General features: G+C 41.2%; 1 protein-coding gene and 2 long non-coding RNA genes across 3 annotated transcripts; all 3 read left to right on the top strand.

Moving 5' to 3' along the window:
- Window positions 1-5,419: 5,419 nt before the first annotated feature.
- On the top strand, window positions 5,420-7,001 carry LOC143413279 (uncharacterized). Its single transcript, XR_013093910.1, has 5 exons — window positions 5,420-5,730; window positions 5,842-5,917; window positions 6,008-6,311; window positions 6,429-6,556; window positions 6,670-7,001. It is a non-coding gene; the product is annotated as an uncharacterized LOC143413279 (long non-coding RNA).
- Window positions 7,002-11,711: 4,710 nt separating this feature from the next.
- LOC143413194 (uncharacterized) lies at window positions 11,712-15,543 on the top strand. The gene is made up of 3 exons (XR_013093814.1): window positions 11,712-11,939; window positions 15,206-15,294; window positions 15,381-15,543. It is a non-coding gene; the product is annotated as an uncharacterized LOC143413194 (long non-coding RNA).
- A 21,056-nt stretch (window positions 15,544-36,599) lies between these two features.
- On the top strand, window positions 36,600-59,826 carry lrig3 (leucine-rich repeats and immunoglobulin-like domains 3). The gene is made up of 19 exons (XM_014407321.3): window positions 36,600-37,080; window positions 41,252-41,323; window positions 41,433-41,507; window positions 49,799-49,933; window positions 50,319-50,462; window positions 51,135-51,278; window positions 51,371-51,514; window positions 52,424-52,567; window positions 54,828-54,908; window positions 55,016-55,087; window positions 55,587-55,658; window positions 56,272-56,435; window positions 56,955-57,290; window positions 57,382-57,663; window positions 57,751-58,227; window positions 58,339-58,497; window positions 58,610-58,729; window positions 58,854-59,108; window positions 59,198-59,826. Exons 1-19 carry the CDS (start codon window positions 36,881-36,883, stop codon window positions 59,431-59,433), a joined length of 3,312 nt encoding a protein of 1,103 aa, XP_014262807.1. The 5' UTR covers window positions 36,600-36,880; the 3' UTR covers window positions 59,434-59,826.
- The last annotated feature ends 3,953 nt before the right edge of the window (window positions 59,827-63,779 follow it).

Here is a 63,779-nt window from a genome sequence, read left to right as displayed (position 1 = left end):
GAGAATACCTAAAAATGAGCCAAGTGCATCATTCAGTGCATTTGGTCAAATGATGGGTTATCCATTCCAGAAAATATATCAAGAGCCCCGTTACCTCTAACACTAAATTCACCCATCCATCCATCCATCTATTCATCCATCCATTCATCTACTTGTTCTCAGGTCATTTAAATGCAAGAGGATATAAAACACATGAAACACAAACCTCCGTTGTTCCTTTTCCACATGGGATTTTACATAGAATGAACACATTTAAATATGTGATCCAAAAATGGATTTGTTGATTTATAACTTACACAAGTTAATTGTTGGATGAATATCTTATTTTTCTGTGCATGAAATTAAAATTCGTAATAAGTGTGTAAAAACACGTGAAAACAAACGAAAGCACAATTTTAGATCAAATCGGAACAAAAAGGGGGGAAAGGATCGATTAAAAACGGCGTGTGTATAACTTCAGTTTATGTCATTAATTCATCTAGCTTTTCACATTCTCTGTAGTTTTAAACCACAGACTGTATCTAAAAGATGGACATGCCTGCTGGATGAGCTAATAACGTTACAGATAAAAAAAAAAAAAAAACAATGTCATTGTCAACTCGTCAACCACACTAGTGCCTTGCTCATTTCTGTCAGTGGTACGAGTCTTAAAGTCTGAGGTGTGCAAGGTGAACAGGAATGGAGACACCACAGTTCCCCGTGTAGCTCCTGAACTGCACATCACCAAATCAAACAGCCCAATCTCACACAGTGCAGTCTGTCTGTCTGGTAGTCAGTGATCCATGAGATGGTTCATCCATGTGTTTCCTGCTGCTTCTCTCTCTTGTGTTAATTGGAGATAGTTTAGCCAGGAGCCATCACCATTCCCCTCTGAGGCCTTCCTCAAACCGCAACTGCAATTCATACTCATGCCATCAGCCATTAGCTACTACAAATACTGTCAACTTTAAAACGAGGATGTGGTCCCACCTAGTAAAATACACTTAAGAACTCAAAGAAGGTGACCTGGATCGTGCAGCTGTTACTACCTAAAATAAATAAGCATAAACTCTCTGCAGGATGGCTGCTTCATTCATTCACCGATTTGCTCTGTATAAAAAAATGAGAAGGGTTCAGGAGATGTTTTCACCTGGAGTCTCTCCAGCACTTTGATCACATACAATGTGAGAGTAACTGATTGATAGTTTCTTAAACTCAGATGGTGTCAGCATGTTTGGTATAGGAACTAGACAGCGTGTTTTCTATAATACCAGCATCTTATCCTATTTCAGACTGTGGTAGCCAGCCGTCTGTGACTGGGGATTAGAGAGACCAGTGAGGATAGTGTAGGGTGTGTGGTGGTGGAGGAGGCAGCACAAGGCTAAACCTGTTGAAGAAATTCAATTTGTGATATAGCTACGGTAAGTATAGCAATTAAATATTTTAAACTTTTAAACTACACAACTTCATTTTAGTTAACATCTAAAACGTGCATCCATTTGTGATATACAGGCTATTGTTGCAGTCAGTGTTTCAGGAGCAACAGAACTAAAGGCTGACTGAAGTCCATGCTCATTACTCAGCTCTCCAGGGATTACACAACAACTTTAGCTCTGGGCCCTGCAGTCTGTTTTCTTACCAGAGATCACCAGACGACATGAGAACACTAATCATGGACCCTTATTTAAAGTAACATAAACTTCAATTATGGTGGTTTCAAATACAACGTTGAACCAGTGGAGACTTTAGATTTGATTCTGACTTTATGAAAAGCAAATAAACTGTCCCCAGTGCTGCACCATTCTGGCCTTATCCAAAACCTCACAAAACACTTTGTGTGTCCATTTTGAGCTAAATATTTCAGAGGCTTCAGAGGGGGAAGCTTTGAATGATCTAACAGTGGTTTTTACCAGTTTTGCTTCTTGAGCGCTTTGAAAACTATCAAAATGCTTATTTTCAAAAGTCTTTCATGTTTGGCAAAAGCTGCGAGCTATATCAAAATCATTGTTTTCTCTGTCACGTGTACAGACCTCTAGATGCCTCAATGTGTGACTGTGGATTTTGCAGAAGATTACATGCAGTTTTCTTAAACACCTACAGCGGTCCTTCGCTATAACATGGTTCACCTTTCGCGGCCTCGCTGTTTCGTGGATTTTTTTGTGCAACTTTGCTTGTTTTTTGTTTTTTTTAACAGCGCATTGTTTTCTGAGTCCTGATTGGCTGTAGACCATTGTAATGGAGACCAGGGGTTCCATTACCTGGTTGGTATTGTTAATAATAAATTGTTGGATTGGGAATTTAAAATGGGGTAATAAAGAAAACACATTAGTTCTTATGGAGTCTTTTATTAGGTTATTTGACATACGATTAAATTGACAGCTTGTAACAGAAAAGAGACAGTGGGACTGGCCATCCTACCTGTGTCGGGGAAGAGCCAAAGTTAGAGCTGCTTGCAGTTAATCATTTATCAATAACCTAAATATATGCGAAATGAGAACTTGTAAAGGTACTCACCTGTCCTGGTTGCTTCTTGCAGGATGTGGAGCAAAAGAGTGAAAGCGGCTCAATCACCTGTTTAAGAGCTCTTGGGGCAGACCAGTGTGCCAGGTTAGGGAGTATGGATAAAGAGGGTTTTAATTTAGATAGAAATGGGTGAAGCTTATGTTATTGGTTTGTTTATAGTATGTGTTGGAAATATGTATATGTTTGTGATGTGCTTTAATGTTATTGTATGTTTGTTTGTGTGGAGGGTTATGTGTTCATTTTGATTAGTTAACCCCCATACTTGGGCTATTCCGGATGCTCACCTGGAAAAGGTAGAGTATAAAAGGAAGCCATTTTGTTTAGTTGTGGTTAGTGTTTGTGCTGTTATCATGCTCCTTCTTTAATAAAGTGCCAAACCATGGATGTCTTTTACTCCAGTCTCGCGTCATATTATTGGACAGAACCTATGACCGCCGGCCAAAACTGACAACCATAGTCAATCAGTCTACTGCCATGTCTTCTGTCCAGTACAGAATGCGTTCAGCTTGTCAAATGTACATAACTCTTTGATCGCTAGCAGTGTGACTCTGAAGTGCTGCACTGTATGTTTGTCAGTTTTCTCCCCAACAAACACAACAATGTCGACGAAACATTTTGCACCGTCAAAGGCGCCTGCGGTAGCTCCCAAAAGGCAGAGGAAGATGATAACCATCGCACAAAAAGTTGGACTTCTGGACATGCTAAAGGAAGGTAGAAGTTACTTTTCGGGATTATAAGGTGCATTAAGCGAAACAAAACAGTCAGATAAGTCAAACTTTACTCAGCTTCCTCTACTTTCGTACCATTGATTAACTAATGTTGAATTCTCTGGCAGCTGCTCTATTCCCATGTTCTGGACCTAAAACAGGGTTTGATCTTTGGTTTCATTCTATAATACTGGACTTATTTTTCTGCGAAGGTTTGAACTTTGAGAGTTTAAACAAGAGAGAAAAGTGTGAAAATGTTCATGCCTGTCTGAGAAAATTGTATAAAATGTGTAGTGAGAGGTTTTACAGCCTTAAAACATCTATAATAACTCTAAAAAATAAAGCTGGCTACTTCGTATATTTCACCTATCGCGGGTTATTTTTAGAACGTAACTCTCGCGATAAACGAGGGACCGCTGTACTTGTTTAAATTTACTATGTGTAAATTTAAACTGGTTTAACAGCTAATATAGGCAGAGTTTTACCATTTTGTAAGTTAACTAAGGAACACACAAATGGTTTGAGAGCATTTTTAATTCATTAATGCTTCTCTTGCACATTTTACAAGCTCATCCCATATTTTCTGTCTCAAACCCTGTAAAGTCAGGTAATGTATACATCAGACAGCCATCCCACAGACTTTTATGTAGTGTAAGTTTAAAGAAAAAGTAGGTTTCTGTCATTGCTCACACAGCAAAATCTATATCATAACTAAACCTCAGAAATCTCAGCCAAAGGAAGAATAATCAAGGCCAAGCAAATATGTGATTCTTGACTGACTCCACTGACAAATCTTACAGTTGTTTGTGTTATGCCCCCTCTAGAGGTGACCAAGAAACATCATTAAAGGCATCCATCGGCCACAAGTCCCAAGCAAACAGAAGAACAACCTGAGATAAAATGTATTTATTTTTAACAACATTTTTACAAATAGAGGAGCATAAATTGATGTCAAAGTGAGACAAGGCCAACATGACAAACAACCAGATATGTCCAAAGAAGCACTACCACGATAATCTTACCAAGAGAATTGACATAAATACACTTATTTAAATGTAAACACAAAGCACACAACTGCAGGTGTTGCTCGTTGGAACGACATTATTGAAGCAGTGTGGGATCATTTTGACAGAAAATAGAACAGCCATCTTTCAAAGGTGGGCTTTTTCAAGACATCTGGAGAACGACTCCTGAAGACTACTTTAGTACATAATACTGTATATAAATTATTTTTTTCTGTGCAAAACACTCATGCATGCAAAGTTACAGCGCAAATCAGAGTCCACACTTTATTTTTTAACCTGTATTAGCATTGAAAGCCTTCCTGTAACAGCTGGGTGCTGCAGTTTTTAAGAACAAGAAAAGAAAGAAAAACAAAGAAAAAGGACATTTGAAGGACTATTTTTGGTCATGGATTAATACATATTTGATATTCTGGTGAGGTTTTTTTTCTGGCAGCATGATGGTGAATGTGTCATGTTCATTATAATGAAGGAGAATGTCAGCTAGTCCGTTTTGGCATGGCCTTAATCATGCATGGATAACAGAGGAGCTCTGTGGCAAAAGTTGGTTTGGGGATTTTAGTGGGTTTGGTTTATGCTGTGATAAATTGGGAATTATTGTTTATCCCCTGCTGAATTTATTTATGAATTTATAAGCTTGCTCACTTCCAAACAAATGGAAATAAAGCCTCTCTTTTTTTATTGTATAATTATAATGAAGAGAGACAGAATAGCAACCAAAAATCCAGAACAAAAAAAAAAAAAAACCACATTAAAGAAAAGGTATAAACTGACCTGCATGTCACTGAGTGAAATCAGGAGTTTGATCCCCTACAACCCAGCCAGAATTCTGAGTTCCACGATTGGCTGTCAGGGACTTTAAACTTGGCTGAAATGGACTACAATACCATCATTAAGAAGCTTGGTGAGAAGCTAAGAGCTTCTTAATGATCAGAAAGTAGTAGGTACCACAGTCACCAAGAAAACTACTGGTAAGACGCTGTGCTTTAATGGCATTCCAGTAGCTACATGCTAGCAGTTGCTAAAAGTTTAGATGTTTGTTATCTTCTCACTGCGTTAATATGAACCTAAAACATTTTAACTATGTATTTCTTCTAAATGCTGTCTAAATAATATCATTGTCACATGTCAAATCGCACAGTTTGAACAACTAAATTGCCGTTTATCAGTAAGCTAATAATCGCTAATTAGCTTACATAAGCGAACATACTTTCAGAAAAAGTGGGTAACATTACCATAAAGTTAACTTTACTGGTTTATATTATTTTAAGCAAATGCCAAAGGCATACACTACTTTAGAGTTTTGCTCATTATTTAGTAAGAAATATGTATTTTGTGTAAATTAACTGATAGCAATGTTAATGACATGTTAAGTAATATTAAGTAATGTTTCTATTTTATAGAAAGGTTTAAGAGTACGCAAAAACCAAATCTCTGAGAGATGCAACCAGAAGACGGATGAGAAACATACTTGAGGCTGAGATGACAGAATGACATGGGTAAGAATCAAAAATGTAAGATATAAAGAAACATTTTAAACATTGTATTATTTTTAATTGTGATGTTTAATGCCAATTATTGAATTTATACACTACATCTCCCCCTAAAAGCGTAAGAGTGATGTATGCGCAGGGCATTGTTGCTCTGTCTCCATATCTGGAAGACCCATATTCACAACATGGATATGTAAGTAAAGGGAACTTTTCAACATTAAATACATAATTGCCCTCAGAAATGTTGATAACATAGTCCTTCTTCATTTATTTAATTACATAGAAACATTACTACGATCCAGAGAGCAGTTCAGGATACATTGCATGGCGGTTGAAGACCATTCAACGAAAAGCTGTGGAGGAAAGAAGCGTCTCAGTTTGCAAATCTCCCAAAAGTAAGTTCACTTATCATTTAAATGATACTGATGTACTGATAGAACAAGATTTCCGACTCCTGTTTTGTGAGGTCACTGGGAGCAAATTCTTGGAGAGGTGGCTCACCAATCTCAAAGCAAAGGTTGTAAAGAAAAGTCATGGACTTGTCCCCACCTCAGAGCTCTTGGAGTTAATGTGCAATGCTGAGTCAGGTACTGAAGTTGAGAATGGTATGATTGTGACTGTTTTTATTTGCCATTGTTGGTTATATAGGTAATTCTGTCAATTCAATGTATTTTTGGAATAATTCTTTATTTATTCGTCTGTAGGCTGGGACAGTGACTTGTCTACTATCTTGCTGCTGCTACATCTGCTACCACCATCTGCACAAGGGCGAAAGAGACCAGGAAAGATGTCTGCATCTCAAGCTGTCAATAACCTCATCAAATTCCCAAAGGTATGTTGTTTAAAATATACTTTCCATCACCTCTATTTTCATGGACAGTGAGTTGAGCTAATCTACTGTCAGAGGATAGTCACTTAATACTGTTGTTTAATGTGTTGTTGTAGGCTGGAACCAGTGTACAGCAGCATCTAGACAACATCACCCGAAGCAGTCAGCCCTACCTTCTTACTCAGGGATCCACAAGAAGCAGCATTCACACCTTCATTGTGATTGAGAAGCATGCACTTCCATGTAATGCGACAGGTTCTGTAGGAGCCCTTGATGAACTCTTTAGGGCCCATTATGTCTTTGGTACATCATACAGTTCATCCCTGACCAACTTTTTTACTTTTCTGCAACTACGACATTGGGGAAATGTCATATTGCTTTCTCTAGTGAGCATCATAGAACTGTGAATTGTAAAGGTTTGTTACGTTAATTAAATGACACTGAAATGAGAAACATAATAAATGCTGTTACTTTAACCTGTATATTTGTTATTTCCATAATGTAGGATAGATCACAGTTATTTAGTAATATAGCATCATAAGATGAATATGAAAAAAATCACACTACAGAGAAATAAAAATGATATATACACATCAGAGTGTTATTATTAAACTAAATTTGGAGTAAAAATAGCTCTATAAAGTGTAATCAAATTACTCTGAACAGTGTGAATAACCCTCAGTGTTAAATATTTTTACACATTTTGTTGTTAATTTTGACACTAAATTGAGTACAATTAACACTGAAAAGTTAACACTGGCCATAGAGTAAATTTAACTCTAATTTTGAGTGGGACCAAATGTTATCTGAAGCAGAGTTGAAATTAACTCCCTAAGTGTAAAATTTACACTTGGTTTTTTACTGTGTATGTGACGCAGAAAAGAAAATGCTGCAGTTATGCTATTTAAGCTCTGAGCATGAACATTAATAGTGGAATACATCATAATACACTGAACTGATTCTTTTCACAACTTTTTAAAGAGAGAAAAAGAAAATCACCAGATTTACTGCAGCTTCAGCTGTGGTGTTGACTAACGTGTGAGTGACAAAGTTTGGTTGATGGTAATGAAAATTAAACCAACAAAATACTGTGTACATAAAGTAAGAAAGCGCTGTGGTTATTTAATTAGTGTCTTTTGGCCCCATTCATTTGCATACTGGTAAAATATTTTGTTGATATTTGTGTACTGCATGATGTGTTTTCATTAGAAATCGTGACAAGCTGTCGGTGCCCTTTTAGGTTTTACTTTTTAGGTGACCTTTAGCAACACTGACTGCAGAAAGCTGCCAACAAATGGTTAATGACAGCCCACGAATGGGTGTAATAAATCCAGCCAGCAGAGGGAGGTGTGGTGACTTCCTCCACAAGGTCATACTGCATGGACAAATGTTTTTAGTGTCCTCTGAGGACAGGAACTTTATTCAAGTCCATTTCTTGTTCTTGGTGAAGAAGTGAATTAAATAAGTGTTTCCTAAAACATCACATCAAGTGCTTCAAAAAGAGAATCATTCAGTTTATGAAAGTGTGGTAAAAGTGTAGAAGTGTGTATCGTGTGTATTGTACTAACAAATATCAGTGTTGGTTTGCAGTAACTAGGTCACATGAGAAATACCCTATTGATACCAAAGGACAAATAAGGATAAAAAACTGGCACAATAAACAGTAAGGCATAACAAAACTGGTACTTCTTTATTTTTAAACTCTACTGTAATAACTGGCATGGATCTGGAGTAATATTAAATGGAAGGGTGGAGGGCTATATAGGTTGACATCTATTTAAATTTAAATGCGTAAAATGTTTAATGCAATTACCCATTAGCAATCAAATCAATTGCATGCATTTGCTGTATGGCATCAGACATGGTATAAGCTGTGTCCCAAAACATAGGCATCCTCCTGAGGACACATTTGTAGACTGATTACATGACAGCGATGCGACGAAGGCTGTCCCAGTTCGTAGACTCCTCTGAATCCGGCCAACAAATAACCGACCGTGTTATTTCTGTGCCCTTTTGTTTGCAACCTCTACAGCAGGAGTGCACACACTTTTTCAGCATGCGACCTACTCGTAAAATGACCAAGTGAAAATTAGCTACCCTACTATAAAAATGCAAAACATAGATTTGCAAACATATTGAGTACTCTTTATTTGTACAATATATGCTGATGTACCTTGCATAACTGTATGAACCCATATTGAACAATACAACTCTGTACATTTCTTGTCATTACATTACTCTGATGACTTGCACTGAATGGACTCAGCCAGGGATGCATGGTCAGTTAATTAACATCATCATGGTGGAACGGTATTTGGATTTAATAATCTTCATGTGGGAAAAGGCTGAATCACATAAATAAGTGGAACTGAATGATGCAGGTCAAGGAGGTAACACATTTCTTCATGTTGGGGTACTTTTCCTCTGTAAGTTCCAGAACTTTCCATGACCCCTTAAGTTAAATGTCAGCCTGTAGTGTCAAAATCTCCAGAGAAGTTCAGGTAAAACAGTGTTAAAATTTTTGACGCGAGTGAATCAACCTCAGCATCTTCCCGAGAAGGGGAGGACATGAATGTAGTAACTGGCTCCAGTAAAACAAAGTCTTGAAAGTGTTTGTTAAACTCTGACAGACAGTTCTTGATCTGCTCTGTGTAGCGTGCACCGTCAAGCTGCACACACGCCTTCCTGTTCTTCAAGTTTGCCAAATCATGTCGCTGCAGCTTTGAGGACAGATGTTGGTCAGTTTGGTTAAAAATGCTAAATCTAGCAGCCACTGATCATCATTTAGTTGGTTGTATTCTGCATGTTTAGCTACACAGAAAACTCCTTAATTCCCAGATAGAGCTCTCGAAATCTTTGCAGGAATTTCCCTCGACTAAGCCGTCCCACCTGAGTGTGTAGCAACAACTCAGAATGGTCGCAGTCGACCTTCTCCAGATGCACACGAAATAGCCATCTTTGAAGAGATCTGGTGTGAATGGAACAGGCGATCATCATTGCCACATCCATTATCGTCGGTGTATTATTCAGTGATAGTTGGGGAAGTCCGGGAGAGCAACAAGCAACGAAACTGTCACAGCTGCTACGGCAGTCGTGTGGTGTTTGTGGAAGGAAGGACCCAAGTCCAGGCAAAAGCTGTGATGCGAGTGAGCGTTTATTTGCAAAAGTGACAAAAACAATAACTAATGGGGAGTTACCTAAACCTTAACTGGGAAAACTAACCTCACTTGAACTGAAAAACAAAATGCTAAACACTGGGATACCTGAAAACATGAGGACAATGTTACACAAAGAGCAGCAGAGAACGCAGACAAACGCAGATGGACCGACAACAAGCACAAGAAAACACGGGGCTTAAATACACAGAGGGGCAATCAGGGAATGGATGACAGGAGCGAAACATCGCTGGGAGAAATCAAAGCTGACGAGACAAGGTAAGCAAAACAGAATACACTAACATGAGACAGACTTTCAAAGTAAAACAGGAAATACACTGACAGAACTCAGAGACACGACACTGACAGAGAACAAGGGGAACACACAGGCAGGGATGACTGGACACTAAACAGAAGGAGCAGAGAATCAGAATCAAGAACTAGAAAATCTCTCAAACATAACAAAACTTAGACCGAAACATGTGATAATATAACTCTATAACCAAAAGCACTTTGTCAACAGACTCAGGACCCTGACAGAATCCATTTGAGCAGAAACATTTCATCACGCTGGCAGCTCACTTCGAGTTTGATCCATGCAGTGAACCACAGAATGATGTTTCAGCAAAAGAACTGCTGCATCTCATCTATGCCACTGAGGACAAGATATTTCAACATAAAGTTTGGGCTATGGCTTTTGATCTTCATGGGAATATTGTACTCCCTGACCAAAGACTCAGTCTGTGCTCTAGAAATAACCTCACACATAAAAAACTATTATGTGGCAAGAGATTCCAGTGTTACCCTTAATTGTGAGTTTGTCTTTGAATCTGAGAACTTGGGATATACGGAAATAGCGTGGAACATTGTGCCTTCAGATAAACAGCAGGATGACAAGATCATTATCTGGTATACTGGAGGTGTGATATACAGTAATCTATATGAGAAGTTAAAGAATAGGGTCCACTTTGCCTCTCCTGATCCCCAAGATGGGTGACGCATCATTAAGAATCCTTGACCTGAAGCTGACAGATATGGGAACTTACCAATGCAAGGTGAAAAGGTTACCTGAGTTTGGTATGAAAATTTTTAACCTGTTCGTAATGGAGAGGCCAAGTACACCAGTATGCTACATAGATGGTGAAGCAGAGGAAGGAAACAACCTCAGGATTAGGACCATATAATAATAAATATGTGCGTGATGAAAGTTGGGCAGCACGCTAACGTCCTTACTCCACTCTGTATGCTCGTATGGGTCTGACCATTTCACTCCTTTGATTTTTTCCTCATACTTTTTTTTTTTTTTTTTCCTTTTCGTCAAGTCTGTCTTTGTACGGACCTGTCCTGTTCTCCGTCGTTTTGTACATAACTGTTTTTGGGGCAAATAAAATGCAAGTAGGGATTACAACCGCAGAATGAATGATTACCGGTGCTGGAAATATTAGCATTTGATGCAGTGTTTTGATTTGTTGCCACGGGTACCCAGAAAGCAATGCGTGAAAGTCACGTGGTCTGTCAATCTCTACACCTTTCTAATGTGACGTTGATTGCCACGACACAACAGCTTTCCATCCCAGGACAGACGGAGAACCTATGCATTGGTCATCAGAGGAGGACAACAAAACGGTGAGGGAGATTTCTTCCAAGCACGGCAGCAGAGCCGGAGGAGAGAGAGCAGCTGGCTGCAGACCACTATGGTGCCCGACAGGGAAGTCGGACCGGACACGACCGGAGGTTTGAAAGGAGACCAGCTCAAAACAACTGGTATGTAAAACCCACCCGAATTGAGCGAGCTGGACCGCCTGTTAACAAAATACCATCAGATGATCCAGACTTTTCTGCTAAGGTCCGCATTATTCATAGACTGATTAAAGCAGTGCATCATCTGAAGAATGTTTCAAGAGACATTTAAGCCAGCCATCCCCAACAGAAAGACACAGACTCTGAGGGAAATGCTAGAAACTGGGCTCACACAGTCATTCTGATCCTCCGTGATCATTATACTGAGAGCATAGAAGAGGAAGTAAAAGCTCATTTTGAGTTCCCTAAACAGGACTGGAGAGGCCCAATTGAGTTAGCGATGTCCTGGGCCAAGAGGAACCTGGGCCGCCGCCTCCAGCCCGAATCTTTGGAGCAGGCCCAAGCTGAGATTGTGGCAAAACTGGCAGATTTGAGGGCAGCCACTGGACCTGGGGGAGAATACAACCAGCGACCCAGCACAACAGCCACAGGTGAGTGGGGCGGTGATGCAGTTTGACACTATTAAACCCCTCACTGAGGTAAAACAGCCAGCTGTTCTGCACACACGACCCGCCACACCACAGACCTCCATTTAGAAAGACAGAACTTCAACATGTCTTGAAGTTCTCCAGAGGCCTGGTAATATGAACTAATCATTTGATTCAGGTTAGTGATGAGATTTCCGGCTCTTTTTAGAGAATCGGCACGACTCACTAAAAAGAGCCGGCTCTTTCGGCCCCCAACCGGGCTCTTCAGGTCGTTTTGTTGCTTTAATTTATTATTAACAACAATAAAAAAAAAATTTATGCACAAAAGGAATTACTAATGTAAACAAAAAAAACCCAAACTGGTTTTATTTATATATGTTTATATATAAATATATACGGTGGACCCTAGAGACAAAGCACGTACAAACTCCAAAACACATTTCTAGCGTTAACTGAACTTCCAAAACAGAGCTACCTAGATCAGCGGTCCCCAACCCCCGGGCCTCGTACCTGTACCGGTCCGTGAGTCGTTTGGTGCCGGGCTGTGAGAGTTGAGGCTCAGGTGTGAAATGTATGGTTTTTAGGGTTTTTAATCGGTTTTCAACGTTATTTTGTTATTGTTTTTATCGTTAACTCGGTTTTCCTGTGTCTTTTCACGTGTGTTATGAATAAATCTTGTTTTCGGTACCGGTACTAGTTTTATTTTGTTGTATTTATCCGCGACACCTCAAAGGCCGGTCTGTGAAAATAATGTCGGGCATAAACCGGTCCGTGGCGCAAAAAAGGTTGGGGACCGCTCACCTAGATCACTTAAATTAGTCAATTGAAAGCATATGTGTATTGTTTGTGTATTTATACACAAGCACTGATATATATTCAAATAATTAACAAAAAAAATAAAAAAATCTTCATTTACTTGTTACTACCACACACCAAATCCGGTCGTTGGTACTTCCTGGCTTATGTAGCCACTAGGTAACAAGAGCTCAACACTGCGCCTAGCATCCTGGAGCACTTCTGTTGTGTTTTGTACGTGTTTTGGAGTTTTTACGTGTTTTGGAGTTTTTACGTGCAATGTCTCTAGGGGCCACCGTAAATATACTTTTATTTATTCACTCCACATAAAATGTAATAAATAAATCATATAATACAAAAACCAACTATTCACATTTCAACTTTTAAGTATTTAAATTCAGCTTTTTCCCCTTTAAACAAATTTAAAGTGAAACAACACAAAACACTGCAAACCACAACACAATTAAATATAAATTAAAATATGAAAACATAAAGAAGATGCATATTCTGTCATATGGGCCCGCATGAATAAACCTTCTGAATCCTTTATCATACCCAACTGAAAATAGTTGTGGATGATTACTATAGAGATTGACAGACCACGTGACTTTCGCGCATTGCTTTGTGGGTACCCGTGGCAACAAAATCAAAACACTGCATCAAGCATCAATTTTATTTGCCCCCCAAAAAGTTATGTACAAAACGACGGAGAACACGGCAGGTCCGTACAAAGACAGACTTGATGAAAAGGCAAACAACAAGTACGAGGAAAAAAAATCAAAGGAGTGAAAGAGTCAGACCCATACGAGCATACAGAGTGGAGTAAGGACGTTAGTGTGCTGCCCAACTTTCATCACGCACATATTTATTATTATATGGTCCTAAGCGTGAGTGTATGCACTTCACGTTTATTAACTTCAGATCCCTGCAACAAGCCCAGGTCCAGTTTACTTTGGTGATTTAGACTATTCCATTTAACAGCTGTTGGTTTTTTTTTGGTTTTTTTTCCCCTTATCTCCTGTACAGGCAAACGCAAACCTGTCGTTTCAGGTTGTAGTATTACACAACATTTTCAGAGCTAATAGAAATAAAATGTGTTTTGTAATTCATTCAATTTATTGTCTTTATTTAGAACTGGCATTATTGTTTCATTCTATTATAGAATCTTACAAGAAAGAGGCAAAATTGTATTCCATTATGCTTTATTTAGCAGTTTCGGTGAAAAACAAATCAACACAAAAAAAAAAAAAAACATATCAAAACAACATACTGGAAAACAGTTATTCATCACTCGATTGCTTCCCTTGGGCACATATATGCGGGACGTTTCGTGGCTGTTTTGATATCGCTCTCTCTTTTAACCGATCAAATCTCGCTGCGGTAGCAGCTTTAAACTCGGTATGACCCAGGTTGATAGAGGGGCCCAGTCTGGATCGCATTCCAGCATTTGGTAGGCTGGTTTTCCTACAAAACACAACAAACATTAGCCCGCAAAGCCACAGTGAACAAAGCAGCATAGCACAACGAATTCAATTCAAATCAATAGAAGACTTATTTGTAACCTACATCAACAATTATGTTATGATAAATTACGTAATTACAACTACAACAGAAGACTTACCTTTGTGGAAATGCTTGGGGCAGACTAACATGTGAGCTGGAGTGTTCTGGAACGTTATATTTGGTCTTGGAATGGCTGCAATCCAGACCATCCGTCGGCTCTTTGTTACTTCGGAAACATGGCTTAAACAATTTCTCTTCCACGACGTAATCTGATAAAAACCGATCTCTTTACCCGTCGGCTTACCATGGCTGTCGTGGCTGAGTTTTCGAAAACTCAGTTTTTGCGCTTACATGTGAACGAGGAAAACGGAGATATAGACATTTACATGTGGACAGGATTTATATATAAAAAAAAAAATTTTTAAAAAAAAGCTTAAAAATGTAGACTTGTTTTTAACGTGTGAAAGAAGACTAGACAATAGAAGGTTAATGGGATAAGTTAGGAATCTATTCTTACTGGTACTCTGTACGTACAGTATTTCTGTTTGTGGTCAGTTCTTACAGTTTCTGTGTCCTAGGGTTGCATTTGGAAAGAAACCCAACACAGTTTGATCATCATTCATTTTCAAACTGCCTAATGCCATACAATACATTTCTTTTAGTAAGTCTTTGGTTTCTTCATTTGGGTAGTTCAGTCTTGTGTATTTGTGATATCACAGAAAGGAACCTGGTTCATCAGAATTAAAACGCCTGCTTTGTGATAAAGTTGACAGAAGGAGAAACCTTTTACATTATCCAAAGTTCATGTGTGTAAAACATGTATCTTTGGATGTGTAGCCCACTTTGAGGCTGAATACACAAAGCTTGAAATGGTCAGAGGCGGCGACTTTGGATCCGTTTTTGCTGGGAGAAGCAAAAGAGATAATTTGCCAGTGAGTAATAACATACATATTCTTATATATCTCTTATAGCGTTCCCTGCAGTAACCAAAGTACTCCTGACTGGCCTGTAGGTGGTGATCAAACACATCCACAAAGAAGATGTACAATGTGAACAAGTGGTGAGTGATCAGAACTTTTTAATAAAGATGTTTCACCTTCTTGTCTGAAAAACTCGTGTGCTCATTCACTTTTATTCTTTTTACAGTTTCTGTGGGAAAACCTGAACAGTTCCACTGAAGTTCTACCCATGACTAGAGTGGGAAGTGGGCCACCTCTGTAGGGAAATCTGCCGCCGTCTCCATACTGGACTGGTATGAGCTTGAGAAAAAGGTTCTTCTCATCATGGAGAGAGTCCCCTGTGTAAAGGAGAAGGTACTGAAGCTGGGGTGAAGGAAGTTTTTCTTTTTTAGTTTTATACAGATTTGTGTTGTAGACTTTCCCAGAGAAGCTCCACAGAGCTTGTTTGTTTGATAGCTGCCACACTGACAGGAACCAGTTTGTTCTTCAGCTCTGCAACTGTTTGTCTTTGTGTTTAACCCATGGGAGATATGAGGTCCCACCACAGTCTGGCAGTTGGGCATGTATGCCATATGACATGCTGGATTGAAAGCAACAATTTACCACATCCAAGTGTCTCTGCACAACAATTGCTTTTAATATTGAGATGTCCCAAGTTGAGAAAATATCTCTATGAAGGCCAGAGGCCGGTAAGTGGAACTGAACCCAAGCGCAGTACCCAGAGCGGAGGCAAAGAAAAGGTTTTGACAGTTTTATTGCTCAACACAAGAATAATATTTGATAGTGACAAACTATACAGGATTTGGGTGATGTGGCAACATGGCTGGGGTAAAACAAAGGGGCAGGACTGAGAAGGTAACCGAGCGGAAATAGTCACACTGGGAATTGAGGAAAACCAAATTAGCGCTTAGCAAGAGGGGAGTTCCAGAGAAAGTATGTGTAATTATTCTTTTGGCTTAATTTGCAGGTGAGAGATGGATGCGTTGAAGGAGAGCCGGCGTAGGTCCGGGTGAGTTTGATTATGTGAATATGGCTGACCGGAGTTCCTTGTGGTTCCAAGACCAAGGGACAGCAGGAGGGCGGGCAGGTTAGGCAAGGAGTGAATCCCAGGAAATATAGGGGAAAATTGAAAGACCAAAAGGATGTGTGGTTTAAAGCCATGGAGCATCTGGGAGCACTGATACACAAAAACAACAAGGTAAGTAAAGCACCTACAGTCAGACGCATGAGCCATACAGCCTGGTTACCAACGTAGAGTAGTCAAACTGGCGGAGAAGAGACGTCAGCGCAGAGCTTAAATCTGCCAGCCTAATTAGCTCAATCAGCTCCAGGTGGTAGAGGGTGTGGTGGCCATGCCCATGGGTGGAGACCAGAGAAGTTCAGGATCCTAGTGGAAGTTTCCAGCCACTCACCCAGACCATGACTAAAAATGGAAGGAAAGCTTGTGTTTTGGTGCTAACGCCGTGCAGTATGTTTTACTTACAAGTTCCAAACTATCACTGAAGTTTCCATCCTGATCGCTGCTTTTTTTGCAGATGTGTTTGACTCAAAGTCCATTAAAGTGAGCAACACTGGAACAAAGTCAACAGCACTCCTGGCTGCAAAATCGAAACATAAGGATTTAAAATCAGATGATTGTTTGCACCTGTGTCCCGCTCATCAACCCTCCTGCAACCACCTCTTCATCTTCTGTTATTTCCCTTTTATATATTTTTCTTTCTTTCCTCCTGTTGCTTTGCTGTCTGTAAATGTGTAAATGCATATAGTGCAGGTCTCTGGTTAGAGATACTGCAATTACTAAACAATTGTACATTAGAACATGTGTCTAAAATAAAAATATTTTTACTTTGTCTTTTTTTCTTAAAGTTTATTTTTAAACTAGTTCAAATTTTCTTTTCAAAAAGGAAAAAAATAGCTTTTTGTAAGCTGTAACCCTAGTTTAACCCATATTTTTAACATCTGTGTGTTGCAACAAATTCAGCAAGTTGTTGTTTGTTCGTGATTTTGCAGCTGCAAACAATGTTCATGTACAATAAGGTTAATTAAGGTTAATTTGAGGGGGTAGGGACTAATAAGTGTATACTTCTGCCTACTCCTTTTCAAACAAAAGAATGGAATTGTATTTTGTAATGATTGTGAATGCACATGTTTGAAATAAAAATGAACTGAACTGAATTACCACATAATCCATGAATATGTTACAGTAATTAATAGCTAAGCTTCATTTCTTTTTTTTTATGCATACAGCATATTTTATGATGTGAACCAACAAGTGCTCCGATGAAGCGCGCCTGCTCTTTAAATATGACCCATACGGGTTTTTCCAGTCCACCATGCTGGATTCACAACCACACACACCACAGAGAGCCAAGTCTCCTTCAAAGCTTTATTTAGCACTTGATTGATGAGGAACGAGGAAATCAACAGAAATCCCTCATTCCTCATTAGGGGCAGAACAAAAACCAGCGTGAATGACCATTTTAGCTAATGGTAACAGTGCTTGCTTACTAGGTATCCAGCATAAATACACTCATCAGATACAACAGAGTTCACAAATAAACAAGCATGAGTTTTATTATTTACTTTCTTGGTATTTTTATATCCTGTCACAGGAAGTTAAAGATTATTCACCATTACTGGACCTGCTGAACTTAAAAAATATATTAATTTAGAGATTTAGGCTACGTCTACACGGGTATTTTTGAAAAACAGATTTTCCTTTTCTTTTTTCTTTTTAGATCCCGTCCACGTGCAGTTTTGAAAAATATCTCCGTCCACATGTAAACGCTAAAAACGAAATGTTGGCCAATCAGAAGTCTAGAAGCCTGGGAGGGAAAGAGTAAACAGGGTTTTGTACCCTCTCAGAACCTTAAGTACTTCTGAAAAGTTTTTGTTTTCCTGGAAAGGCAGATCATTTTGTGTTACTTTTCTCAAGTGCCTTCCAATATTTCACATGTTAAAAACTAAAGAGAGTATTTTGGTTGGTATAGACTCACAACTTAGGAATGAACAAGTATACATAAATTTAAATGTTTAAAAAAAAGTAAATTTATTCAAAACTGATGTTGGGATTTGGGTTGTGACAGCGGCTGTGTTGAATGTAGAAGCCACGTCTGAAGTTCACCCTGACGCCTCTGTCTTTGTAAATGGAGGGACAGTAACTGCGTGTGTATATGCAAGTGTGTTAAAACTGCAGATAGTCAGATTCACAGCAGCAGTATTTTGTCGCTCTCCGCCATTGTAGAAATAATCGCATGCTTTGATGTTGCGTGACTAAATCTCAGTTTTCCTCGTCCACACGTAAACACAAAAACGGAGTTTTCCAAAATCTCCACCCTGGCAGGAGTTTTTAAAAATCTCAGTTTTCAGTGATCGAAAACCCCGTTTACATGTGGACAAAAGGTGCAAACGCATAGAAAAATCTGCGTTTTCAAAAATACCCGTGGACGTAGCCCTACATTTACAGCCTTGTGTTGACTGTATAGTTGGGGTGATAACATCCACAGTTTGTAATCAGTTGTTAAGTGATAACCCATAGACTGTCCTTCTGGGTCCAAACACCTATCCGGTTGTTCAGTCTGACGTCACTAGCCGTGTCTGGGTCTAAAACTCCGCTGCAGGTCCATATATCAAACGATCACTATGGCATTACTGAGAGTTGAAAAACTGTCTAAAGTCTTTCATCTTTAATAAAATGATCAGCGTTCTGCTCTACCAGGTGTAACAATTGAGTTTAACATCCAGGCATCCATGAAAACGGAATTTATGACATTTAACGGAGTTAGAAGTTAGCAGGGAGTTAGCTCGCTAGCTTCTATCTAAATACAATATAGCATGTCCTGACTGCGGGGTTTTGGAAACAAATTAAAACGTACAGCTCTGTTATCACTTCCAGCATAAATGAAGACAGAAAACTAAACAGCAGTGACGTTTGTAGGGTTACTGAAGTTGGGCTAGCTGGTATATAATGATGTGCTACGTGACCGCTAGCGACACAGCTATGTTAGCATAATATAAACAAGCTAACTTTTTTTCCACTCGATAAAAGTTACCGTGAGTGTTCTCGGTGGTCAGGAACAAATGTAATCGCATGGCAGGATGCTGTAAAAGGACCAAACTTCAGCCAGGAGAACAACTGAGATAATCCATCCACAATACGAGGTTAGTCATTCATATACTGCTGCATGGGCTGGGCTGTAGTTACATCCTAAGGTTTTAAAAACTGAGCTTAAATAAATGGTTAGCGATAATAAAAGCCGAGGGAGGTCAACAGTGATCACTGACTGTTTTAGGAGCTTTTTGAGATCAAATAGAAGAAAATACATAACATTAAACATGTTAACAACACAAAAGCCATATTAAACGCAGACTACTTTAGACCCGGAAGTAGGATTCGTCGCGTCATCACTGAACAACCGGATAGTGTTCATCAAGGCTGTTGTCTCGTTCCATTTAATCTGAAGAAGCCCCCCAAAATAGTCAGTGATCACTGTTGGCCTCTCTGCATTTTTTAATAGCAGTATTAATCTGCAGCATGTTTTAAAGCTCAGTTTTCAAAAGCTTGTCCCTCACCCCATGGTTTGCCAGACACCAAATATTTGAACAGGTCACAAAAGAATCTCTCTGAGTCCAAAGAAAGATGAAGCTGAGGATTAAGAATTTTAGATAGCACTCACCCAAACCATGCAGTAGTACATTAATGACGAACCTTGTGTTATGGATGGATCATCTCAGATGTTCTCCTAACTTTAGTGTGGCCCATTTTCAGCATCTTTTACTGCCATGCAACTACATTTGTTTCTGACCATTGGGGACCCTCACTTTAACTTTTATTGAAAAGGGTAAAAAAAAAAAATGGAAAAGGGTAGCCTTCATTGTCCAGCTTCACTATGCTAATGTGTTCATATTATCCTAGCCATAGCTAGCTACCACGTAGCAGACCATTATATACCAGCTAGCCAAACAACAGTAATCCTAAACAATGCTGCAGTTTAGTTTTTTGTCTTCATTTATGTTCACGCTGATAGCAGAACTATACGTTTCAGTTTTCAAGAAATCCCACGGTCAGTGTGTCATCTTTTGATGGAACACAGCACGCTAACTTCCTGCTAACTTCTAACTCTGTTAAACTTCATAAATCATGCATCTTCTTCCATAAGACACAAGCAGTGAAAGAGAATTTGAAAAAAATGTGAGTACAAATGGGAATTACAGCTGCTGGAATTTTAGCTAGCAACACATTGTACGACAAACTGCACACAAACAGTTTGTGTGTTTGCTGATGTTTGTTGAGCTAATAGAAATGTTGAATTTAAAAACTTTGGGCGGAACTAATGGTACTCCCTTTATGCTTTGGCAGCGCTAACTGGATGCTGAAATACCATGACCGTAACTTACGGACAACTACACTGTTCTGGTAATCGTTTACTAAAACTGATTTTTTTCTTTGATTTTTATGCATAATATCTTTACTTAAATGAGTAAATACACTGAAGTAAAGAGTATTTATGAAGGGGTTATATATAAAAAAATGTTTTTTACTCTACTCATTGTACCGGATTACAATCAATCCTCTCCTTTTTTGGAAACTTAAACTGTGCTTATAGAACTGTGATGTTATATTTCTTACAATTTCTGGTGCTCTCTTGACCAGATCTCTCTTAAAAAAAAAAACACATTTTTAATGTCAATGAGATTTTTTACCCAGTTACATAAATTACACAGAAGAGTCAATTGATTGCAGCTTCTACTTGGTGATGGGAATCTTACGTCTGGCTTAAAATGACTTGATATCAGTCATGAGAGATATGTTTGACCTAGGGTTGCCACTTTTATAACTACCAAATAAGGGACACTCTGGTATGGCAGAAGCACAATGCACAGACAGCTGGGCATAGTGTAAATATAAATGCATGTTCATATTCTTATAATAAAAATGCAGTACAATGTTGGTTTCAGTTTAATCAATACCTCATCTAAAGCAATATACAAAGCTGCAGTAAATGATGACAGAAATCACATGGGCAGTTCCTTCGACAAATAAGGAAAAAAAATAAAAAAATATTCAAATACAAGCACTCGTCTGTTACAATTGCGGCCAAATCAGATTTGGTATTTGTAAGTGTGCCATCTGTGGCATTGCGGGCAATGGCAATATACAGGACATTTGAGGTAGAATAAGGGACAAACCAATTTTGCTCATTATATGGGATGTCCCGAATAAAACAGGACAACTGGAATCCCTAGTTTTATGTACTTTTGACTGATTTTAGGTCAAAAAGTCATTTTAACAGTTTAAATTCCCACTATCATTTTATTGCACATCAATGGCAGCATGGTGGTTAGCACTGTTGCCGCACAGCAAGAAGGTCCTGAGTTCAATTCCACCATCAGGCCGGGGTCTCTCTGTGTGGAGTTTGCATGTTCTCCCCGTGTTTGCGTGGGTTCCCTCCGGGTACTCCGGCTTCCTCCCACCGTCCAAAGACATGCAGTTTCAAATTGCCCAAAGGTGTGAATGTGTCTGTGTGTTGGCCCTGCGACAGACTGGTGACCTGTCCAGGGTGTACCCCGCCTCTCGCCCTATGACAGCTGGGATAGGCTCCAGTGCCCCCTGCGACCCTGAAAAGGACAACCAGAAGCAAATGGATGGATGGATACCAGAAATCAGTTGTATCAAGTTGTATTTGTTGTTATAAGTTTGTTTTTGGCGCGTTGCTTTAAAGACAGCTTTGCCATCATAAAAAATAAAAAGTTAAATAAGAATGGAAAAAATAAAGAAAATAAGAAACTCATGAAAACAAGTTTTTAATTAAAAAAAACTATAAAAAACAGTATGCAGTAAGATAAAGATAAAGCAGATCGGTCACTGGAGTGTTTTGTACAGATATATAAGAACACAGAAACATGCAGTGTAGTTTTTAAAATTGATGTCCTCTCCATGGTCTCCACCCCTAGAGGTCACAATACACCAGACATCTCCTTGACAACAGGCGAAAAGCAGCTCCATTCTCTTACATCATCACGTCAGCTCTCACATCATAATTTCTCATCTCTGCTAGCCGATGTTTGAATTCACGGCCTCCGCTCGTGATTTAAAGCTGCAGTTAAACTGGTGCGGGGCTCTGTGACTGATGAGACCACCAAAGGAAGAGGCTCTTTCCACACCTTGATGTTTACCTTTCCTGTCAGCTTGTTTCCACAAAAGCTGGGAGTGCCCTGACTGTTTGGGTCAGAGGGACTGCAGCTGGAGGGAGGGCTTCATTCTCACCTCAACACCTCCCACTTGGGTGGGGATGAAGGAGAGAGGAGACACCGAACAGCTGTAGCTACCTGTCTCTGCTTTTCACACCAACACATTCCTATTTTACAGCACAGTCAAATTACCATTCAATACACTTCAAAAAGCAACTCTAAAAGAACTGCAAATTTTCCCTTACATGGTCTATTTAGCAGCACGCCTGAGATGAGAGTTTTGTCCGATAATACATTGAGCTGAAGGTTTTCACATTTATGTAAAATGCTGAAAAGCTGCATGATCTATGGTGGTCCTGAGAGGTCAAACTCACTGTAACCTAGGAAAAAAACACACAATGGAAGTTAAATAAAACACAACGGATGTAAAAAATAAATAACAAAAACACAACAAAGGTGTATTCGGGGGGCACAATAATGTTGTAGAACAGCTTCTGAAGTGATAGGAACCAAAACATGCCAGAGATTGCAACAAGACCGACTCCCAAAGGGAAGGATTCATTGATTAGTCGATAACTGTTAGCTTGTCACTTCCACATGTGATATTTTCACGTTATTGTCTCCCCATGAACACTTTGGTTGTGTTTTGTGAGTTTTCATTCATTTTTTGTAATTGTGTTTTATTCAACTTCTGTTTTGTTTTGTGTGCTTTTGCAGCTTTTTTCTATTTGTTGGTGTTTTCTTAAGTTTGTTAAGTAGTGATTCATACATAGCACCATACAAATCAGTACTTTCAATTTGAATATTGGTTAGATCAATGGAAAAAAATAATCATTGAAACCATCCTGATCAGAATCCTTCATTAATCCAAGAGTGATCATAATATTAAATAATACAATATATTACAAAATAGCTCTAGCAAATACAAATACTTCTAATATATCCCAATACAGTATGATACACAAAACTGAATATTGACAAAGTTGAAATTGAGGTATTCTTTTTATCATACTGACTTTGCTGTTTTCTTTGTAAAGGATGTGCAGATATTACGGCTAACACACAATGAAACCTTGGAGACCAAAAACCAAGAGAAAAGCAAAGTGAAAACTGAACTACTGAACCTCGCACTAAATGATTTTTTTTATTTTCATCCATGCATCCATTCTCTTCTGCTTACCCAGTTCAGGGTCACAGGGGGGCTGGAGCCTGTCCCAGCTGCTATAGAATAAGAAAAGTGGGGTTCATCCTGGACAGGTCACCAGTCTGTTGCATAGCTGCGACACAGAGACAGATAACCATTGATACTATCATTAACACCTATGGGAATCACCGATTAACCTAACCAAACTAACTGCATGTCTTTGGACTGTGGGAATAAGCCAGCGTACCCGGAGAGAGCCCAGACATGGGGCATATGGTGGATTCAAACCCAGATACCTACCTTCCACATAACCTGACGTCCACCTCCTGAGAAATGTAACTACTCATCAGGTCAACGTTCAGGGTTAAGAGGGGCGTCCGGTCTAAATCGAAATCACTTCTAACCTTGTGCATGTCCTCATTCACTACATACTCGGAGGTCTTGCTCTTCTCCTCCTGCCTTCATCTTCATCCTTGGTCCCATGTATTCACTATCATTTCTCTGCATATGTGCAAACTATCGTCGTCTCGCCTCTTTAACTTTGTCTTCAAACACCTTGACCTGAGCTGTCTCTCTGACGATTAACTCCATGTCGATTCTGGTCACTGCAAATGAAAATCTTGCTTCAGATGTTTCAGGGGTGTTTTTTCAGCAGGACATAGTCTAGTGTTTGACAGTCAGAGCTCATACTCTTTCTTGGAAAGTAACTAAACAATACTGAATGTACTTACCACAAACCTAAAGATTCTACCTTCCTTTTTTCAGGTGGTTGACCAGGTATCTCCTGCTGCTCCGGAAACAAAGAGCTCAAGCCGGTTTGAATGTTGTGCTTCATCAGTCAGCAAACAATAGGTCAGGATGGAAAAACAGAAGAGGTGAAAGGAGGAGGGAAAGCATTCAGGAGACAAGCAGCAGGAGGTTCCTGGGGGATAAAAGCCGGGAGGGGGTGCTGGGTTGAGATGTCAGAATCCCTGTGAAGGTGCACTGCCCCACTCCTGATTAGACTGCTAATAGTTAACTATTGTAAAGGTGTTACACTATAACAAGTGATAATGTGTAGCAGTTAATGTTTAGAAATGCAAAACTTAAAATGCAAAATCATTTCGAGGGCATTCAGAGTCTTTTGTTTCAACACAGAACATTTCAAAAAATATCAAACGAAAACATAAAGAGCATCCATTGTATATTTGTGTTATAGTAAAAGTCCTCATTAACTGTGTGTCCCCTGCAGGCCCTCTCCCTGTTATCTCCCATCAGATATGCTTGCTTCCTCTATTCTATTCAAAATGAGTCACTTATTAGCGGTACATTGTTTTCCGCAGTGACCCTTCAACCCATTACTGATTTGAGAGCCAAGCTATTAAATCAAACAACTATGCTTTGAAATGCAAAAGCAATGACCGGAGCAGACATGCGCAAACACAGTCCTGTCAGCAGCAAAAGGACACTGTTTGGGGGGGTTTTCAGCTCTGATCAGCAGGTGAGTGAGATCAACTATTTTTGATATTTTGTTTCAGTAACTCTTACTTGTGGGTTTCAGTGAGGGGTTTTGCCCCGGGGCTGCCACTGAACAAGCTGTCGAGATCAAATGTGTGACCCTGGCTTTGTATACTTGAATATAGGTTCCTTTTTAATTACAGCTTTTCTTTTTTTGATCATCTTATTTCAAAACCTACCCTATCCTAGCGTATTTGTTACGGACACTATAACAAGGGGGTGTCAAACATAAGCAAAGACTCCCTACTGGACAGCATAAGTTTTGGACTCATAAGTGTATTTTCATAACTTTTACAGCGTTTTCTACTGAGAGACCTCCCCCATGGCTGTTGATACTATCTCAAAATCATTTATATATTAACAATTAAATGAAAAATTAAATGAAGGATAATCTGAGCAATGAGCTAACTGCCAAAAAGGGACATTTCAGTGGTCCGGTAGCATTTTGGAACACACTCATTTCTGTATAGCCAGTGAAAAAATGTTGTAATTAATGACATCCATGGATTTTAACAAAACTGTATCCATGTCTTCAGGCAGCATAGGTTCGTTCTCTGTGTGTTAGCTAGCATTATTAAAAACGGTGAAGAGATGAGACATGTTTCTTCTGCACTGTTAAGATTCACTATTGCATGTAATGTATGTCATGCTATACAGTCATGTGGTGTTAGCTTGTCCACTATTTTGAATGTGTGACCATCACTGTAACATAAAGTGAATAAGGCCTGTGTCACATAGGCCTATAGACATGACAGTAACCAGCTGGCAACCACCTGTTGCTAGGGGAAAACGTGTATTCCACAAAGTTAGCAAAAACATCCTCGTGATTGCTTTGGTTTGGCTAACATTGTGCTTTAAGCCTAGTTTAAATGAAAGTGATGCACTCAAAAAAAGGGTGATCAGCTCCTCTCTGAACTGCAGTGAAATTGTAAACAGGAACTGGAAATTGAGACCCTTTTCCTTCAAAGTAAAAGTTGGGGCTTTTCATACATGTTAGCTACAGCACAGGTTTTGCATTGAAGGCGAAGCTTCTTCATTTCTCGTTTGTTTTTGCACATTTTACTATCATTCAGCTAGTGGTTAGTGAATATTTGCAGGCTACCATGGCAATCTGCTAGCAACTTTGCTATCTGATCCAATATAGTGGGTTAACTCTTGAGAACTGTGCACTTGATGTCACATGAGAAACCTCAATATAGCAGCATTCAAGCAGCACGAGACCTTCCCAACTGCTAACTCAGGGACATCTTTGATTCTATTTTTATCCTTATGTGGAGCTTGCATTAAGTTCTGCGTCATGCTGGGGGCTCACTGTTTACTCCGTGGTTGACTTTGTGGGTGATTTACCCTTTAAATTTGTAGTGGTTCAATCCAGCGCTTATTTGGGCTCTGGTTCGACCGGTAGGCGAGTACCCTCCCCTTAAATACCAATTAGTCAGCCTGTTTATGTGTGAATGTGTGATTGGTTCATTTGATTTTGTTTTTCTGTAGTATACTTTTTAATTTAAACACTAACTGTTTTGTATTTTGTAATGGCCCAGATCAAGGCCACAAACCTAAGCGTGTTAGTCTGCTGATAAAGTTGTTCCCTAGTTTTCCATGAAAACAAGAAAAATATGGCACTTTTTTGCAATGAGAGGAAAACATTTAAAACATCTTCTCGGAGATGTGTCTCTTAGTTAGAAATTGAAATAGGGGCAAACAGAATCTCACCAAGTTAGACAGGTTTCAGGGTCATGTTTGACGTGAGGCTTTTGCTCTGATTAATCAGTGGTCTGTTGATATGCATGGATATTCATTTCTGTAAATTAAATAAGCTGATGTATTCCTCCGACCATCCCCGCTGTATTCCTTCCAACTGTTTTAACACCTGGGCTTTCTTTATCACCGCTGTGGACCTACCGCTGATTCTTCCTGCTGGGAGGGGTAAGTGAGGTGAATAAGTAAAGGTGGGGGGTCCCGAGGTTGGAAGCACTCAGCAGGAAGGAGGGCTGTGACTACTGCCTTGTTTGGCCAAACTCAGTCGAGGATAAGGCATCACCAAGAGATTTACACTACTCTGGTTAATCATGAACACTGGAGCACAAGTGCTTAATATATATTAGTGAAAAGAAAAATAACACCTTATTTTTCACAGGACACACTCACAAACACCAGGACAGAGATCCACTGTGGACTACAGGAGGTCACGTAAGGATTCAGGCCCTGGCCAACATGTGGTTCAAAGAAATCCTGCAAGAATCGTTTTTTCTTGAAAAGAGTAAAGATCCAGTGAGCAGCAGTTCTTTGGGCAAAAATGCTGATGTCAATGTCTACCATAGACTGTATATAAAAGATGGAGGCACAGCAGCACTAACCCATTTTTGAACATTTTGAAGCCTCAGTGTTGTTGCTGCCCATGATATTGTTCTTGGAAGCCAGATGTTACTATATTTGGACAAAAAAGCTACCAGTATTGATGCAATGCAAAGACACAGATAGCTAATCATGCTTTATATTATGTGTTAAATATCCTGTTATTTTGTTTCTAATATTGTAGCGTTCTCTTGCTTTGTATTATATGGCAAACACAGTTACAGCTAGACTGAAAGCATGTGTGGACTTGCTTGCATCTTACTTTTCAAAATAATGGCGCACACATACTCAGCCGTCTCGAGGCGCTCACTGTTCACATCTCCAAAGATGCACTATTATATTGCTTATTGTTGATATATCTTTTGCAAGGAAATATTTTTATAACTACTCTTTTTTTTGACAAATGCCCATTCACTGCTCCTTCTTCGATATGTTTATCCATGTGAATTAACATTTTAGAAATGCATACTCGCTCATTAAACGGAGAACCAGAGTATGATGTGAAGTAAATGTCAGTGAAGGAAAGTGCAAAAGGTTGATTGGGAAGTTAAATTGGATATTGAGCTGACTGAGCTGTGTGCATCTCGGTCAGTGTGTCAGGATTATTGGATGATAGCCGTGCCTGTCTAATAAGAGCTAGCAAATACAGGACAATTGGGTTACAAATGAGCAACAATTCTACCTCAGGGTGAAAGATAATTACAATCAATACTAACCTTACGCTAAAGTCCTGTATCGTCTGACCTTGAGCCTGACGTATATGCAATGGGGGGTTTTTTCACAGTTGAATTAATGGTATTGATGTAGTTAATTATTTCCATATTAAAAGTGAAATTTCCCTTCACACTGGTGTCAAGGGCAAGATAGTGAAAATAGGTACGATTTGTATGATAAGAAAGTTGCTAAAAGGCGAAACTGTTGCTTGGTTTTCAGGCAGTGTTTGTATGTGTGTGTTTTTGCCGGGGGTGGGGGTGGAATTATGAGGTGAAAGGACACATGTTGACAAATCATATGGCCATCAGTCTGGGCCGGCACACTCCATGCCAAAGTCAATCGTCCCATTAATTATAAGAGGCAGGCACCCTCACCGAGTGCCGCACACTGCCTCGTTTATTCCTGCTGACCTGTTCGCACAGCAGACATTTTGTTTCGGGCTCGGAGATTTGTAATTGGCAGAGGCCACACAGCGCAGACCTTAACACGGGCCACTTTGGAGCCTCTCAGCCACCCGTCAACATCAACCTCGCACAGGCTCGGCCCTGACAACACACGCACTGTTTTAATGCTTGAAAGATCCTGTGTTAGGTACCGAGAACACAAATATGGCTTGACACCTGGAATGAGACTTGATGCAGCACGATCCACGGAACATCTCCTGCACCAGTGTAGCATTAAAAATACACAAATCATCGCCATGGTGGAGCACTGATACCCTCAGCATCACCCCACCACCAAAATAGGGTTTCTTCTGCATTAACAGTCAGACCACCACATGATTAAACCTGCACAACTTCAGGTTCATTAAAAAAAACAAGACAGACTTTTGTAATATTAATAAAAAGCACTCAATGACGCAATAGAAAGTTTACAACCGTGCTACAAATCAAACCAGATTTCTGACTTGCTGACAAAGAAATGAGCACATGAGAATTCCCAAAAGTCTCATTAACCAAATTCCTTGACACAACTTTCTTTGGGCTTCATTTGTGAAAGTGATGTGGTAGAAGATGATGCTGGTTGGATTAAACCAAAACAAGTCTTAATATAATACTGACGTTGTCTTCAATAAATGATGATGATGAAAAGTTAGCTACACATTTGGCAGAGACAAAGAAACATTATCAGTCATGTAGTTATGTGTTTCTTGTAATTTCAGTCCAGTTTTTTTCCCGTTTAGCTTCTGTTTGGGTGAAAACGTTCTTTTTAGCCTTTAAATCCCACCCCACTAGCTGTTAATTTTGCATGTTTGCCATTTAATTTTGTTTGAACTTTACATAGCTGTAAATGTCAATGAGAGCTGTGACTCTCAGCAAAATCAGTAAAGGTTCTAAACTAAAACGGCCCAGGTGAGTATTCCTGAAATGACATAAAAGGGATCCCACTTTACATGAGCAAACTATTTCATTTCAGGAAATGTCAAGTAGCATGAGGCATAAACCCACCATACATTGTAAGGCAGTACAATGTATTGCTTTAGAAATTTGATGCTCCCTATTAATCATCCCCCAAATTATCTATTCAGTCATTTTATAGCCAGAAATGAAGAAGATTCAACTTCAAGGTAAATTCAGTGAATGCTCACGTCAGGCTGTCAGTTCAGTCAGGCGTTGCTTGTACTAAGTGGTCTTTGGCATTTGTGCCTTGACTCAAAGGCCACATCAATTGTTATCAGCTGTTATTGTTATAATATTGTTGACCGAGAGCAAACAGTCCTTTAGTAAAGAGCAAATAACCTCTGCAGTGTAAGAGGGCCAAACGCTGGAGGCGTCTTGTTTGGGAGGCACTGTGTTGAAGACTTTTTTTACCCAGTTTTCAGACGGGTTTTGTGTTTAACTTTAGCATTACACTATACCGCATATAACCTAAACTATAGTTTGGGTTCAAGTGCACCTTTTCACACCTTTAACCCTGTGAATGAAAAATGACTCTAACCAGGATGTTTAAACAACATGCCAAGGACTACTTTACAGGAGCCATATGTTATGTTAGTGACAGACCCGTTTCACGTTGTCTAAACCCTACCTCAAAACAGAAACCTCCATTAAAACTTCATAATATTATATTTACAGCATTTAAATGAGGTAAATGCATGTGCAAGTACATCACATTGGCCAAAATTTCAACCTTCAGACTGCATTAAATATTTGGCTTCTTACAGTATTTGGCTAAATGATGTCATAGAGAAGACATATTCATTTAATCCCACCGTTTTAACCCCCTATTACATGAACCAAATTAAACACATTGTGTGTAGGGGGAGTCTAAGGGGTAAATACATGCACTTATTTTGCAGGGAAAAATTGGGGATTAAATGGGTTAATAAAGCAGTCTCACTCCACACCATGAAAACCTTCTGTTTGTAAAGGACAACTAGTCAGAAATTGTTAAAAGCATTAAAACATGTTTGCGTTCCTCAATCTTGGCTCCTCTACCAGGAAACACTGTGAGAGACTGTGGTCCATACTGACATACTTTATTGGATGGAGATCTTCTGACTGTGGTAAATGGTAAAAGGGTGAATGGACTTCCATATTTTTCTCTCTAACTGAGCACTCATTTTTACTATAAACTTAATTCACCTGGTCACACACAATTTTACACAAGCACCTTGTCTAACATTGCAGACACATTCACACGCCATTGGATGCATCAGGGAAACTTATTCTGTAGTATCTTGCCCAAGGATACTTCCACATGCAGCCCTAGCTGGGTGTCGAACCTCCTCTACCTCCAGAGCCGGAGGAACCCAGAGTCATTTGAGTACAGTGAGCTCATTGTCATGTTCCAGAAGCCGGTTTGAGATTATTTGAGCTTTGCGACATGGTGCGTTATCCTGCTGAAAGCAGTCGTCAGTACATGGGTACACTGTGGTCATAAAGGAATGGACATGGTCAAAAACAGCACTCAGGTCGGCTGTGGGATTTAAATATTTTTCACTTTGTACTAAGAAGGCCAAAGTGTGCCAAGAAAACATCCCACACATCATTACACCACAGACAGGATGGTGTTGTTTACGCCAGATTCGGACCCTTTTTCCCCCCCAATCTTCTAACAGGAGTGCGGTCTTCTGCTGCTGTAGCCCATCTGCTTCAAGGTTAAACATGCATGTGTTATATATTCAGTGATGCTGTTCTGTAACAAGTGGTCTGGCCATTCTCTTCTGACTTTAAAAAATCATTTTTGCTGGGAAAACTGACGTTCATTTCTTTTTGGACCATTTTCTGTAAACCCTAGAGATGATTGTGTGGGAAACTCCCAACAGATCAGCAGTTTCTGAAATACTTTATCACTTAACTCACCTTTCTTCGCCATTCTGATGCTCATTTTGAACTTCAGCAGGGCGTCTATACCATGTCTGCATGACTGAAAGCAGTGAGTTACTGGCATATGATTGGCTGATTAGATATTTGTGTTAACAAGCAGTTGAAGAGGGGTACCTAATAAAACGACTGGTTAGTGTATTACGTAATGAAGATGCCACAGTTTACCCAAAATATTCCCAGATGATTTTCTTCTTCTTCTTTTGGGAAAAAAGAAAAAGAAAAAAAACTGATGAGTTGACAATGTGCATCTGCAGAATTCTACTCATTTATTTAGGAAATAATCTTAAAGTTTGGCTGCGTGTTCAGCCAAACCTTTCCTTTTTTTTTTTTTTTTTTTTTTTTTTTTTTGGCCTGTCCCGTTTGGCTCTTTTGCCATCAGAATTATTGTCTAAAGGCAAAGAAAGATGCCCAACGGATTTACTTTACCAAATTGACCATCCCAGCCTTGCCGTAATGGTCCATTTGATTCACCTTTTATTGTTTATTTTATTTTCACTTACTGAATACGGGACAGACTTGACTGGGGGAAAGAAGGGGAGAAAGAAAGAGGGAAAGAGAAACAGCTGAGAAGAGGGACGGGGGAGAAGGGCAAAAGACAAAAACCAACAGAACGGGCAGAGAAAAAAAAATGCATATATCAATCACCTGGATCACCTGCTGAGAAAGAAAAAAGAAAACAAGCAGAAGAGAACAAGAGTAATAGAATAAACAACATCACAATGATATATGGGAATATGACAGTAAATACTAAATGTTAAACATTATTGTGCAGCACATAAGATCAACAGAACACAGTGTGCTTTGAGGTAGGAGCCAAAAAGGGTGTAGTTTGTGGGTGTGATCACCCGTGTGTACACCTGTGAGCATGGACGCGCTTGTTTTTTGTTTTTTTAAAAGGTTCCTTCATGTAATAATCTGCTAGAGGGTGTGGGGGGGCCACAGCCCCGTCCTCCAGGGCGTGAAGCAGGTGTGGAGGAGATCAAAACTCCAGACATCCAGAGGCCCCCAGAACACAAGAGACCAAGGAAGACCAACAGAGGGGCAGCTGCGCCACTGTCCCAGTAAGAGCTGAGGAGAGTCCCAGATGAGGGCTCACTCAGCAGCCGCGGAGCAGAAGCCAGGGGGAGTTGCAGTGACGCGCCCGTGAGTTCCGCCGGCAGCCAGCTGCGCCTGAGTGACCGAGCCAAACCTTTCCTAGCGCTCCACTCCTCTGCTGTATGTTGTTCCTGGCAGAGATGATACCTGGAGCTGAGCATGCTGGGAAAGCATTTTTCAGTGCCATTGCTATTCTGAGTATAATGTCTGGCGGCCAGCCATGCACAGCATTAGCAGCTCCACGAGCTCACTGCCAACATCTGTAGGTGCTTCACACAGACTCTGCAGAGACTGACAAACCGTTTTTTTCTTTTCAGGTCCACATACCTCCAAACTTTCTGGGGCCGAGGGTTGGGTGGAGGAGGGGATGCAGAGAGGGGTACAGGAGGTGTTTCACAGCCAGAAAAACATCTATCATGCAGGCGCCGCTGTGACCAAACAAATCAGCGGCGGCTAGAAAATATGATTTCACCAGGGGAGGAATGCAGGAGCTGAGACGCTTCGAGGCTGGCGCACACTGTATGGCTGTGTGAGAACGACGGCAGGATGGGATGAGGAGGTTCTGCGGGCCTGCAGCTGGTGAAGGCTCACGTTAAAGGACATCTAAGTGCTCAGGGGGTCTGGGCTGAACATTTGCAGTTGTGCTTTTTGATTTTAGGCTGTTCAAAACTTTCAAGAAAAGAAAAAAAGTGGGAGAAATTACCCCAAGTTACTGTTACATACTCAGTGAAGATTTTCTCCTTCGGTTGGAGATTAAGCAAGTTGTTAAGCTTGGAGGGAGGTGCTGCTGTTGTTGTTGCTGTCCGGTGTTGGTTTCCTGCTTGAGACCTCAAGCAGATGAAGCCATGAGGAAGCAATCAGCCCATCGATGAGTGGGCCTGTTGGGATGTCTGAACCCCTCCTCCGCTCTCCAAAATCCTCCAGGAGTCTGCTGAAATCCAATCAATCACTACAAGCAGGATAAATACCCAGACATGCCATTTCTGCCCTGCATTCCTGCTAAGTTTGCAGTTGTTTTCCCCCGAATGTCAAATCAGTATACTGAGCTAGTGAAGAACAGCAAGTTCCCTGAAAAAAAAGTGAGTTATTATTCGTAGTTTTGATCTGTTGAGTCTATTGGCACATTTATTGTTATTCAGCTCCAGTAAAGATTAAACTTTATTACGTTTCTGCCAGTTAGTCACGCCACATGGCTTTTACATCAAATTTGACATCAAACAGAAAAACTTTTCATCTATTCAAACGAAAAACAAACTTATCTTTACACAAATAGTTTAGATTGATGCCGCCACAAACAACTGCAGAAATTTAGTTTTCATTATTTTAACCACCAGAGAGAGATTTTATTTGTGTATTTCCTAAGAAGTTGTGCCATCCACTGGGAATTGGTTGCCTTTTAATTATTTTTCTGCTAATGCTAGGAGATGTTTTTTTGCTTTAATTTAAAAAAAACGAACACGGATTTTGGTTCATTCGATTAATGTCTTTGCGTTCTCTCCAGCTATAACCGTTTAGTATTGATAATGCATCCTGCTTCATAGGAGTGGAATCGATACACTGCTCAACAACCTTGTTTTCAGGGTTTTTTTGGCACAATCCAATTTATTGAAAATTTGTAATTAAAAATGACTGAAGTTGGCAGCAAATGGAGCAACAGGAAGCAGCTGACAGGTGCTGAAAGAGGCATAAACACATTAAACAACCGAGTTAAACATCTGATTAAACTGTGATATTAAATGCGGGGATATTTATTAACATTTATCTGGTACAATGTGCTTGTACAGTGTTGTCTATTTTAATAAATGATCCTCACAGTTCTTAGCAGTGTGCAGGGATGTGTCTCCGTTAGCTGTTGCTCTCGCTTCGCTTTTTTGTTAACATAAATGAGTTGCTGCTTGATTAGAGGATGACTCTCGCACCAATAGGTAGCTGTTACTGAGACAATAAAACCCACTCAGAAGGCAACAAACAAAACAAAGCAAAAACAATGGAGCTGCTTACCATCAGTTGCCTGCATTGTAAAATCACAACAGCCATCACACAAGAACCTCTGAATTTACTGAAGCGTATTAGCTCAGAGTAATGTTAGTACTGACGGGCGGGTATTCTATAAACGGGATGTTTATTGGTGAGGCACAGACACTGGTGCGTATTGACATATTGCAGAAAGGTGTTTTAGCTGAGCTGACCACAGAGATGGAACTAACACTTCATTTAAAAAGCACTTTTGAAGTTAAAAGATCAAATAAAACACAAGCTATAAATATAGCACAGTTACATAGTCTGCAATTTTGCAGAGGCTATGGTGGGTGAGCAAGTTGGAAATCCTACAGTGCCCTAATCTGACTCTTAAGATAAGCATAGTTATAGTTGTTACATGTAACAACCTAAAATTTATACTACTAACTAGCTTAGCTAGATAAGTCTTCAGAAATAGTCGGCTTTAAAGGTTCACACTATTTGATAGGACCCGTAGAAAAGCTTCAAATATTAGAAGCTTGATTGCAGCAAGGAAAGTTTAAGTTTTTGAACGGTGTGGTTTAAACAAATATCATCAGCTTGTCTGAAAACAAACAGCAGTCTTCAGTATCTTTTAGACTTTTTTTGATTTTCAGAAAAATGACCTGTCAATAAATGTTTGGAGATTACATCATGTTAAGCAGTAAAACCTTTATTGTTTGGTTTTAGCACACAAACTGCAAAAGCGGCTCCAACACAGTCTAATAAAAATGCCCATCATTTAAATAATACAGAGCTGAATATTAATCATACCTCGAGTGGGCACTTTAAAAAAATATATAAACACATGATCTTTGTCTGAAGCATATTATGCCTCTTTGAGCCACAGATAGCATACAAAGTGACTCGATGGCATTTAGTTTTATTCAGCATCAAGATAAGTAATAATGAGTCTGTGTCCTCACTGAGAAGTTGAATGGTCAGTCAGCAGAGAAAGCATGCCTTTGGCCACACAGGAAACTGCTCCACACTTTGCCTAAGGTGAAACTAACACATTTGCCTGGCCATGAATTTCCTATGAGGGGTCTTTTCATGTGGAAATTTTAAAAAGAACTCACACCTTTTAAATTGCAAATTAGAAAATATCAATGGGCTTTCAAGTGTTGAATGCCAATTAAATCCTCTGTTAATAACTCTATCTGTAAGGTGAAGGACACTGTTTGGTGTCCTACAAGGAGAAATATTGCCTTCTGTGTAATTAGCATTGCTCATGAATTAAGCCCTGCACTATTACACAGTGAATGTAAACAAAACATCAATTCCAGCCACCGTCTAAATGACAAAGCATTTCTTGTAGTTTTGTCTGTTTTCAACACTTTTGCAGGTTTATTATTGTCCATAACCCACATGTTACTGATAGGTTACAGGTGGGTGTCATCAACCATTGCACCAGGCAGTGGCTTCTGTTGTCTGCGACAACGACCAGCACAAACAAGACCTGCAAAGGAAGATTTCAGAGCCTCCCTTAATTAAAAGTAATGAGGCCACGATGGAAAATGCCCAATTACAAGTAGAGCTGAAACGATTAGTCACTTAATCAAGTCAGGCAACAGAAAATTAATCTCTTTGTTGCTTTCCTTTGAGGATAAACGCTTAATGTGCACCGCTTCCAGCTCCTAAATGTGAATATTACAGGTTCTCTCTTGCCCGTCTTTGAATAAAGTGAATTTCATTTGGACTTGTCACTGTTACCAAATTTTCCTATTTGACAGCTGGGATTTTTCCGCAATTATCAGGCGTTTGATAGACTAAAAACATAATCAATTAAGCAAGACCGCAATCCAGTGTGATTATGAGCCCTAAATACAAGTTCCAGGAGGATTACCAACAGTATGTGCAAAGTGTGTGTAATTAAAAACGATTAAACTCTACATTTTACAAATATTTAATTACTGATACATAAAATATAAGCAGAATTCTATTATTGTTGCACTAAAGGACACAGTACACAGCACTTAACGCCAGCAGCAGTCCTATGGACTACATTTCCCGTGCACCCCTGTCGTCCCGCCCACATACCTCTGGCGTGCGCTCACGCTGCGCTGTGGGGATCCTGCTCAGCGCGAGTTGCCCCAACAGAAGCAGCGAGGCTCACGGTACAAAAGTTTCTCCACAGGAATGGGCAAGTTTGAGAAGAACGCTTTTCTTTTACACCTCACCCCCGCGATCCCCACAACAACAACGGATTGGATATAAGGGTCGACTGCGCCCCGACAGACAGCTCCAGATCTGGACTTTATTTCGTCTTCGTGTTTCTTTTTCTGGGGGTGATAACTTGGATAACTTGGATTCATCTGAAGATAAAAGCAAAACAAGTTGGGAGGTGTTCGTTTGGGGGGGAAAATGCGTTCCTCTACGCTGCCTCGCACTTTTGCAAAGTTCGCTGTGATTTTCCTGCTATTGTTGAGAGTGGAGAGCGGATCTGGTACTAACGCCAGGACGTGTCCGTCTCCCTGCGCTTGTCTCAGGGAGCTCGTGGACTGCGGTCGGCTGAAAAGGGGACAAACACTACCAGCCGTGATCCCGGAGTGGACAGTTGAACTGTGAGTCTACTGGATCAGCTTTTGATTTGAATCGCTGTGAATAAGGGTTTAAACGCAATTTCATTGTTCTTGACAATGACAATAAATAAATAAATAAATACTAAATACTAAAGCTCTGCGCACCTCTTGGGGAACAAGTTTAGTTTTCTTGAGATGAGATGGGATGATCCGCATTCCTGTCGCACTGAAAAGGGAGCGGGTTGTAAAGTAGAAAAAGTAGAAGAAGACTGACTTAATTTGCTTTGATTTTATTGTTATTTGCTATAGATCCAGTCAGGAGTCCAGAAAAAGTTGCGCGTAATGGTGACCTTAGTCATGAATCCGCTTGTGTGAGTTATATTCACTGATCCTTTTTAGCAACGTGCCATTTATGTGAGGGAAGCGTTAAACACACCATACATACACCAAACCCCCCTTTCTACATAACCTGCAGTTAATTGTGAACAAATCCGCCGAGCGACTGCAGGTACTGGGCGTTTAGTCAGGCTCTCCCATGGGCGATCGCATCATAGAAGCAGCTGCAGAAGCTGCCAGTAAGCAGTTATTAATGAGCATAAGTGCTGTTAATAAAGAAGAATATTGCGTTTCGATTTGAAAGACGAGCATCTACACGTTTATCCGCACTGTTTGGGTGTTTTCCCTGTCCAGATTTTTAGTGTCACAAACCCCCGCGGGCCTCCCCACAGCCATATAAGCGTAAACCAGATGCAGTCTGGTTGCAGCACTGAAGTCTTTCCTCGACTCAGACCTCCATTACTCTGTCCACAGGCTGCTTTTGGTTGAGCTTGGCCTGCGGCCTTTTTTGAAGCTGGGACACCATATCCAGCTGTAACAGCGTGATCCTAGATGTGTTCTACTTAGATAATTATTCTTAGTGACTTATTTTTTTTTACATCCTGGCTTTAAGGTGGAGTGCTTGGTTTTTATTGCCCCGTGTTACAGCGCTTGATTTCGGTGCTTGGTTGTAGTTCTTGCCCTGCTGCTGCTGAGTGAGTTTTCTCTCTCCCTAAAATGTGCTGCTCTGGAAACTTGAAGTTGCCAGAGAAAACAGACCCAGCCTGAGCCTCATAACCGAGGCCCAGTCTTCCCAAAAAAACAAAAAAGTTCCATATGGGGGGAAAAATTCTTTTCACTCTGGCATGCTAATTTACGAGTGGCTCTCCAGCACATTTTAAACCCCTTAGACCGCCCGACCCTTTGTTTTCCAGCACCCCATTATTTCTGCTGAATTAGCAACACAAGAGCCAGCGATGGTACTGATTAAGGGGGAGCGTGTAGGATTAGTCTCAGAAAGAGGAGGGGGGCATGGAGAAAGTATGGAGAAGTAGGATTAAGCCTCACATATATGAGGGGACGTTGAGAGAAAAGGCAAAAGATTAGTCCAATTTTTAAACTGAGAACATATTTATTAAATGGAAAGTGCGCCATTTGATTTTTAGTTCCTTTTAAAAAAAAGTCTCAGTTGCATAATGTTAAACATATATAGTCAAGTCAAGGTAACTTTATTGTACCTCGACAAATACATGATTTTTAGGGAGACCCAATATCACAGATGGATAGATATACTGATAGTGACAGGGTTTCTACATTAAAATGTCTACTTTGCATTTTATGTTTTAAAAATAGTTTTTATGTGAGTGAATCTCAGACACCACATTTAAGATATAGATATATCTGTCATGTGGCAGTATCAGTCGACTGGTCTCTGAAATGTAGTAATGACTTGATAGTACGTCATAAATGTGAATTTTCTAGCACATTAGCCAAATTTTAAAATTAGCCTAATTTTAACTAGATACTTGTTTAGTACTTGAATAAAGTATTGAAGTGCTAAACAATGCAATGTTGTGGTAACTTACTTTTACTTTGGGCTGCTTCCTCATACACAAACTTTGTTAGAACATGCAACGCTGAAAAAGAGGTGAAAAAATTAGTAGTACAGTACCTGATGAGTTTAACTAGCTAAAACTAGTGAACCCCAGCTGCTAGCCAGTTAAACTATTAGTTTTTCTATGACATTTGAAATGTGACAAATAGTGTATATTTGATTAAACATTTATTGGATAACTTTACTGAGACATTCATTTGACCAGGTAGAAACCATAAGAACATTTTCTTAAAAGTCACGTTCCATTATAGCTGATGCTAAATCTGTTTGCTACTTAGCTAATTCCTTAGTGTGGTGTCTAAAATCTGAAAACCAGTAGTTGCTACATGCCTTCCAAAATCCTATTTTTTGTGGTTGGTATTTTAAAGCTGAGAATAATTTAAGTTTAACTGTAGTTTGTGATGTGACAGTCAGATTTCAGAATCAGAAACTTGTGGCTAACTTGTGGTGTTTATGCATCGTTAGAGAAACAGTTGTCATATTTAATTTGAAATCTTGTTATTTCCCCTTTTATTGTAAAATGTTAATGACTGCTCTTGTAGTGTGTAGAGTAGCTCATTCATTTTCTTTAGTGAGTGATAAGTACATTTTCACCAGCCCAGCAGATATAGTTGTGCAGCCTGCACGCAGCACTGCCTGTTATCTTGCTCCTCTCAGAGCCTGCTTTGTGAGGGATATGAAAGTGTCATGGCTACTCACGGTTTATCTCAGGAGTATGATAGGGCACCTTTCCCTTATGGCCCCCAGCGCTGGAGCTGTAACAACAACAACAACAACACACAGCTGCATGCTTGGAGGAAAAAAATGGGGGGAGGGGGTGAAGGAGGTTAGTTAGAGTAAAACTCTGGTTGAGTGGCTTGAGAAACTTTCCACCAAAGAACAAAAACAGGCCCCAGAAAATTCAACAGGGGTGTTTCAGGCGTATGAAAGGCGTCCCTCTCACTTTTCCCGGCATTGAGAATACATTAGCAGTTGTTAGGTTCTCCCCCTCCTTCCAGAGCTGCTTGATGGATTCCAGATGAGGGAGGTAAGGGGGGCGAAGAGGAGGAGGGGAGGTGTAAAAAAAAAGAAAAAAGTGTCTGGCACCACAGCGTCGATCGTGCGCAGCAGCATCAATAACTCCAGTGCTTTATGGCGCACGAGGCTCTGCTTGCCAGATTTCTTGAGCTGGTTTTCAGGCTCCTTTTCAAAAAAACAGGCAGCAAAAACAAGAGTCTCACCCCGAGTGAGCTGCAGCCAAAGCTGCTTCAGACGAGTCCAAGACCAGGCTCGTTTTGAGCCAGGCCTCCATCCAAATGGGGCTCAGACAAAACCAAGACATAGACCAGATCAAATTGAGCAATATTCAAGACTAAAACAAACATACTCATACTCATACTTCTAAATAGAGTATTATATTCAGGAGTTTCCAAAATTGTCAAAACTTTAGAGGAGTTGTGATTGCTAGGGGTTTTTGAGGTCAACTACACAACTAAATAACACTGAAAGTACATGTTCAATACATGTTAGATTTGATTTTCAGGATTTGTAAATATCGAAGTCAGAAAAAAGGGATTTACGAGTCCAGACACCAACAAAGACGTCCGGACAGAGACTCAGTTACTAACAAACCTCTGCCGACTCCACTCGTCCCTTTTACTCTCCCCCCCCCCCCCACCACACCACACACACGCACACACACAATAAGTTATCAGGTTGTAGGTTTTTGGCTTTCTCTGCTGACGTCTGGTTTTGAAGGAAGCTGTTTTGGCATCAGCTTTTTCTGCTGTGTTTCAAAGGAGAGACCAAATGTCAGAAGCAGCCTTTTAACTTGTGAAGCATTCAGAGGGGAAAAAGTTGTATTGGAACTTTTTTTTCTCTTGCTTCGAGATGTTGTCCAATATTGGGCACTTCTCTAAAACACCTCAAACAATCTTAATGTTGCTGCTATTTGACTGTATTTCAAAGGGATATACCTGTGGTTTGAAACCAAAGTCACGCCCACCCTTAAAAACAACTGGAACTAAAATTCAAACCAGTCGAGGGACTTTGTTTAAAATTTGCGACTTTATTTGCGACTCTAAGCATTCTGTTACGTCGTGGAGCTTTAACCTCGTAGTTACATTACAGTGAGTTTTTCTTTGATCCGCTTTCACTGTTCACAGTTTTAAGGCACAATAACACACCAAATTTGTATGTAATTATGTTTGCTGCGCAGACCCAAATGTAAGACTGTAGCAGCTGAAAACTACAGTGCGTGGGGTATACTTTTCCCTTAATTTTTCCTTCTTTTTTTTCCCGCAGGGACCTGAGCCACAACAAATTGCAGGTGCTCGACAGCACTTTGTTTTCCAAACTACAACATTTAAAAGAAATGTGAGTATGCCTCGTGTTTCGCAGCACATTTCAGAGCAAACTCGGGCTTTTCCAAAACAGTGTGTCTCTAACTCTTCTTTCACCGTGTCTTTTTTGATGATATATTCAGAAAGCTGAACCACAATGGACTGGAGGAGATACCAGATCTGGGCCCTTACGCCTCAAACATCACAGTTCTTATTCTGTAAGTAAACCTTTCCTTTAAATCGAAAGCTTCTCTGGATTCTCACCTCAGCGTGGTGTGGAGGGTAATTCTCCGCCGGGGCTGTCATGGCTGGTTAAACTAGCGAGCGGGGAAGTGGTTCCTCCCCCTCCTCCTCCTCTCTAGAGAGCAACCCATTTGACTGAGCTGGTTCCCAGACGGGGCAGTCAGAGAGATGGCAGTCAGCCCCAGACGGGTCACGTGTTTCGAGACAAATGCCATCAACAGAAATGGGGAAAAAAAAAATTTTTGGTGGCTTTCACTGCTTGTTGGTGTATTTTTAAACTGAAGGCAGTGACGTGAGACTGGGAAGAAAGAAAATCTGTCATGTGAAAAAAAAATTTTTTTTTGGTGTGATCCCAAGTGGATGGGTCACGTCCAGTCCTTTAAAGAGAGTTGGAAGAAAATGCTTCAAGTTTTAACATTGTCTTGTTGTATCTGTATCAGTTTTTCTAACTTTTGTTGAGAACGATCACTTCGCGTGCTTGAGTGATGCTGAGTATGCAGAAGGCGATTTGACTTGTCGTAGTCGGTCCCTGTCAGATTTTAACCAGTATTGTTGTGCAATACGTGCTCTCGGGGCAACGCCAGATATTAGTGTGTGAAACTGCAACAATTTTATTTGCTTTCTGTGGCACGTCTCTCAAAACCAGCCAAAGTGAAGTTACTGTGGAGGAATGTGCCTCCACTCTGAGCTAGATGAGGCCTTCTCCTCATCAAGCCCCAACACGAAACCCCGCGGTCGCCACAGGGCGTGCAGTCTTCAGTCAGTCAATTGACAATTTGTTTACAGATTTCACTCAGGAGCGTCACCTCCAGCTATAAGTTTCTTAGCACAGAAACATGAGTAGGGTAGACTTTTTTTTAAAATCCAAAAACCCTTCATACTTTAGAGCAGGGATGTCAAACTCATTTTACATTACAGCCCAGTTTGAGCCTTAGTGGGCCGGATCACTGAAACTCTGTTTTCTGTCAGTGTAAAGAAGTTTAACTACACATTTAATCGCTAACACATTTTAGGTAAACAAGTGCGACTGCAACAGTACATCTTAGTTTTTATTCATGATTTAAAAATGCTGCTATGGTAAATGAAAAAGTTCTGTAACCTACTGCAGAGACTGTCCTGTAACTATAAAACAGAAAGTTTTTGTTCATTCAGAGAAAATGTCTGATATATTTATTTATACTGTGAATCCATTGTTTGTTTGTTTTAAAAACCCTTTCTAAGCACTTAGTGAATGTGAATTGTTTGTCTATTACATAATTACTTTGGTCTAGTGTGAATGGCCAAGGGGGAGGTGTTTATCAGTAGGAAACTGATGTTAAATTTTGTTAACATAAGTTAAAATTCATTCTCTCCTTCGTATTGTTCAAAGCCATGCAGTGGGCCAGATTGGAGCCTCTGCTGGGATGATTCTGCAAATGGTTTTGCAAATGTTTGAGCCATTTTTGAAATAAAACATACCATTTAATGCTGACAATTAGTGAAAAACAGGATGCGCGAGAAGCTGTAGCTAATATTAGCTAATACACATTTCTGCTAGTCTTAACCATGAACTGTATAACAGATGGAACTAGCTTCCAGGTTTGAGAGGTGGAGCCAGTGTTGAAGTACCTTTAAACTGTATTCTATTTAATTGCCACTAGGGGGCGACTTCTGGGGTTACAAAAGGACATAAGGTTTAAAAGAAAACAGCTCTTGTTTTCCTTCTTGCAAACATTCTCCTGATGAGTTTATGGGTTCAGTCACTAGTTTTAGGTCATGCTAAATAAAAATTGAAGTTTATTTTTGTACATTTTGGTAATTCTAAGAGTCAGAAAGGAGAAATATCAAAGTTATGCTCATTGGCTAACAACTTATCAATCACAACACGTTAGCAAGTAAATGTGAGGTGAGCTCTCTTTTGTCTCGGTCGTATTCAACTCAATGAGATGGCAACGCCCACGCAGGGCTACGTCCATCTTTGAGCAGTCTTTCATTTAAACAAACTATTCTAGTTAATAGCTACAGTTTGTCATGCTAATTTTCTGGAAGTGGATAGTGCCGTGGAGCTTCATGAATCCTATTTTGCTGACATACAATTTTTTTTAACCAAAAAGCTCACAATATGCAGTTCAAGGTCTGTTTTAATTTGAGAAACATAAAAGAATGTTCTGTGAAACATTGCCTGTGCTATATAATTAAGTAAATACTGGCTATTTTGCCTTAAAAAAGATCACATTGCAAAACTGTGGTTATCAGCGGGTTTGCCAGCATTCAAAAACTCCCGTATTTGTCAAACCCAAAACACACCGCATTGTAACTCTGTTATTGTTGTCAAGCACAATTCATCTGAAATATGCAAAAACCAGAGTGAAGAAAACGAGCTCACGCAGAAGAAAACGAAGTGAACACTTGCTCTCTCACTAGCCATCCTCCTCCTTCAGATGAAATGGCACAGTGTGTGATTTTTCCCTCCAGTGAAATATTTTTCCAGAATTTCTCTCCCTCCTTTAGTTTCTCCAAGCTGGGATGGTTGTAAAGAGGGGGGGGAAAGACCTCGGGGTATCGAATACCACTTATTCAAACAGCCAGTCAGACATAGCGGCAGCTCTCGTCGACTTCTTTGACCCCGTTGCTCTGAGTAAAAACAAACGGCAATAACCCTGCAGCTGGTAGTAATTGAGTCGTGATCAGTTTAATTAATTGAACAATTTCCCAGGAATTTATGGAGGGGGTGAACCCCACCACCACTAAATCCCTTTGCTTGTGTTCAAGGAGGGTTCAACAAATGACCAGAGATTCCAGGTTGGATTAGGTGTATAAGGAGGTGAACCTCTGTGTTCCTCAGGAAATGGGAACCTTGTTGAAATGAAGAGATCCAAAGCAAAATTGGCACAGATAAAGTAATTGTTTGTTGAATTTTTCATGTGATTCAGCTGCTAATGAAAATGTTTGTTGGTTTGCTTTTGATAAATCAGGGTTTTGTTGAATCTGTTCTTTAAAAATCCCGGCGGTATTCCTTTACAAGGTGTTTAGTTGTTTTTGCCTGAGTATGGGTTAAGCTAAACATGATTTGATGCTAATTGAGTTGTTGGTTGTACTCCAGATAAAAGACTATGGCAGCTTTGTTATGTGAGGAAGACGGCTGTGAGGTTAGTGTGAGTTGTGTTAGCTGGTTTCAAATATACACTATTTGTGTTAGATTTAGAAAAGTGTGTCACTGTAGCGTTTCTTTAAACTCAAAGTTAAAAATGTCTGCCTCAGTGCTTCAACCAGATGGTTTGATGGACAGTTAAACTTGAGAAACTGCAATTAAATGAGGGATTAAAAGTTTGTTTCTTGTTGTCGTTGTCTTTTTCGCTCTTACCCATGCTCACTTCCAGCTCCATACTTTGGTTGTTGGGGTCTGCTTAAGTAGAATTGTATGATTAATAGTTGAGAGGAATCCGTATACCAGCCCTCGTTCGTCTTTCTGATACAAGCAGTTTTTGCTCCTCTACCCTAGGCCCTGTCCATGCATACTCGGGCATTTTATTAAATGTTACTTTTTCTGTGTTTTGGCCTTTCAGCCACATTTAAAAATTAAAAATTGAGCTCCTTCTAGGGTTCCTTCTGTTTCTACGTTTGTATGTAGACAAAGAAATCAGAGTTTCTCTTATATCTTAAAAGGAGTGTGCCTGTATCTCTTTTACTAATGTAATACTGTGTGCCGTGTTAGTCTTTGTAAGCTTTTAATTGGCAAACATGTGTATATGTTTAAGGATATATGGCCACCAGTTGCTTTGGCATGTTCTTGACAGTCTCATCTTTTTCGTGTGGACAACGATGTTTTTCAAAATGAACTTGTTTGAAACAAATACCTGTGAATGTGTAGCCGGAGAAAGGCCACTCTGTTTTTTAAGCCAACTTTCTTCTGATTGGCTGCCCCTCATCACCAGAAAATATATATTTACAGATTGTGGGCAGAACTCCTGTGTGTAGGTCAGAGGTTGACCATATTAGGGTTATACACTCTTACTGATGTCACACAGAGCCAAGAGCAGAAAAAAGTGTCAGAAACAGAGTTCTTAGAGCAGTCTGAAACCGGAGGTTTTAGCTGAAATTGTTACTATTTGACTATGTTCACTATTGGTATTCAGCATTCTAACATTATGTATTTGATAGAATTTAAGAAATACAACAATGTGTTTTAGTACTTTGTGCAGTGCAGAAACATACAGCCTTAAAGACATCCTTGTTCTACACAAGCGTCCTTCAGTTCACGTTAACACAGTGTGTTCTTCTCACTGACTGACGTGTTAAGATGATCTGCCATTTAAGTGAGATATGCAGATATGTGCGGAGCTTAATATGGCGTCTCAACAGTGAAGCACAGCGCTGGTTTTCATTACAGGCGCCACTGCAGAGAGGGAGAGAGTCATCAGATGGCTTCTGCAAACTCTGTTCTTTTTCCAATAGGAAATACCACACACACACACACACACACACACACACACACACACACACACACACACACACACACACACACACACACACACACACACCACAGGCAAGATACATTTAGAAAAAAAAGCAACTTTCCATTTAAAGAACTTCCCCCTCCAAAAGTATTATTTGCCAGTCACTGCAGCGAGCTTTGCTGAACAGTAACAATAAGAAGCCTCGACGAGGATCTCAGGTTTTTGCAGTGAGTAAATGTGGTCAGCTCGATGGCGGCTGAGGCCAGAAATACTATCGAGCTATGCAACAAGTGCTGACAGGTATAAGCTTGTGTGAAACCTTTGTCTTATTGGTGTAATAGGCCTGTGAGTATAAAAAGGCTTTACCTGATTATATTGCACATTGCAAGCATTTGAGAAGGTTTGAAAAAAAGACCATTACATGCGATTAAATCGTTTTGTAGCCACGAAAGCTGCGCAACAACAACGTTACCCATCCATCCATCCATTCGCTTCCGCTTATCCTTTTCAGGGTCGCGGGGGTGCTGGAGCCTATCCCAGCTGTCATGGGGCGTTACCATAGTTTAATAATTATTGCAGATTTCCTCAGTATTCAGCATCCATTGGGCTGTTATTGACACATGCTTGGCCTTCCACGGACTTCCAGAAGCTGCAGCAAAGCCCTGCAATCACACTAGTAATGACTCCATAATCACATTAGATTGAATGAACAAGTTTGGAGTGAGTGGATTTAAAGTGTACAGAGCGCTGTTTGTTTGTGTGTGGCAAGGACTCTTTGAGTGGCAGTGCAGATGTTGAGACTGAAAGCACGGTCTCGACGTACAGTCCCGCAATTGTCTGGGCATGCAGTCGCACAGAGAGTCACACAGAGAGTTCACGGTTGGGTTAATGTTTAAAGATGAACAGCGGAAGATATTTTCTACTGCGAAATAACGGATAGGATTGTGCAATAATTACATGGGAGACAGCGATGATACCATCTAGCAGTCAAATCGAAGGCTAAGCTCTTTCCCCGGGAGCGAGGAGCAGGCACCGAGCCCCTCCACCTGTCCCCTGTTTGAGCTCTCTCTCTGAGCAAAACTGGAAAGACTGGTTCTGTCTCACCAGGCAGCCCTCCTTCTCTCAGCGACCAGTCAGGGGAACATGAAAACTGAGATACAGGTGGTGTGCGGCACTTTTGTTTGGGACCCGAGGGCTGTGATGCACGGAAGGCTCGCTGCAAATCTCCAAACAAAAGTTGCTGACAGTGAGCCAATGTGTTTTACTTCGGTAATGATGTAGTTCGTGCACACTGCAACACATGTTTAGGTTTGACAATTCAGTTCAGTTGAATTTTAATTATATAGCACCAAGTCATGACAACAGTCACATCTATGCACTTTATTTTGTAAGGTAAAGACCCCACAATAATACAGAGGAAACCCTAACAATCAGACGACTGCTTTTGAGAAAGGACTTGGCGACAGTGGGAAGGGAAAACCCCCTTTTAACAGGAAGAAACCTTCAGCAAACCCAGGCTCAGGGAGGGGCGGCAATCTGCCGTGACTGGTTTGGGATGAGAGGAAGAAGACCGGACAAATTCGAAAAAAGTGGAACAAGAAAAGAAAGTGAAGGCACGCTCGCCATTCTGTGTGACAGTTTAATGGAGCAATGTTTTCATGTGTTTCATGAACATATGAGTCTCCGGCTACGTCTACGCTAATCTGGATAAATTTGAAAATGGTGTTTTCATTTAAAAACGCTCCGCGTCCACACTATTTTCAATCGTTTCCGAACACTTCTTCATCCACGCTGAAACGACCAGAAATGCTTACGTTCCTTCACTGTACTCGACCTGTGTCATTTCCATCTGCTGCTTATTTACTTTCCAGCTCTTTGAAACATCGTGGTAAAATGTTGAGGAAAAGCACTGAGTTTTTTAAATGGGTTACAAAGTTGCAAAAGCGAGTGAGAATTAAAGAATTTGAAGAAAAGCTCTCTGGAGCAGGTACAACAGCTGTGTGAAGGACCATAAAGCTCTCCAGAGAGTGATCCGTACAGCAGAACGCTGCTGCAGGATTGCTCTCCCCCCGCTTCAGGACACCTACACCAGGAGATGCCGGACTAGAGCAGCGCAGATACTGAAGGACCCGTCCCGTCCAGGCAACAAACTGTTCCAACTTCTGCAATCTGGTAGAAGGTTCCGCATCTTCCAGGCAAGGACAGAGAGACTCAAGAGGAGCTTCTATCCCCAAGCCACCCGGGCCCTAAACACACACACCCGCCCTCTCACATCATCTATAATTGACTGAGACAGGACTCTTCCAGACACTAAACCAAGGCACAATGTACATTTCAAATCCTTTAATTTTAAATATGTTTATATTGTCTATCCTGTAAAATAGTCAGATGTCTATTCATATTAATGTACAGAATTCACCTGCTTGCTGCTACTACTGCACATTCACCCAGTGTATATACTATATGTGTATATATATATATATATATATATGTTCTTCCTCTACACCCCCCCCCCCCAATTTTTGCACATGTCGAGGAGCGTGTCAGGCTACATTTCACTGTGTGTTATACTTGTATAACTATGCATGTGACAAATAAAGAACCTTGAACCTTGAACCTTAATCTTTTTTATGGCTGTCAAAATTGAGAGCAAACAAAACAACTGCTTTACGATGCCGTCCGCCATCTTGGTTGAATTGGTCACATGACTGCATCACATGACTAAAATGTGTCAAGGTTTTCGAAAAGCCCCCATTTTTGCAGTCTACACTGTGACAGCATTTTCAAATGTATCCACTTTGGAGTGCTTTTTCAAAAAGCTCAGTTTTCCTTGACCAAAAACGCCGTCTCAGTGAGGACAAAAGGCCAACACGGAGAGAAAAAGATGCGCTTTCAAACGAAAATGTATTAGTGTGGACGTAGCCTCCATGCCCGCCAAACTCCTCCATCTCTCCCGACTCTTTGCTTCCATCATATCACCCCGTGAATGAGAAGTTTACAAAAAGGTGTTGCAGTTCCCACCCAGTTCTATGAATCTGCAGCACACCACAGTTTCATAGCAATGTGATGCAGGTTCAGCTAATTTGCATTGGTTAAACATTAATGGCACCGCATCTCATATTAAACCTAAATTATAAAACTGTCCTTGCTTCTTTTCTTTTTTTTTTTGGCTGCTGGAAAGAGGCTTCAGGAAAACCTCTCTCTTGGTCAGCAAGGTGTAGCTGGAGGAGGGACTGTAAGTAATGAAAACTAGGCCTGTAGTCTGCTGCTTTGGAGGGAAACCCCCCCCTCCATTCCACTTGCTCTCTCCCTCTCTGGTGCAGAGTCTCATGCACAAAGAGGGCACTGTAGAGGCTCTGTTTATAACTAAGCAGTCCCTGCACTGCAATTTAGGAGGCGTGCAGCTCAGGAAATTGCTGGCCTCTGCTGAGGCATGCTTTCACTGAGGGAATGGTATTCATCAGCCAAGTAATTGGCAGGTTACTTTTTTAAATACCTTGTTGGTAATTACCTTATAAACAAAATAACACATCAGTAAAGTGAAAGCTTGTTTGGTGTGAAGAGCAGCAACATTAATCATATTGAATAATTTGTTGGCTTTTTTTATGAAATGCGCGTGCAACCTCAGCAGAAAAAAAAGATGACATAACTTCATGTTGGGTGGTAAGTTTAAGCTTTAAGAGCGCGAGAATTTGTCATTTTTTAATTCCGCAGCCGAATTTTGGGAACGCGAGTGCTTGTGTATCTGGAAATGTGAAACCGATGCGCACCGCTAGCCAAATACATGATGTTTTTGTCATTTATTGGAGCAATGGTGTCTGTATTTTCAGAGCAAACAACAAGATCACTGCGATCTCCGAGGCTCAGCTCCGGCCCTTTCTTGCCCTGGAAACCCTCGACCTCAGTAACAACAATGTTGTGGAAATAAAGTCCGGCTCCTTCCCTGCTCTGCCTCTCAAGAACTTGTGAGTGTTATGATTTTCTTTATCTTAAGAAAAACATGCAGATCAGAGCACAAGCATGGCGCTGTCATGAAACTCATTCATTCAGAGCCAAAGAAAGGTGGTGTTTCCAGCTGTAGTCATTTATATTTGGCAGCATATTTCTGTTCTGGGACCCCACAGCAGTCAGTCGGCACATAACACAATACATTTGATCACAACAGAGATGACAGTTATTAGTCAGAGATGGCATGAAAATGGGCGGAGGTGGATTGCAAAGCAGCTTGCAGATGCACACTAAATGTAGGCAGGTTTAATCACTCCATCTAGTTCAACAGTAGATATTGCAGTTTTTCTGCAGTACATTTTTATTTAAAGCAGATTTTACAAGCATATCTTCCTGTTTCAGGTTCCTCAACAACAATCGGTTATCCTCTCTGGAGCCTGGCTGCTTTACCAATCTGTCGAGCACGCTGCAGGTTCTCCGGCTCAACCGCAACCGCCTCTCCAACATAGGACCCAAGATCTTCACTCTGCCTCACCTACAGCATCTGTAAGCAAAAAAATGACAAAGGCTTGCTAGACAGTTTGACCATCCATCCATCTGTAGGACTTACGGCTCTGGGTCATCGGGGTAATAGTCTAAACAGAAAAGCCCAGATGTCCCCCATCCCAGCCACCATCGAGGTGTTCCCAAATTTTGTTGCCCCATAATTCCACATTTTCCTCTGGCTTCTAAGGGCTGTTTATCCATCTAGATTATTTTGGTATTGGTTTCCCAATTTTGGACATCGCCTGTCACTTGCCATGTTGGGCTCATGTGGAAAATCCACAGGCAGTCTCTTTATACTAAATTCCACCTGAAGGAAGCTCGCCCACTCTATTGCCATATTCCACGACCTGACTTGTTGCACAGGTTGCTATCGTGGTACCACGTTGGAATTCACTGAGCTCCTGGGAGCGACCCATTCTTTCACGAATGTTTGTAGAAGCAGTCTCCATGCCTGAGAGATTGATTTCATCCACTTGTGGCCATGGACGTGATTACCTTTAGCAGTATAGTGTATCCACCTGTGGTGAGAGATGCATGCTGGTGACACCTCGACAATAGAGCTGTCCTCCTCGACTGAGTTGTAGTGTGAGCGCGGGGCATGCTTGTACTGCTTTTCACTGTGAAAATAGTTTGAGTCCTGTTTCCACTTTAAACTTTCTGCGTGCGTTTCAGAGAACTGAGCAGAAACCGGATTCGCAGGGTGGATGGGCTGACGTTCCAACACCTCCCAAGTCTTCGCTCCTTGAAGATACAGAGAAACAGCCTCAACCGCCTGATGGACGGATGTTTCTGGGGTCTCAGTAATATGGAAGTCCTGTAAGCATTTTTTGTGATATGTTTTATTCCTGAAAGGTAATGTTGTTTGCAGAATAAAGTCTCACTGTGTGTGTGCACGTGTGTGTGTGCAGGCAGCTGGACTACAACAACCTGACAGAGGTTAGCAAAGGCTGGCTGTACGGCCTGCTGTCTCTGCAGCAGCTCCACCTCAGCCACAACACCATCAGCAAGATCAAATCTGACGCCTGGGAGCCCTGCCCGAAACTCAGTGAGCTGTGAGTCCACCTTTTTTTTCTCTTTCCCTGCCGTCCCTCTGGATATTTCCCCCCACTTTCTATTCACACTCTGAACTCCCAACACTTCTCCGTGTTGCCCTCTCCTCCTCTCTGGCACTCCCGCCTGCCCTTCCTCACACTCCAGTTCCTCCCGTCGCCAATACACCCCGAACCCGACACACACACACACACACACACACACACACACACACACACACATAGACAAAGCAGTGTCTCTTGTGCTCTGCCAGTCAGTGCCAACATTAAAGCACTGCCAAAATATTACACACCCTTTGCCTCCTTTCTGCTCTGCTGTCACTTGAGCCAAAACATTGGCCTCTGGAAGTCCCGTTAGTTGTTTGTTTTTTTTGGAAATTCCATTATTAGTTGCATTTTCGTTTCTTTGAAATACCCACAAAATTGATTTCTCAAGCCATCAACGCACGTTCCTGCGAGCGGATTGAATTTCCTTTGTTGTGGTTGTTGTTTTAGTGTTCGCCATGTCTGGAGCTTTTTTTCACGGATAGCTTGTTTTTTTCTTTTCTTCCTTCTTCCTCCCTCTCTTTCCCCACTTTTTTTCGCTCTTATCACACAAGCCTGAGAGTAAACAAGTCGCCTGTGGGTTGTGAACGTGTTCAGCTATCTTGATTTGTTCTCATCAGAGTTTACTTTGAGGGAAAAAAAAGTATATTCGGAGTGATTCACAAATTCTTTTTTGATGCAAAATTTGATCTCTGCAGACTGATTGGAGATAAGGTTGGTCTGGAAATATAAAGAGTAAAAAAATGGCAGTTCTGTTTTGTTTGTTTTTTTAAAATATGAAACATGAAGCATCACAACAGCCGAGCCAGTTTGTAATCAGCGCTTTGCAGAAATGTATTTATTATTACCTTCTTGTTTTTCCCATAGCAACCTGTCCTCCAATCACCTGTCCAGGCTGGACGAATCGGGATTCGCAAATCTCGGCGTGCTTGACAGGCTTGACGTTGGAAACAACCGCGTGAGCTTTATCGCTGATGGAGCTTTCCGTGGTCTCTCCAACCTGCAGATGCTGTAAGTTGTATTCACTGTTGACTAAGTAGTGCCTTACTCTCTTAACAAGAGTAATTTCTTACACAGCTTGTTGACTTATATTTTGCTTTTACATGGCCCGAGATGATAGACAGTACAAGCTGCCCTCCATGAGACGACCACACCATGGTGATAGCCGGGGTTACAATAAGACTGTCAGTCTTCTTTCCTGATGAGCTTATGAGTATTAAGTCATTTCGGGCCATACTGAATAAACAACTAGGTCTTTTTGGTTTTGGAAGCCAAGGTGCAGATGGTAAAAACGCTAATCTGGATACTTTAAAACAGGACTGCATGAACCAATGGATGGTGTCACGGCATCTACGTGCATCTCTTATACTGTCTATACCTGAGATGAATTGTTACATGTTTGCAAGTTAAAATTATAAACCTGCTGCTCCGTGCCCACACATAAATCCTTATATAAAATAAGAACATGCACATGATCTTTTATTTAAGTTTAAAAGACAAATCAAATTTTGGCTGGGATCAGCAGCCATATTATGTTACCATAAAATGCATTTTATGCCTACTATGCTTTGCAAGAGCAAGCAAAGTGTCAGTTTTGTGTTAGCAGCAGTGGATAGTCTTTCGTGGCCTAATCACGGTTTGCACTTTATTGTCTTGCCCTCTTGCACTACAAACAAAAATTAATGTAATGTAAGTAAATGTAATGTGATTACTGCTTGACATCTAGCACTGATTACTGTAAGTAGTTTCTAGATCATCGTGTAGAACGTTATTCACACTGTTGTTCTGAATGTTTCATTTCTCTACCTTTCTAAAAACAGCAGTACCACTAATCATGTTTCGTTTAAATTGCTCGAACACTTAGAAAATCCTTACCTACCCAGTCTTAACCCAAAGTTCATTGGCATACATATCGAGGCAAAATAGATTTCAAACTTTTCTTTTTAGGTTCTCCGTGCTAGGGAAAAAGAACACAGCTTGTATAAAAGAAAGAAAGAAAAAAAAACCTTCAGAGAGCCACAAACCCAACCTCAACACCCCCCTCCTCCCCACACACATACACACCATACACCCATCGTCCCCTGTTCCCACAGAGAGGCTCCCTAACATTTTTCCCAGTTAGGTCTTTTTAACTAGAACCAAATGTCTTCCTTAGGTCATCGTAGGGCAGGTGTGCACCTAGTTAGATGTAGATTGCTTCAGGCCTTCAAACCAAATGCCCCCTACACACACACACACACACACACACACACACACACACGCACACGCACACATACATACTTCCTCAGTTTGTATCAGCCCTAGCAGGCGTGTCGAGGAGAAAAAGAACTGTTTGAAAGCAGGAAAGCCGCTCGGGGATCAAAGCAGGCAATTTCTCAGGGAAATGCTTTGCTTTTACTGATGTTCATACCCTAAAACTGTGTATTTAGTTGTTTTGCGTGTATTTTTCTTTCTGTGGATAGCAGGATAAATGTAACCATATTTTTTCCAGGAATTTTTAGTTTTGGTAGCAGAAAATGTTTCATCAACATCAACAGTTGGTTACAGTCTCTCGATTTCAAAGAGACATTTTTTTTTCTGTGTAATGTTTCTTTTTTTTCAACCTCGTGTTTTATTTCTATTCCCACGGGAGTAATTCTGAAGTTCAAAGTTCTAACTCAAACATTGAGTGGAAACTTAATGTTCTCACTGAAGTAGTTCGCATGTAGAGACTAGACTTGCTAGCTACTTGAGTTGTTTCCACAAAGCCAACGTAATATAACGCTGAAAATGGCTGAAATATGTAAACTCACAAGGACATAGCAAAATAAGCAATTAATGTCAGGCGAGCTTAACCAGTAAATATAGAAGGATATGTTGGTTTTGGTCCATTTTAGAATAAACAAAGTGTCTTTGTGTATGTTAAGATTTTGGTAAACTCCTTTGGGGATGATCACGTACAGATTTAAATTGCACGTGGAATATATCATCCCCTCGAATGAAATGCAGCACAGCTTATATTGCCGAGCTTCCTTGTAAAACTTTTTTCCACTATGCAACACAGAAATGCCAAAGCAGACTTTTAAAAAGTGCCACCACGGCCAAGATGCAACTTCCTGTTTGGGCACGGGGCCACTTTGTAATTTTAACATCTCGAGCATTTTCCCTCCATCACGCGAAATGTAAAGCCGCATAAAGTTTTATTAACATCACAAGCGCAGTTGTTTTCTGGGTGTGGATTTTTTTTCTTCCTTTTTTTTAAAGTGCTTTTTATGTTTGCTTCTCCTGAAAGGGATCTCCAAAATAATGAAATCTCCTGGACTATCGAAGACATGAATGGACCTTTCTCTGCTTTGGACAAGCTGAAAAAACTGTGAGTGTGGGATCATTTTGCCATAATCCTAGTGGAACACAAACAATGTAAGGTCACCGAGTCAAAAGTGAGGTTGGAAATTGATAAGACTTTTGTTGTTTTCCCAGATTTCTGCAGAGGAACCAGATCCGCTCGGTGACCAAGAAGTCTTTCTCAGGCCTGGACGCGCTGCAGCACCTGTGAGTCGGCCTCGTGTTTCACTGATTGTTTCCAAAAGTCCGAGCTGTAAACTAACCAGGGTGAATCACACTAAGACAGAGAGGCTGTTTGTTTCTTCTCCCATTCCTCCGCTTTGATGTGGAATCAAGAAGAAAACTCTGCCATTAGTATCTTTACATGTGTGCCAGACTATATCGATCACTGAGGCAAGTGGAGATAAGTCTGTGTGTGTAAATGTGTGTGTGTTGGGGATGGTGGTGCAACAGCTGCATTTGATTCTAATTAGAGTTTTTTCCCAGCCGTTGCCAAAGCTCAAAAGCAGCCCAGCGTTGGGCCTCTCTTGATTAATGCAGCAAACTGCTGCACAGAGTTTTATTGTTCTGGAGCCCAGACTTTTTCTTCACTCGATTGAAGTTTTTGTAGCCTTCGCTCCACACGGCTGATGTCGGCAGAAAAAGCTGCCATCTTTGTGTGGGGATCTTAGCGGCCCTAATTTTCTTCTCTCTTTCCGCTCCGCAGAGATTTGAGTAATAACGCCATCATGTCCATCCAAGCGAACGCCTTCTCCCAGATGAAGAACCTGCAGGAGCTGTAAGTGTCTACGGGCAGCTTCAGTTAGTGTTTCCAATGTTGATGTGGGACAGAACACCAGGTGAAACTCATTATGGTCTGCTGGGAAAAGTCTGCAGCAAACAGTGCTTACTCCAGTGTTAATAACGGGTTCACGGTTTTCTTTGTGTCCTTCATTATAGGATAGCTTTCGCTGAAAAACCCAAGCAAAGCAATCTTTAAATTTATTCAAATTCAGTGCAAGTCTTGACAAATTACATACACAGTACACCGGATTAATGTTTCCTAAAGAAAACAGGTGCATTGTAGTTAGATTTTAGGTGATATTTTAGTATGTCTGTTCGTCTATATCTACATTAAATATCCAGTATAAATACCAAACAATATATGAATCTTATTTTTTTCCTAAACGTATTCACTTCTCCTAAGAAAAACACTCTACATTTACCTGATTCATATACACAAACCGATGGTCTTGTACTGATAAAAATCTCCCTCTGTAGATTCCACTGTGGTCTTTATTTGACACACGGCTTTACCTTCATCGGCTGTGTGAGGAAACGCAGACTACCAGCCATTCTAAATATTACTGCAAAGTGAATTAAACGCTTCTGGTATCTTCTCCCCCCGGCAGGCGTCTAAACACCTCCAGCCTCCTGTGCGACTGCCAGCTGAAGTGGCTACCCATCTGGGTGGCAGAACAAACCTTCCTGTACTGCGTCAATGCCAGCTGCGCCCACCCGCAAATGCTGCAGGGCAGGAGCGTGTTCGCCGTCCGCCAGGAGGAGTTTGTGTGTGGTGAGTGATGCTTCCACTTGGTGCGAGACCTTGACACAAATGTCCCATAATGTCTGAGAAACAGCCATTTATCCACGACAGGTTTTCCACTCACAGACTGGCCCAGATTGTTGGGTATTTTCCTCCTTGACTTCTGGGTTTCGAGAAGGAATATGATAGAAGTTTACTACGTTTTTCCTCCAGGGCCCCATCTGCACTTAGTTACAAATAAAATCCTAAGATTTACGCTCGTGTCTTGGCTCTTTAAAATAATGATAAGGACTAACAAAACATAACATCATATCAGAGCTGATCTGCAAGGTGTCGTTTAACCTGACAATTAAAAAGTTATCTGAAAGACTTTCTTGATTAAGAGATATAGGAGGTCCTCAAACCTTCTGCAACTGAGGATATAATGTCAGTTATTAAAATCCAAAATCTTAAAAAATGGGAAATTGGAATGAGCTAAGAAAATATAAACACGTTATATATTTATATATGTACTTGCAGCTCAAAAATTCCTTTTTCTTATTCACACAGAGGATTTTCCAAAGCCTCAGATCACTGTGCAGCCGGAAACCCAATCGGCCCTCAAAGGCGCCAATGTGACGTTTGTGTGCTCTGCGGCCAGCTCAAGCGACTCGCCGATGACCTTCGCCTGGAAAAAAGACAATGAGGTCCTTAATGATGCGGAGATCCACAACCAGGCCCACCTACGGGTGCAGGGGGGAGCAGGAGGTGAGACGGAGGTGACGGAGTATACGACCACATTGCAGCTCCGAAACGTCGAGTTCTCCAGCGAGGGGAGGTATCAGTGTGTGATCTCCAACCATTTTGGATCTTCGTATTCTACCAAGGCCAGACTCACCGTCCACAGTGAGTTTGGAGTGGGATGTGTCATTTTATGGGCACGCACCTTTAAAGATCCTAAACAGTCTAATCAGAATGTATTTTGGTCTTTTTCCAGTGCTCCCTTCCTTCACGAAGACACCGATGGACTTGAGTATCCGCGCCGGGGCAACGGCTAGGCTGGAGTGTGCTGCTGTTGGCCACCCTTCCCCCCAGATCGCCTGGCAGAAAGATGGAGGCACCGACTTTCCTGCCGCCCGTGAACGCCGGATGCATGTCATGCCTGAGGATGATGTCTTTTTCATAGTGGATGTCAAGACTGAAGACATTGGCGTTTATAGCTGCACAGCTCAAAACACAGCTGGAGCCATTTCTGCAAATGCTACACTCACAGTTCTAGGTGAGAGAAAGGCACCAATTTCAGGTCCAAAGTCTTATATGTAGATGTTGTTGGCCCATTTAAACTATTCTTGTGCTTGTCTTACAGAAACACCGTCATTTCTCCGTCCACTCATGGATCGCACCGTGGCCAAAGGCGAGACCGCCGTCCTTCAGTGCATTGCTGGCGGTAGTCCTCCCCCAAAGCTGAACTGGACCAAAGATGACAGTCCATTAGTGGTTACAGAGCGCCACTTCTTCGCAGCTGCCAACCAACTCCTTATCATTGTTGACGCCGCAGAGGCAGATGCAGGAAAGTATACTTGTGAGATGTCCAACACTCTGGGCACAGAGAGGGGCAACGTTCGACTGACGGTTGTGCCGAATCCCAACTGCGACTCTGGAGCACAGGGCGTCGTTGGGGTGGGTATTGGAGCTGGGGCAGGATCTGACGATGATGGGTGGACCACAGTAGGCATCGTCATCATAGCGGTGGTGTGTTGTGTGGTTGGTACTTCCCTGGTTTGGGTAGTCATCATCTACCACACCCGTCGAAGGAATGAAGACTGCAGTGTCACCAACACAGGTCAGTTCATGGGGCTTATTTAATTATCATTCAGTACCTGATTTCTTTTTCCTTGCATATTTAATATATAATAATGAAAGCAAAACTTAATCAAGTGTTCTTATGCTTTAGATGAGACCAACCTGCCTGCCGACATCCCCAGCTACCTGTCCTCTCAGGGCACATTAGCAGACCGACAGGATGGTTATATACCGTCTGAGAGCGGTAGCAGCCATCAGTACATGACGTCTTCTATTAGTGGTTTCTATCTGCAGCCCAAAGAAATGATCGGTAAAAAGCTGCCTTTTCTTCTTTGTTTCCAAAGGGAAAGCTGTAGAAACAGTAGGGTTTTTTAGTCGAGCCCATTCATTTGTCCTGACAGGTCTTTGTCATTTGGATACAGGAAGTGAAGTGGACATGGAAGTGGCCATTGATCCTCTGCTTTGCCATTACCAAGGTCCAATTGGCTCACTGCTTCAGAGAGATAACATGTACTTGACTGACCCAACTGAAGTCTTCACAGGTCTGCAAAATAGTCTGGCAACATTACTGTTGTTCAGCTATAAAAATCTATTCAAGTGTATGTGACGTACTTTAAAAATCTCAGACTCTTTATAAAGATTCTGACTGTTTTTCAAACCCTTCAGGTTGTTCCACTGACCAAAGGTCAGCTTGTATGGACTCCTACAACGGCAGCCTGACAAACTCTAAAAGGAGGGACTACTTCCTGACCGAGCATTTTGACCTCTGCTCGTCCACTGTCCTGACCCAGCTTCCCAATGCTAGTTTGCATCATGCTTCCTCCTACCATCAGAGCGACCATCGTTCATCAGTGGAGGAGGGGGATACGGTTGATTATGGGAGACCTAATGAATGTCTCTCCCCCTGCAACACCTTCATGGGTAGGTCTTAAATTCATGTTTCCCAAACCGTTCTTACTTCAGAATTTCCTGTGCTCCGGCCTGACTTCTTGTTGCACGTTTTCACTCAGGAACATTTGGGAAAGCTCCCAATTGGAGGCCTCAGGACCTTCATCCAGGATTCACCCCACTGTCAGTAACACAGAATGGCATAACTCTGCACGAGAATCCTTATACTGCTCCGGATGCAGAGTCAGACCACAAGGAGTTCAACGACTCTTCATCAGAGCAGAGCAACAGTGTGTATGAACAGCCATTTGACAACACGCGGACTGATTCCACCTCACAGTGTCTATCGAGCACTTAGCTGAGTGACTGAGCTCCAGTGAGCTAGTGTTTTTCATGAAGAGAACCCAAAAAAAGAACATTTCTACCTCACTGAATGTACACTTTTGCAATAAAAGGACTCCTCATGTGGACAACGAGTGAATGTAAAGGACAATTTAATGTTCCTGCAGAAAGAAAAAGAAACATATTACCAGCTGTTGTTGAGGATACAGATTCTGTTAAATATTAAAGATCAATATATACATTTTTTTATCAAAGTTTATTATATTTTGTAAATTGTATATAAAAAAGATTTCATTATTTTTGCTTACATTTTGAGTACTTTGCAGCTCTGCCTATTCACTTATTCCAGCTTTGAATGAAGCATTGTTTTGCACATACATTATGTAAACAATAAAAATACCTAAATGTGTGCTGCTAAATTCATTGAAGGCTTCACGATGTTACTCGCTTCATCTTGCAAGAGATGGAGGTGTGGCCGTGTGGCATATGTCGGGGGGTGGGAGGTTAATGCTGGCTTTTATACCCAGTCTGGTTTTTTTTTAGAACCACAAACCACCAAGGACAGTCTAGGTCTGTCATCAGTGAGCCCCCCCACACAGAGAGGATATTTAACTGTTAAGTATCAAGGTCTGACTCCAGAAACAGCTTGGGAACAACTGGGTATTACTGTTTATTGACTTTCATAGTACCGTAATCATACAAATTCATGTTTCAGTGCCATATTGGGATATTCACCAGCCACTTTATTAGGTACACCTGTTCAGCTGCTCATTAATACAAATATCTGGCCAAACAATCACACAGCAGCAACTCAGTCCATTAAGGCATGTAGACAAGATGCCCTGCTGAAGTTGAGCATCAGAATGGGGAGCAAAGGTGATTAAAATGCGACTCAAAATCACTTGAGTATTTCAGAAATTGCTGGCCTGCTGGGATTTTCCCCACACGTCTCTTGGGTTTACGAAAAATAGTCAGAAAAGGAGAAAATATCCTGTGGCTCAGGGGGTTGGGAAGCGCACCTGTAACTGGAAGGTTGCCGGTTCGATCCCCGGGCTCTCTGTCCTGGTTGTTGTGTCCTTGGGCAAGACACTTTACCCTACTGGTGATGGCCAGAGGGGCCGATGGCGCAATATGGCAGCTTCGCTTCTGTCAGTCTGCCCCAGGGCAGCTGTGGCTACAACTGTAGCTTGTAGTGAATGAATAGTGGAATTGTAAAGCGCCTTGGGTGCCTTGAAAAGCGCTCTATAAATGCAATCCATTATTATTATTTTTGATGTAAGAGGAGAATGGCCAGGCTGCTTCGAGTTGGGAAGAAGGCAACAGTAACTCAAATAACCTCGTTACAACCAACATATGCAGAGAATTATCTCTGAATGTACAATAGCTCAGATTTGAAGTAGACGGACTACAGCAACAGAAGACCACAACGCCAGTCCTGTCAGCTCAGAACAGGGAACAGGTTACAGTTCACACGGGCTCACAAAGATGAAGAGAAGAATGGAAAAGTCTTGATATCTGCTGCCACATTCAGATGGTAGGGTCAGAATTTATTGTAAACAACATGAAAGCATGAATCCATCCTGGCTCATATCAGCTATTCAGGCTGGTGGTGATGTAATAGTAGGGGGATATTTTCTTGGCACGCTTTGAGCCCCTTTGTACCAACTCAGCACCATTTAACCCTTTAAATCAGGGGTGGGCAACTCCAGGCCTCAAGGGCCGGTGTCCTGCAGGTTTTAGATCTATGATCCAACACAGCTGATTTAAATGGCTAAATTACCTCCTCAACATGTCTCGAAACTCTCCAGAGGCCTGGTGATGAACTAATCATTTGATTCAGGTGTGTTGACCCAAATCTGAGGCCATGGTTCTCAGCCAGAAAAGGGTGGAGTGCCCACTCCGGGTCGGGGATGAGTTCCTGCCCCAAGTGGAGGAGTTCAAGTATCTCGGGGTCTTGTTCGCGAGTGATGGGAGAAGGGAGCCGGAGATCAACAGATGGATTGGTGATGCGGACGCTGCACCGGTCCGTCGTGGTGAGGAGGGAGCTGAGTGTAAAAGCGAAGCTCTCAATTTACCGGTCGATCTACGTCCCTACCCTCACCTATGGCCATGAGCTGTGGGTAGTGACCGAAAGAACGAGATCGCGGATACAAGCGGCGGAAATGGGCTTCCTCCGAAGGGTGGCTGGCCTCTCCATTAGAGATAAGGTAAGAAGTTCAGCCATCCGGGAGGGGCTCAGAGTAGAGCCGCTGCTCCTCCACATCGAAAGGAGCCAGCTGAGGTGGTTCGGGCATCTGACAAGGATGCCTCCTGGGCGCCTCCCGGGTGAGGGCATGTCCCACCGGGAGGAGGCCCCGGGGAAGACCCAGGACACGCTGGAGAGATTATATCTCTCGGCTGGCCTGGGAACGCCTTGGTGTTCCCCCGGATAAGCTGGAGGAGGTGGCTGGGGAGAGGGAGGTCTGGGCTTCTCTGCTTAGGCTGCTGCCCCCGCGACCCATTCCCCAGATAAAGTGGAAGAAGATGGATGGATGGATGGGTGTTGACCCAGGGTGAGATCTAGAACCTGCAGGACACCGGCCCTTGAGGCCTGGAGTTGCCACTACTGCTTAAACCCTAACCCGTCGTTAGCGACGGGTTAGGGTTTGAAGAGTTAAACCCATTTAGACACAAAAGCCTGAGTATTGCTGACCATGTCAATCCCTTTATGACCACAGTGCATCCATCTTCCAATGGTGCTTCCAGCAAGATGCACAAAGCTCAAACTGGCCTCTTGAAAAAAATAAGCTCACTGTTAATAAAATGGTTTCCATGTTTACCAGATCTCAATCCAAAAGAGAAACTTCGGGATATGGTGCAACAGGGATGCAAATCTGCATTAACTGTATGATGCCGTCATGTCAATATGAACCAGATTCTCAGAGGAATGTTTTCAGCATAGTTGAGCCCATCGTGATTGTAAGCTGGTAACAGATGCTAATGTTACGGGCCCCAGGAATGGTGCCACAATAACAAAGAAGAAATCCCTGCAAACACAGGTAAAGTTCAGGAGCAATGAAGACAGTGCACTCGGTTTGCCTCTCAGATTGCATCTCTTATTCAAGTTTCAATAAACATGAACAGCATTAACAATATCCACGTGTGCATGACTTTTTCAGTCCCAGTGTCCATATCTGTCCATTTCCCCAAAGTCACAAGTAGAAAAATTAATGAATTCACACTCTACACGTTCCACTATTTTACATGTACTTCATGCGATCGCTCAGTCTAAGCAAAACAAAAGTACACACCTGCTCTTACTTAAGCAGTTGGAAGCCACTGTAATCTACAATGAATTTACAGCAATATACGACTGTACAGATTCTGAATACTGAAATTGAGCAGAATTAGACACACATTTACAGCACACTGAGGATGAAACTCACTTTTGCATAGCATGGGCAACCTCTTTCTATTTCACATGTCATTAACACCCACATATTAAACAGCTTTATACTTTTCCAAACCTCAATGACACTTTAACAATAAAACATCTTTGTATCATAAACTTTATATAGAATAGTAAAGTGTGCGGGAGTACCAACTTTCATAATGTACTTTCTATACAGTTTATGTGACAAAATAATGCACTGGTTAGGTTGGTCATGTTGTCAAAGTCATTTTGGATATTAATAGCCACAGAAAATAACTGATAAACAAATTAAATAAATTAATTAAATGATTAACACAAAAGTGGCCATGCATTTTGGGTGTGCCACACAATCCCCTACAAACAAAAGTGGCTCCCGACACTTGCAATTAACAGTGTAAACTTCCATTAACTCTGAATCAAGCTTTAACTCTTCACTCAATATACTCACAAATTACAAATACATATGGGTGTGCAATGATTTTCTACATTTTCTGAATACCCAACACTATATGTACCCAAGGTCCTATGCCCATCTTAAACTCAGCAGCAGATCGGGTAAGTGACAGCGGAGTGTACACCAGGCATAATATGGATGGGTTGGACTGAATGCCAGTACGATTGTGGACACTGGTGCATATAGAACACTGGCTGTACACCCACAGAACTAACAGCAAGACGTGGCTGATACGTTGGCTGGCCAAGGGAAGAATAGGTCAGTATCTGGCCAGGTCTCCTCTGCCTTGTAGATCTCCTTAGTACGGGCTGAGGTTCAGGTTGAGACCCTTGAGTGTTTTCACTGGAGTCATTGGTCTGGGGCGCCAGCTGCTCTTCGCCAAACTCTGGTTCCTCCACAGGGGGCGAAATGTCATTCTCTCTCTCCTGCTCCATCTCTCCTACACTCACTCGGTCAAACTCTGATCCCATAGGAACATCGCCACCCTGCATGTCAC

Source organism: Maylandia zebra, linkage group LG17 (genome assembly GCF_041146795.1).
Source record: "Maylandia zebra isolate NMK-2024a linkage group LG17, Mzebra_GT3a, whole genome shotgun sequence".
Taxonomy (NCBI): domain Eukaryota; kingdom Metazoa; phylum Chordata; class Actinopteri; order Cichliformes; family Cichlidae; genus Maylandia; species Maylandia zebra.
The sequence above is the reverse complement of the archived record's forward strand: the minus strand, read 5'-3'. Positions and strand labels throughout refer to the sequence as shown.

Bases quoted from the DNA above. Each gene is read 5' to 3' on its own strand.
- lrig3 (XM_014407321.3), top strand. From the start codon at position 36,881: ATGCGTTCCTCTACGCTGCCTCGCACTTTTGCAAAGTTCGCTGTGATT. The intron at 51,515-52,423 runs GTGAGTCCACCT...TTTTTCCCATAG, and splicing joins TGCCCGAAACTCAGTGAGCT to CAACCTGTCCTCCAATCACC. The intron at 55,088-55,586 runs GTGAGTCGGCCT...TCCGCTCCGCAG, and splicing joins CTGGACGCGCTGCAGCACCT to AGATTTGAGTAATAACGCCA.